The sequence below is a fragment of the Haliotis cracherodii genome, unplaced genomic scaffold (genome assembly GCF_022045235.1).
Source record: "Haliotis cracherodii isolate W230 unplaced genomic scaffold, xgHalCrac1.p SCAF_5, whole genome shotgun sequence".
NCBI lineage: Eukaryota > Metazoa > Mollusca > Gastropoda > Lepetellida > Haliotidae > Haliotis > Haliotis cracherodii.
The window spans coordinates 2,291,776-2,363,864 of NW_027266308.1; the positions used below are offsets into that span (position 1 = coordinate 2,291,776).

At 41.3% G+C, this 72,089-nt stretch overlaps 1 protein-coding gene across 1 annotated transcript; it reads left to right on the forward strand.

The window, feature by feature from the left end:
• Positions 1-20,059: 20,059 nt before the first annotated feature.
• On the forward strand, positions 20,060-47,564 carry LOC139442249 (spermatogenesis-associated protein 31H1-like). The gene is made up of 3 exons (XM_071223037.1): positions 20,060-20,745; positions 35,037-36,038; positions 47,465-47,564. Exons 1-3 carry the CDS (start codon positions 20,060-20,062, stop codon positions 47,562-47,564), a joined length of 1,788 nt encoding a protein of 595 aa, XP_071079138.1.
• The last annotated feature ends 24,525 nt before the right edge of the window (positions 47,565-72,089 follow it).

Here is a 72,089-nt window from a genome sequence, read left to right on the forward strand (position 1 = left end):
ATACAGTAGAGGCCTGTTGGCGGCTCGTACATTAGCTCAGGGGCTGCACGCTGCAAGGATGGACCCAGTGTAATGGACAGCTCTCCGGGATACATGTTTATTTCAAATGGATGTTAATTGCACTGTTTACTACATATGTTATCCACCTTGATAAGGCTGGGCTGTTCATTGTCCACTGTGGTCAGTTGCAGACCTGGCTCTCAGGCTGATGTTGAACATGGTCGAGGGACTGAGGGGGGTTGAGGGTACAAGTGGAATGTAATTTAAAAATTGTTGGTTGCATCATGGACTTGTATATAGGTCCGTGGTTGCACTGACATTCCAACTTTGACTCACTGAGCTGTGGCCACAAGACATCAATTTTTGAAGTAGTATTGTTTTCATATTGTTTTGAAGAAGACTGTGGTTATATTTTTTTTTGCGTGAAATGAATTGTATATAATACTTCATGGGTTTGTCATTGCTTCTTGGGCAGTGGAGTGAGTGAGTGAGTGAGTGGGTGAGTGAGTGAGTGAGTGAGTGAGTGAGTGAGTGAGTGAGTGAGTGAGTGAGTGAGTGAGTGAGTGAGTGAGTGAGTGAGTGAGTGAGTGAGTGAGTGAGTGAGTGAGTGAGTGAGTGAGTGAGTGAGTGAGTGAGTGAGTGAGTGAGTGAGTGAGTGAGTGAGTGAGTGAGTGAGTAATATTCCAGCAATATCATGGCGGGGCACACCAGAAATGGAATTGAATACAGGTGTTCTGCGTGATGAACAAATGCTTTAGCCACTAGGCTACCCCACCACCCCTGAGTGGAGTGGATAGGAGTGGAGTGGAGTGGAGTGGGGCCGGGTGGAGTGGAGTGGAGTGGAGCGGAGTGGAATGGAGTGGAGTGGAGCGGAGTGGAGTGGAGTGGAGCGTGGAGCAGAGTTATTAGGATATGACACTACAATAAACAATGACCCAACAATATCAACATCAAGATTAAACATTAAGCTTCACCATTTTTCTATGCAGGATTCAAACCTGGTCTTTAGCATGGCAAGTGAACACCTTAACCACAAGACCACCCCATCCCCTCACAAAGTACAGCAATCAATATATGTGTGCCTAGAAAATAGGAAACTGAAGAAATTTAAAGAAAAAATAAACATAAAAACTGCCGGTTGCTGCTTTTGCTATTGCAACCCTGCCTGAGGCATATGTGCGACCGCCTCCGTGGTCTAGTGGTAGAGCGTCCGCCCGGAGAGCGGAAGGTCCAGGGTTCAATACCCAGCCACGTCATACCAAAAGACGTTAAAAGATGGTACTTGTTGTTACCCTGTCTGGTGCTTGGCATTAAGGGGCTAAAACAAGGACTGGTCTCTCGGAGTCAGTATACTGTGTCTGAGTGGGGTATTCATGTTAAACTGCGGCATGGTATCTCAGTGGGCTAGCACTATAAATCGGCATCAGTCCGAACTAGTACAAGCAGCCACACACACGTGCATGCATGTCGCTATATAAATGCAATAATCTTGGACGTGACTTTAAACCCCATTTCACCTCACCCACATAAGGCATATGTGCAAACACCAAAAAACAACCTATATAAAACTTTTTTTTATCACCCAATTTATAAAGAATTATTCCATTACACTTGTATCTGATCGAGAACACATAATATTCTCCTCCTCTATCTTACACATCTTTAATATACTTGCCAATACACACTGAAATCCAATTGATAAAGGAGCAGGGTACTTCTACTTTAATTTAAATGTAAGATTAGGTCTTTCACAGGTGAGCACGGGTTCTTAGCCACCTGTTGTCCGTATCACATTTCAATACTGGATAATCTTTTTACTGCACATACAGTCTGAAGCAAAAGTAAGTTACATTTCAACAGCTGACCTTATATACAGCAGAGTAGAACACAGTGCTTGAGTATTGACTGGAGAGGGGTGATTTGGGGCAGATCTCTGTCAAAGGGAGACATAGTGTACCATAGATACAGTACAGGGCAAAATCTGATATCAGTGCACTAGTGAGAGAGCAACAGTACAGGACAGAAGCTAGTTCCACAGCGTGAGAGCTAGTACGGTGCAGGGCTTAGACTGACGCCAGTATCAGTGGTCTACTGAGAGATAGGTACAGTACAGAGCAGAAACTAGTGCCAGTGGTTCATTGAGAGAACTAGAGGAATCCTGTAAGTGAGTGACTGTTGTTTTACACCTCAGTATGCAATGTTACATCACAGGCCTGTAAATATTTAAATCTTGACTAGACAAACCAGTTTCATATTGCACAGGGACACACAATCATCCAGGTCACTGAGCCTCACAAACAGATCCAGTGTAGTACAACCAACACAGGCTACTGGGGACCTACTCTACCCCGGAACTCCCTCCAGTGAGACAGATAGGAAAGCCAAGCTCCAGTAAGACAGACAAGAAAGCAAAGTTCCAGTGAGACAGATAGGAAAGCCAAGCTCCAGTGAGACAGATAGGAAAGCAAAGCTCTAGTGAGACAAACAGGAAAGCAAAGCTCTAGTGAGACAGATAGGAAAGCAAAGCTCTAGTGAGACAGATAGGAAAGCAAAGCTCTAGTGAGACAGATAGGAAAGCAAAGCTCTACTGAGAAGATAGGAAAGCAAAGCTCTACTGAGAAGATAGGAAAGCAAAGCTCTAGAGAGACACATAGGAAAGCAAAGTTCCAGTGAGACAGACAGGAAAGCAAAGCTCTAGTGAGACAAACAGGAAAGCAAAGCTCTAGTGAGACAGATAGGAAAGCAAAGCTCTAGTGAGAAAGATAGGAAAGCAAAGCTCTAGTGAGAAGATAGGAAAGCAAAGCTCTAGTGAGAAGATAGGAAAGCAAAGCTCTAGTGAGACAGATAGGAAAGCAAAGCTCTAGTGAGAAGATAGGAAAGCAAAGCTCTAGAGAGACACATAGGAAAGCAAAGTTCCAGACACAGACAGGAAAACAAAGTTCCAGTGAGACAGACAGGAAAACAAAGCCCCAGTGAGACACATAGGAAAGCAAAGCTCCAGTGAGACAGACAGGAAAGCAAAGCTCCAGTGAGGCAGACAGGAAAACAAAGCCCCAGTGAGACACATAGGAAAGCAAAGCTCCAGTGAGACAGACAGGAAAGCAAAGCTCTAGTGAGACAGACAGGAAAGCAAAGCTCCAGTGAGACAGACAGGAAAACAAAGCCCCAGTGAGACACATAGGAAAGCAAAGCTCCAGTGAGACAGATAGGAAAGCACAGTGAAAAACATAGGAAAGCAAAGCCCCAGTGAGACAGACAGGAAAGCAAAGCCCCAGTGAGACAGACAGAAAAGCAAAGCCCCAGTGAGACACATAGGAAAGCAAAGCTCCAGGTAGACATTCTGTCCCTCAGACCACGGTCAGTGAGAAATAGGTACAGTACGGGGCAGAAACTAATGCCAATGTTCTTGTGAGAATTAGATACAGAGAAAGATAGTGGATGGTAACTGATCTAAACAGGTCCACGACTGGTTTGATGAGACAATCAATGATCATGATCATACAGATAGGAAGGGAAGTAACGGACATCAAAGCAAATTTGCAAATTGGGGATGTTGGAGCTATTTTTATTTTATTCAACTATTTCAAGAGTTGACTGTTAGACATCAATGACATATCCTCTTAAACAGACACTTGTCTTCGATCATGTCGTTACTTCCTACATACATTTCAGTGTTTAGCTGTTCCTGGCTGTAAACACACCTGTTAGCTTTGTCACCCTGATGTAGCTGGGCAGTAATCTGTCCATGGTGACTCACACATCACCTCACTGCCACGAGAATCCCTTTCCACAGGTAGATTGCTACCTTCAACAGTATTAAATCCTCATTAAGCATGATCCATATCACCTTTTATTTTTTTAAATGTTTCTGGGGACACAGGTGGCCCAGTCGTCTAAAGCTCCGCAATTCGCTGTGCAGAGTTGCGTCCCTTGGGCACGCCAGACACCTATGATTGTGGGTTTGAATCCTGGTTTACCCCGATTATGTTTCTAGGTTTGTCAGATCCATACCCATGCTCGTGGGTTTCACCGAAGTGGTAAACATCCGAGACCTGCATCACTTCAGGCTTTTCTCCCACATTAAGCTGACACGATGTGATATAACTGGAATACTGTTCAAAGCGGCTTTAAATCAAACTCACTCACACTCACGTGAAATTTTCTGAAGGGTAAAAATTTGGAAAGACTTGTTATAATATTAACCTTCCTGACTAAATAAGTAAATATACTACTGTATATATAGAGGAGTGAGTGAGTGAGTGAGTATGGTTTTATGCCGCTTTTAGCAATATTCCAGCAATATCACGGTGGGGGACACCAGAAATGGGCTTCACACAATGTACCCAAATATATAGAAGAACAACGGCAGCAACAGCACTACACCTACTGAGATGCTATCCCGACACAAAACTTCAACTGGCAGACACCAACTCCATCACACCTACACTGTGGAGTGTTATCACATGTCTTTTACAAGCTAATTACCATTTGTATGATGTGTCAATAACATGGGTATTCCTGGCCACGATGGGGGTTACAACCGAAGGGGGAGTGTATATGACATGTGTATTTCATTAGTCAATGTCCAGGGCAATCTACCAACACCTCCTCTCACCAGATAACAGTGATAGCCCTGGCACTCACAGCCGTAAACTCAGCCCAGTTCCATCACTCAGACTTGGGGGGGCATGTACTGCAGGCCAGTGCACTTGTTGTACTGCACACATATGCAGATTCTTCAAATCATGCTCTTAGGCTCAAAATATATGCAGAAACTCAAAATCAAGATAAAAATATGCTCTTAGGCTGCAAATATATGCAGAAACTCAAAATCAAGTTCTAAATATGCTCTTATGCTGCAAATATATGCAGAAACTCCAAATCAAGTTCTAAATATGCTCTTATGCTCCAAATATATGCAGAAACTCCAAATCAAGATAAAAATATGCTTTTATGCTCAAAATATATGCAGAAACTCCAAATCAAGATAAAATATGCTCTTAGGCTCCAAATCATGGTCATATGCTCAAAATATGCTCTTGTGCTTTAAGTCAAAATGTCATGCTCCAAATAGTTCTATTGCGCTCAGTGTCATGCTCCTATGCTCAATGTCATGCTCCTATGCTCAATGTCATGCTCCAATGCTCAATGTCATGCTCCAATGCTCAATGTCATGCTCATATGCTCAATGTGATGCTCCTATACTCCAAGTCATGCTCCTAAGCTCAATGTCATGCTCCTATGCTCCAAGTCATGCTCCTATGCTCAATGTCATGCTCATATGCTCAATGTCATGCTCCTATACTCCAAGTCATGCTCCTATGCTCAATGTCATGCTCCTATGCTCCAAGTCATGCTCCTATGCTCAATGTCATGCTCCTATGCTCAATGTCATGCTCCTATGCTCCAAGTCATGCTTCTATGCCGCATATTCTGTCAACATGTCTTTCTAGTCACAAGCAGAAATAGAACACAATGAAATAGAACTGAAGTATGTGGGAAGTCAAACCCAGGCCATCGGTGCACTGAGCAAACACCTAACCACAAGACTGACTACACAGCCTCCTAGGACCTCCAGGGAAAACAACTGACACTTAGAGTTAGACTGACACTTAGTCAATGAAAACATGTCTTTGAAATAATAATAAAAGAAAATCTCCAAAAGAACCCTGTGGAATCAAGCAAACTAGACTTGGTTAGTTTGATCTAGACTTGCCTCGGCTTTTAGCAAAAAAAAATACCTAAAAAATATAAATTCCACAGTCATGGCACAGGACTAAACAGCAGTCTGTAACCAGACAATCCAGTAATTGCATCGAGCTACGCAATTGGGATATGAGGACATGCATCAACCACGTCAGCGGGCCTGACCACCCCATCCCGTAAGTCCTCACACAAGGATGCTGCAAATCTTTTAAAAAAATATTTAAAAAAACAATAACAAATATAACTGCTCTTTAAACCCTCCTAAACCTCTTTAATATCAGCTCCCTTCAAAAGCTGTAACCAAATCACAACAAAAAAAACCAAACTTCTTAACAACTGTTTTTCAAAATCAAGATAGAAAGATACTGATACCATTAAAATCCTATTAACAGTATCAACACAGAAATAAAGGTTTCAATTTCAAATCTTTAATCAATCATGTTTCCACGTCAGTGAACACTGCGCGTCTACATGCATCACAAGGCCCCGTATTTCACTGGAACTTGACACTTGGTGATACAAGACATGTATCAACTGCCTGTAGCACATAGCTGGGGCCAGTAAACAGATAAATGGTGAGATACACAGTGTGAAATTTCAATCCTGTTTCCGGCAATAATCCCGAAATCAGTGGACAATACTGACAGCGAAACAGGTTCTTGATGCTGCACCTGTTTGGTGATTTATACAGTTGCTGTAAAACTGCTTAAAACTGGTGTTGGGAAACAATGGGTTTACAGAGTCTGGGATTGTCTCCCCTCTGTGGGGAGAGGGTAGCTGGTGTCAGGTGTGAACAGCCAGCACTGTCGCCAGTAGGCTAACCCGTGCTTACCTGATGACGGAGGAAGGACATGGTTAATGCCAACATGAAGTCTCTAGTGAGGTCCCCAGTGAGTGAGTGAGTGAGTGAGTGAGTGAGTGAATGAATGTAAGGGTGAGTGAGTGAGTGAATGTAAGGGTGAGTGAATGTAAGGGTGAGTGAGTGAATGTAAGGGTTAGTGAGTGAGTGTATGGGTGAGTGAGTGAGTGAGTGTAAGGGTGAGTGAGTGAGTGAGTGTAAGAGTGAGTGAGTGTAAGGGTGAGTGAGTGAGTGTAAGAGTGAGTGAGTGAGTGAGTGAGTGTAAGGGTGAGTGAGTGAGTGAGTGTAAGAGTGAGTGAGTGTAAGGGTGAGTGAGTGAGTGAGTGTAAGGGTGAGTGAGTGAGTGAGTGTGAGGGTGAGTGAGTGAGTGTAAGGGTGAGTGAGTGAGTGTAAGAGTGAGTGAGTGTAAGGGTGAGTGAGTGAGTGAGTGTAAGGGTGAGTGAGTGAGTGAATGTAAGGGTGAGTGAGTGAATGTAAGGGTGAGTGAGTGAGGGTGAGTTAGTGAGTGTAAAGGTGAGTGAGTGAGTGAATGTAAGGGTGAGTGAGTGAGTGAGTGTAAGGGTGAGTGAGTGAATGTAAGGGTGAGTGAGTGAGTGTGAGGGTGAGTTAGTGAGTGTAAGGGTGAGTGAATGAGTGTAAGGGTGAGTTAGTGAGTGTAAGGGTGAGTTAGTGAATGTAAGGATGAGTGAGTGAATGTAAGGGTGAGTGAGTGAATGTAAGGATGAGTGAGTGAGTGAATGTAAGGGTGAGTGAGTGAGTGAGTGAGTGAGTGAATGTAAGGATGAGTGAGTGAGTTAGTGAATGTAAGGGTCAGTGAGTGAATGTAAGGATGAGTGAGTGAATGTAAGGGTGAGTGAGTGAGTGAGTGAGTGAGTGAATGAGTGAATGTAAGGATGAGTGAGTGAATATAAGGGTGAGTGAGTGAGTGAGTGAGTGAGTGAATGAGTGAATGTAAGGGTCAGTGAGTGAGTGAACAGCCAGCACTGTAGCCAGTAGGCTAACCCGTGCTTACCTGATGACGGAGGAAGGACATGGTTAATGCCAACATGAAGTCTCCAGTGAGGTCCCCAGTGAGTGAGTGAGTGAGTGAGTGTAAGGGTGAGTGAGTGAGTGTAAGGTTAAGTGAGTGAGTGAGTGAATGTAAGGGTGAGTGAGTGAGTGAGTAAGTGAGTGAGATAAAAGTTTGGGCTAAATCCCAGCAAGAATGGAGCTGACTCCTATCTCCAAGTTAGCCAACACATGAAATCTTGTGAAATAAAACAGATTTTCAAACAAAAAGACATTAGTAAATTTGACAATCCTCTTTCTTTGTGAGCTTTTAATTTAAAGTTCAGCCGATCAAGTAACCAAGTTTTTGTTAACTGATATGATCAAAAACATAAAAGGCTTGTTAACATTCTCATAAAAGAAACATCACAAACAACAAATGGATCAAGTACGGTAAAATTTGGTAACAAATCCTCTGACCACCATACACACTCCCATTTAATTACATTTGTAATTTGATTCCGTGTTCCACCTGATGCACATATCCTTCGGTCCTACTTTTAGACCTACCCATCTATCAGTGGAAACGTGATACAGGCATTGTCAAGTTCCTGGAGGGGATGACCACTGTAATAAATGGGTGGCGCCCCCTACCTGTCGGCCTTTGAGTACAGAGATCTGGACTCCGATTATTCTACCGGAAGATTTTTGAACATGATCAGGGCTTGATATTATAGGTCACAGTGACATAGATTTGACGGCGTTAACGTGTGGGTTATTTGACCATAAAAGGGTCAGAGGGCCTGGTCCATGATTGACTTACTGAAATTGAATCTGGCCATCTTAGATTTTATTGATTTACCTTAAGATGAGAGCAATATATATCTGGTTCTGTAGACAAGTTTATCCCCCTAACACTCGGTTTAAACCTGTTTATTTTGGTTACAATTTTTATATAGGACACCAACTTAAGTGTTCTATGACATATGCCAACAACATTTTTAAAAATTCATTTGTTTGCATTCTGTCGCTATGGACAAAATAAATCGGTCACACAAGAAAAAGCAAGATGTTGTCTAAAAATGTACAAATATATACTACTCAAAGGAAGTTAAAGAACACCCAATCCTTTCATATTAGAATTAGGTGGTCTTTAACTTCTTTTGAGTAGTATAGTAGAAACATTTCAAATGTTTACATGAATACATATTTATTAGTGTTCAAGAAGCATGTAAAGCATGTATGATAAACAAACAATCTCAAAACTTGAAAAACTTTGATATTGATTGAAACAAGCAACTACACTTAAATTGAAAAGGATCCCCAGTGAGATGGGAGATCTAGAGCCGAGACCCAGACCTACAAACCTTCTTGAATAGACCCAAACCTTCTGGAATAGACTCAGACCTACAGACAGACCCAGACCTTCTTGAATAGACCCAGACCTACAGACAGACCCAGACCTTCTTGAATAGACCCAGACCTTCTTGAACAGACCCTGACCTACAGACAGACCCAGACCTTCTTGAATAGACCCAGACCTACAGACAGACACAGACCTTCTTAAATAGACCCAGACCTAAAGACAGACCCAGACCTTCTTGAATGGACCCAGACCTACAGAGAGACCCAGACCTTCTTGAATGGACCCAGACCTACAGACAGACCAAGACCTTCTTGAATAGACCCAGAACTACAGACAGACACAGACCTTCTTGAATAGACCCAGACCTACAGAGAGACCCAGACCTTCTTGAATAGACCCAGACCTACAGACAGACCCAGACATTCTTAAATAGACCCAGACCTACAGACAGACCCAGACCTTCTTGAATAGACCCAGACCTACAGACAGACCCAGACCTTCTTGAATAGACCCAGACCTACAGAGAGACCCAGACCTTCTTGAATAGACCCAGACCTAAAGACAGACCCAGACCTTCTTGAATAGACCCAGACCTACAGACAGACCCAGACCTTCTTGATGGAACCCAGACCTACAGACAGACCAAGACCTTCTTGAATAGACCCAGACCTACAGACAGACCCAGACCTTGATAGCTTTACACTTATTCAAAACCATAATGTGTCATAATTACCATCTGGAACAAAGCCAAATGTTCTTGTTCCAGCTGAAACATATATTTGATGAAGCTTGAACATTGTTTACAATGGTTTACAATGTGGATGGCTCGGATATAGAAGATGGAACCAAGCTGTACAGCTTGGTTCCATCTTCTATATCCGAGCCATCCAGATGACTTGTACATACAGTCAGGTAGACTATACTCAGATATTACTGAAACATTCATTCATCTGTGTTGAATTCTGTAAATTTGTCAAACCTTAAAGCTAATAAAGTACAATTATTCAAACACACAATGTTGTTTGTTGTTTAACGCTGCACTCAGCAATATCCAAGCTTTATTATGGCGGTCTGTAAATAATCAAGCCTGGACCAGACAATCCAGTGATTGACATCATGAGCATCGATCCACGCAAATGGGATCGATGACATGCATCAACCAAGTCAGCGAGTCTGACCACCCGTTCCCATTAGTCGCCTCTTACGACAAGCATGGATCGCTGAACCCAGATTTCCACTGGTCACACAATCTATGTATACTGCAGCATACAGATATAGATTATGGAACATTGCCACCACGAGGTAGATTTCAGCCCGTCATAGCTCATGTCTCTTCTGTAGTACCAATTATAGCTAAAATGGATAGAATTATCATTAAACCGACCGCATGTTATCAGAAATGAGCAGGCCACTGTAACTTGATAATGCCCTCATATTACTTGACGACGGGCCATTATCACGCCCGTTGTAGGGTGACGTCATAGGGTAGGGATTGGTGACGTCACGTTCAATAGTGACTGTCATTTGGTTTGTTCTATGACGTTTCCATATTTGTAAAAGGGGGTCAGTGACATTTGTGTTGATTGCAGTAAATGTTTCAAAACAAATATTGTTGTTCTTTTTTATTTGATAACAAATTCCATTCATTTTGGCTATAATAACGGTAACGCTATTTTTCAGGGCATTATCATTTGCAGAAACCCTCGGTCTTTTCAACTTCCCTCCTTCATCAGGCAGTTAATGGAAGACCTCGGGCTTCTGCAAGTGATAATGCCCTGAAAAATAGTGTTACCCTTATAGAAACACCAGTACATAGTATATGAAGAACAGAGACGCATAACACCATGTGTCTACCAAGGAGGAAAGCTGAATACAATGCCTCAAAAGTACTGAAAAACAACTCATATTTGTTATTTTGGCTTCATGACTTCAGAATAGATTAATTTTATTATATAAATCTTGTAAATCCACAAACCCAGATTTATCTCACTCCATCAGGTGAAACTGAAACAGATGGATTGTCAACAAGCTCAAATCAACAAATTAAATCAATATCTTTTCGACTTTCTGTGCACAAAAATAATTTCACTGTTGCAATGAACTTGATCAGACTTATACTAACACCTCTTAAAAAGTTCACCACCTGAAAGATTTAATTCAAAATTTAAATCCCACAACTCTGCTACCAAAATAAACCTCTTGTCTTCACAATCAGCCATGCCATGCATATGGAAAGACGAGCTATTGAACTTTGGTCGTAACAAGACTTCTCCGTATCAGGGTGCAAAAACACACACTCTATCAAATATCGCGGGGGAGATTAGGATTACAAAGATAAGTTCCCCCTCCTCCACTTAAAATAAGGGTATTTGATATCGGGATCTGTGTAGGCCACTACCTACAATGGATTATAAATGTGGAGAACAGGTTTATATCGGCATCGAGTATCCGACTTCCTGCCTGCTAGAGCTGGTAATCAACGACACGATTGACGAACCATGTGTCATGTAAGCTTGTCAATAGCTGTCAAACTGGCACCAGAAGATATAGCCGATTACTTGTTTTTCTGAGACGTTTTAATGATATTATCAGTATCAGTAGTTATATGAATTGACTATTTCTGCAATGAGGAAGGGTTATTTATGGAAGAGTTGACTGATTTTGTGTCAGATTTTTTTCATGAGCTCTGAAATATTTTATCGTGAGTATCTGTCATCGCTGGCCTTGTAAATAATACTCCACATGCAAGTCCTATATATACAAACAGGCATGTCAGGTGGATACAATGACGAGCTCTATCTATACAAGAAAATGACTCATGTTTGGGGTGGGTTGGGGTGTAGGGAGGGGGAGAGGGTGGGGGGAGGGGGTGGGGAACATACATATTTAAAGGGGCATTAAGGATGATGGTTATCCCTCATGTATTCTGTTATCATTATGATTAGATTAGATAAGATAGATTTATTGCAAGAAACATTCCATTTCCACTGGAATAGGGATTTCGGTGAAACTTACTTACTTGATGAAATATATTATTCCATGCAGATTGCATGTAACAGCCTCAATATGTTTATGAAATGTCAGACACACACACACAGATACACATACAGACAGACACAGACAGACACACACACACTAACACTAACACACACACAAACACATACATACAGACACACACAGATACACATACATACAGACAGAGCCACAAACACACACACACACACACACACACACACACACACACACACACACACACACACACACACACACACACACACACAGACAGATACACATACATACAGACAGACAGACACACACACAGATACACATACATACAGACACACACACACCACAGACACTACACAAACAGACACTGATACAGACACATACACACACAGCACATACACACACACATACCACGCACACAGCACACACACATACATCCCACCGAACCACCCCATCCTTCCTCTACAACTCTGCCCCTATCAAATGACATTCCCCACCCCCTCCTCCAACCCCTCCTCACCCCCCATCCCTTTCCGTCCCCGTTATGGCAGATTCTAACATTACATAGTTGAATCAGAATTCACATAAACACCAATTCAATCAATTCCAATTCAGTAAATGTATGTTTAATTACGTTTAAGATGCATTACAAATTTCTAAGCCTTCATGGTCAATGACAATTATGAATAACAGGAAGATATATATTTTCGCATTAAGAAACATTATTCAAACATCTCGGGCAATATATATCTCCTATAACATTTAAAAATGGTACTTATTTCCTTTCGAATGATTACACCATCAACAACCCGAATTATTTTGCAGGTACAATGTTCTTAACTTGTGAACGTTCACAACGCAGCCAAGTGAGATTATGTGAACAATGACTGCATCAGACTGATATCAATAACGTTGGGAGCAGTAAGTCTACATACATTATCATGATAATAGGCGGTTTTCAGTCTGAAGATTGTGGTATGATGTAGCTATTATTGAAAATTTTGTGTTGTAATGAATACTATTGAAACTTGTGTTGGCGGCTATATTATGGTAATATATATACAATCTTATCACAAAAGCATCTAAGCCACTCTGTAAGTATGTATTTTAATTATAGGGTCGGGGTTTCATCTGCGACAACCGCTGCAAGCAGCATCCATGATGTTGTTGTCAGTTTCTAAACAGTTCATGATGCGATAAGTGAGTTAAGGAGTCCTCAATATCATGTCTTTACAAACTTGAAACTACAATCACAACCGCGTCCTGGGAACACCAAGTATCTCTCAATCGCCTCAAGCTAAGAAATGTATCTCATTGACGCAGTTAAAGTGAGTGAGTATAGTTTTACGCCGCTCTAAGCAATATTACAGCGATATCTTAGCGGGGGACACCAGAAAATGGGTTTCACATTTTACCAATGTGGGGAATTGAACCCGGGTCTTTGGCGTGACAAATGGATGCATTAACCGCTAGGCTACCCACCCATCCCTAGCACAGTTAAGGAATGTCAGGATGAAACTGCTACATCGTAACAATAGTTGCTAGGAATGCTTTGTGGTTTATCCAATTAGGTGCTAGTCTGGGAATGATTCTGAAAACGGTTTAGCTACAAATTCATGTGAACAAAATATACACCGACAAACAATATATTGTCTGGATTTGATTCCAAAAATCATCAACAGATCGAGAGGGGGAAATGCAGGTCAGGACCCCCCTTTTGAAAACCAAATGTACCATGTTGTCAGCAGTAAAATTATCTGAGAGAGGATTTTGATATTTTGTACCACTACCTTTGAAAAATGATGGATCCACCCTTGAAAATGGTTCATTAGTTTCCAAGGAATTCGTAGCTATATCAATAATTATTTTTTTAAATTATGACCCATGTATTCTACAAGGCTTTTGTATTCCTTTGCTTTTGTCCTTAGATTTGGAAGATCAGTGTCAACGATCAGCTTTGTGGTGAACACTATTATGTACCCTGTACAAATCTCCCATGTTTCCTGTTGTAAGTCCCTGCTAAATGAGCGAGATACTTTTATGCTGATTTTTAGCATTTATCTTGCAATCTAATAGCCAGAACACACCTCCCTCAAGGCTATATTTCTCTGACTTCAATGAAAGTGAAGACATTATGCTCTCACACCATCTTCCTGGGGCAAGGGACTTAACTGACGATAAAAATCCATTTTCCACTCTTGCCGAACTAGGCTGGAATTTCTGGGCTCGATCATAGTGCCACTAGTGGCTATTATGAGTTATGTCCCTTCTATGTTCCTCCTATGGACCAATCAGATTCCACCCCTCATATCTCTTGCATTTGCTTCAAACAAAATGGCGACGCCCAGTCAAGACAATCTGATTGTTTATCAAGATCTATATTGTAACAAAATGGGTCTAATTGCATCAAATAACATGAGCACCTTGATAAAAAATATGAAAAAAAAAAGGAAAATATCTGTCGACACCCATTTGACGGTACACATACTCTGCATATCCTGCACTTGACCGAAATCTGCACGGCAGTCGCCATGTTGTTTATGAACCAGGTGTTGATTTCGTTTCACGATTTTGATTGGACTATACATAGACTTGTTAGTCCAGCCAAAATATAACTCCATAATTCAGGCCCAGTCCGGCAAGGGAGAAACTGGAATTTTATAGTCAGTTAACTCCCTTGCCTCAGGAAGATGGCACTCACACATGCTTTCAAGACATTTACCCTGTCAGAAATCAACTCTGCATGACAAGTGAACACTCTACCCACTACACTATACCCCTCAGACATTAATCAGTGTGAAAATATATTCCACTCTCATTCTCACCAATTACCTTGTTTGGAATCAACCCTGCAAGACTAGCTAACACTCTACCCTTTAATCTACCCTACTTTCACGTTAATCAATGTAAAAATATTACCCAATCACATTCTCACATATAATCTACAATTTTTAGAATCAACCATGATTCCAGCAAATACCCTACCCTGTGGGCTATTCTAATCAGCCCTTAATATGAATAAAGTTAAAACTATCCTGACTTCGTTCTGTCCTTCAAATATGTCACATAAACAATAATCAGTTATTTACAAATACACTTAAACCTGCCAATCAAGATATGCCCTTTCCTTATATCAAGTACAACGCACACTTCTGACTGAACCGCCATCACGCTCTCTCATCTCATCACAAACAACACACAAACATATTTCAGTTGGATGGTGAATGAGAGATTTATCAATCACAACAGGTTGGTTATCTTGAAGCTCGAACTAATATACCTATCATCCCAGAGATTTGACTTAACAAAGCTGGTTTTAATAACAACAAATAAAAGGTGTCGGGTGGATAGTATTTCATTGTTTTCATTTCTCTGTTATAATCTTGTCAGTTCATTGAATGCTCAGATAGTTGTCCTGTTTAAAATGTCGTATATTTTGACAGAAGAATCACCTCGAAGGCTACATAATAAATGACATGAAATTTGTCGGTCAAATTGATAAATATGGATGAAGCCTATATTTTTATTAAATTGATTAGATCATGATTAATTTCATATATACACTGACAGACAAAGGTTTGGTTTGTCATACATACATGCATAATTTTGCATCAAATTTGAAAATGTCAGCTGATATGTATTCAAGGACACAGGTGACTCTCAGCGAATACATGAATAAGAGAGTGAGTGAATGTTGTTTTAAGTCATAATAGCTAATATCACAAGTTGTGTCAGTCCTAGATGCCAGTGGTTGATAGAAGCTGTATGAGGAGTGAGTGAGTGAGTGAGTGAGTGAGTTGGGTTTAATGCCGCTTCAAACAGTATTTCAGTTATATCACGGCATATCAGCTTAATGTGGGGGGAAAGCCCAAGGTGATGCAGGTCTCAGACGTTTACCACTTCGGTGAAACCTACGAGCATGGGCATGGTGCTGACAAACCTAGCAACATAATCGGGGTGAACCGGGATTCGAACCCACAATCATAGGTTTCTGGCATGCCCAACGGACGCAACTCTGCACAGCGAATCGCGGTGCCTTAGACGACTGGGCCACCCATGCCCCCTTTCAGGAAAAGCATATATCACTGTTATACAGAGACTTTTGGGTTGTAACGATACGCTTGGTCGCAGTACGATACATATCAAGATCATTAACGTCGTGATACAATGCACTGTATGATATATGAAGACTTGATACTAGGCATGTCAGATATTGCTCAGATAAGGAAACACTCCCATCACGAAGGGTGTGAAAAGTAGCCCAATCAAAGGCAGCTGGGGCCTCTTGGTTTTGTCCCATTTTACACCGCACTCAGCAATATTCCAGCTATATGATGGCGGTCTGTAAATAATCGAGTCTGGACCAGACAATGAAGTGACTGATATCACGTCATCAATCCATGCAATTTGGACACGATGACATGCATCAACCAAGTCAGCGAGCCAGACCACCTGATCCTGTTAGTCGCCACCCGATAGTCGCCTTTTACGGCAAGCATTAGTTGCTGAAGACCTATTCTAACCCGGATATTCACGGCTTGCTGGGACCTCTTGTACATTGACGCAGATGCCTGAGAAGATCCGGGGTGGAATAGACAGACCGCCACCATAAAGCTGGAATATTGCAAAGTGAGGCGTTAAACAACAAATAAACAAACAAAAACAAAACATAGATGCAGAAACAGTAACTTTATTGAATTAAATTCATTCAGTTTACCTTTCATCATTTTTTATACTTGTATTGGTTTGTATCAATACAATCAGTCTCTCATCCTAATATATACTTGTATTGGTTTGTATCAACACAATCAGTCTCTCATCCTAATATATACTTTTATTGGTTTGTATCAATACATTCAGTCTCTCATCCTAATATATACTTGTATTGGTTTGTATCAATACATTCAGTCTCTCATCCTAATATATACTTGTATTGGTTTATATCAATACAATCAGTCTCTCGTCCTAATATATACTTGTATTGGTTTGTATCAATACATTCAGTCTCTCATCCTAATATATACTTGTATTGGTTTGTATCAATACATTCTGTCTCTCATCCTAATATATACTTGTATTGGTTTGTATCAATACAATCAGTCTCTCGTCCTAATATATACTTGTATTGGTTTGTATCAATACATTCAGTCTCTCATCCTAATATATACTTGTATTGGTTTGTATCAACACAATCAGTCTCTCATCCTAATATATACTTGTATTGGTTTGTATCAACACAATCAGTCTCTCGTCCTAATATATACTTGTATTGGTTTGTATCAATACATTCAGTCTCTCATCCTAATATATACTTGTATTGGTTTGTATCAATACATTCAGTCTCTCATCCTAATATATACTTGTATTGGTTTGTATCAATACATTCAGTCTCTCATCCTAATATATACTTGTATTGGTTTGTATCAATACATTCAGTCTCTCATCCTAATATATACTTGTATTGGTTTGTATCAATACATTCAGTCTCTCATCCTAATATATACTTGTATTGGTTTGTATCAAAACAATCAGTCTCTCATCCTAATATATACTTGTATTGGTTTGTATCAATACAATCAGTCTCTCGTCCTAATATATACTTGTATTGGTTTGTATCAATACCGGTTGAGGAATCAAACCCAGACCTTTGGTGCAACAACCAAGCACTTTAACCACTAGACTATCCAAGTTACATTGGTAGTTAGTTAATGATTTTAAGGGCAGTATACCATAAAGGATTCTATGTCAGTAAATCACTAAATGTGTTATTTGTATGGTCCACATCAATGTGATGTCCATTGATTTAATCCAACAATACAGCCATGCATTAAACTGAGGCACTCGACACGTCTCCTTTTTAACTGACGTCTAACCTTTACGTACCTGGCCATTGATTGAATGTATTACAGATCATTCTGACACAGGTGGAAAATGTCAGAAATGATCGAGACAAATTGCTGTATTTGATTACAAATGTTAATCTGTTATGCGTCGCCTGTTTTATGGTCACACAGAGTCAAGGCCTTGTGGGTACTAAACACGTTAACAAGCAGGAATTACCTACATTTTTTACCTGCCTCTTGCGTCATGACACGTTGTTGTCTGGAAATCGTCAAATTACACTGAAAACCCCACACAATCAATCTTAGGCAATATACATCATGTCTGTCAGTTGTTCTTATCTAAATCTGTGTTATGCATCTGTTTTCATAAATAACGATGCAAATAAATAATAAGTTTACATTGCCTCCTTAAAGATTATAATCCTAAATCTTGTCGAAGCTGATTAAACAACTTGTTACGAGGGCCATAAACCTGCTATTCCGGTCCCTGGTCAATATTTCACTCCCAGCTAACAACATCACTCATTATCAACATTAAAACGCTCATCACATATACCGTATTCGACGTAATAAGCGCCCCGCTCTAATAAGCGCCCACGGCAATATTTGCTAATATATTGGCTAGTGAATAATCCCAATTAGCACCCTTTGTGTGTTATATGTACCCTTAATTACGGGAAATTAAATTCTGGAAATATATATCTGGCGTGTCTAATACACACAGACTTTTCTTTTGTATCATTTCAGGCTGTCAGCCTAATCCACTAAATTTATGATCTTTCAGATCTTTCACCATTTTCTTTCACCAAAATTATATTCTAATAAGAGACCCCTCTTTCTAATTTTGAGAGTGCCCTAGGCGCTTATTATGTCGAATACGGTATTTAGCAACCTGGGCTGCCATTGATGAGTATAGATCGTGGAGGATCATAAATTTCGTTCTCAGATCAATTTCAAAATGAAACATGGTGCATAAATTTATTGCATGAATAAACATCGGCTAACAGTGACCTTTTAGGTATAAACATTTTTTCATTCTTCTGAAGTTGTTTATTAGAGATTATTTGTGACATTATTCGGTCACAACAAACTGTGATGTGGCTGTTTGAGAGGGAAGTGGGCGTGGGTAGCTCAGTGGGCCAATGTGCTGCACATTCCTTGATCGTGGGTTTGAACCCCGGATCTAGGATTGTGAAACCAGGCCCAAGGTCATAAGTTTCGTGAAGGGCATCACCTTTTTCAGTTGTAATGAGTCAATTCAAACCCTTGCATATAAAACTTCAAATCTCACACAGACTCTGTGAAAGTGCCACTTGTTCTTGCGCAGCCATTATGGTCTCCAACTAGTCCCGTCCCTCAGTATATGGTCTCCGTATCACAGCACACATTATTTCGTGAACATTTGCAGGGTTAGAGGGCACATTTCAAGATTCTTGTAATGGCCGCGCCCACACTGGTGGCAGCGATGTTACCGAGAGTATAAGAAGATGTCACGCGCTGGGAAGGAGCTTGCAAGACAGATATACAAGGGAGACAACTCCCGACATCAAAGCTGAAGAATTGTCGTCATTAAGCATCAATCATACAACTCAATGTAAAATTCTTGACATAAAAAATCAATCCTTTGATATACAAGTTCATATGCTAAAGCTTATTATGTTAAGTTAACATGCTCAAATAGATCTATTACATATATGAAGATTAAATACAAACATGCCGAAAAAATAGATAATTAGAGCGAAGCAACCAGATTGTTGCGGAGATTAGACAAGTCCACGAAGCCTTCTTTCACAGTAAGTGGGATATCTTAACCTGAAAAAAATATTGTTGCAGGTCCTAATCTCACAAGGCAATCTAATATCACTAACCGCAAGCATTGATTAAGTCATAAACCCATGCGGCATGAAATTGACGAGCAATTGACAACATCAATAGCTGTCAATGATGGGTAATTGTTTGTTAAGCCATTAATATCTTCAAATGTAGGTCACAGTGCCAAAACAAACACGACGATACAGTTTGCCCAAGAACTAATCATGGTTTTGATTGAAGCGTCTCAGAGGGGATTATTTATTGACAACTGTTGATAGCATGTATTAATACACATAACTGGCATTGATACCTGCAAAATGCTTGTTTGGTTTAACCTTTGTTGACCATAGAAATTCAAAGGCAAGGAAGTCATGTTTGTAAGCCTGGATAATTACTTCTTGCAATCAGCCTACCATATTTTGTTACGTTCAATAAAGTCAAACAATTTTATTTTTGTACTTAACAAACATCACATAAAAGATGGACCCTGGACATCACCCAACTGGGGTGGACCCCGGACATCACCCATCTGGACCACAAGATGGACCCTGGACATTACCCAACTGGGGTGGACCCTGGACATCACCCAACTGGACCACAAGATGGACCATGGACATCACCCAACTGGGGTGGACCCCGGACATCACCCAACTGGACCACAAGATGGACCATGGACATCACCCAACTGGGGTGGACCCCGGACATCACCCAACTGGACCACAAGATGGACCCCGGACATCACCCAACTGGACCACAAGATGGACCCTGGACATCATCCAACTGGACCACGAGATGGACCCTGGACATCACCCAACTGGACCACAAGGTGGACCCTGGACATCACCCAACTGGACCACAAGGTGGACCCTGGACATCACCCAACTGGACCACAAGGTGGACCCTGGACATCACCCAACTGGACCACAAGGTGGACCCTGGACATCACCCAACTGGACCACAAGGTGGACCCTGGACATCACCCAACTGGACCACAAGATGGACCCTGGACATTACCCAACTGGACCACAAGGTGGACCCTGGACATCACCCAACTGGACCACAAGATGGACCCTGGACATCACCCAACTGGACCACAAGGTGGACCCTGGACATCACCCAACTGGACCACAAGATGGACCATGGACATCACCCAACTGGACCACAAGGTGGACCCCGGACATCACCCAAACAAACAGCCAGAACCAACCATCCACAGCACTTCAAATTTATTTATAAATGACAGATGTATAATTATTATTTTTATAAAAGTTATAAGTGCTTTGTCCACAAAGGAAGGATATTATGACAAAAGATGTAATTATTTGAGTCACCATTTCCTACAAGTTTTCAAACATTGTTATTTCATCCTGCCTCCGTAGCGAGACTGCACAGAGCAGCTGGGCGATGCAGCCACCAAACCATGGGGTCGTGAGCTGAGGGGCACCAGGCTGCTTCACATTGTACACAACAACCCATGCATGCTCACTGGAAACTGAATTGGACAACTGTTGAATGTGACTTTGGTGACGTGACAATGCAAGCAGAATATGTTCGAAGTCAGACGACATTTCCTGTGCTAATTGCTCAACATTATGACGAAGGTGATGCCTCTTAAGTCTCGTTGTTTGTCTAACTTTGATACAAGAAACAGTTTTTTACATTTACGATGGCGTTCGAATTGAGGTGTGGATTTAGAATTTATGATTATAACTAGAGGTAAGGGAGGTAGTATACAGCCTCACTTGGAAACTTGAAGATGAAAGCAAGAAGTGCAACTTGAGATTGAGACTAAACATGAACCTCAAAGTGTACAGGATTGTATGATAATTTTTTTTGAAAAAGTGTAGGTGAAAGAACGTTGTGTGTCCAGTAGTACAAGTTAGGTAAAAGTATGTTGTGTGTCCAGTAGTACCACTTAAGTGAACGTATATTGTGTGTCCAGTAGTACCAGTTAGGTGAAAGTATGTTGTGTGTCCAGTAGTACCAGTTTGGTGAAAGTATGTTGTGTGTCCAGTAGTACATGTTAGGTGAAAGTATGTTGTGTGTCCAGTAGTACACGTTAGGTGAAAGTATGTTGTGTGTCCAGTAGTACACGTTAGGTGAAAGTATGTTGTGTGTCCAGTAGTACACGTTAGGTGAAAGTATGTTGTGTGTCCAGTAGTCCTAGTGAGATGAAAATATGTTGTGTGTCCAGTAGTACACGTTAGGTGAAAGTATGTTGTGTGTCCAGTAGTCCTAGTGAGATGAAAATATGTTGTGTGTCCAGTAGTACACGTTAGGTGAAAATATGTTGTGTCTCCAGTAGTAGCCGAATCAACATCATCACATGATGTACTCAATATTTATCAACTTAAAAAATATCAATTAATATAAATATTTATTTAATATGATAAAATCTGTTGACATCCTAAAATATCTAAAAAACATAAATATTTATTCAATATGATAAAATCTGTTGACAAACATAGTTTTTGATTATGGCGAACCCATAAGGTGATAACATGTTGTGTGTCCAGTAGCATCTGAAAACAAATACATGCCTCCATCTATGAGAATCTCTCCCTTCCCATGTCATTTGATGGCCCCTGAATCCCACTGCTGTTCAGAGGAACTAAATGAAGATTAGTTGGAGGCAATGTCACAAAAAACATTTAACTTACTAGCCACTTATCAACCTCTCCCTCTCTACACTGTCTGTGGTAGGGGTGGTTGGGCATCCAAGTGGTCAAAGCATTCGCTCGTCACACCAAAGACTTGGGTTTGATTCCCCATGTGGGTCCAATGTGTGAAGCCCATTTCTGGTGTCCCCTGTTGGATATTGCTAGAATATTGCTAAAAGCAGCGTAAAACCACATTCACTCATTGTCTGTAGTGATGTAGTGTAGCTAAGATGGCCTCCAGCCAAGTAAAATGAGGATCAGATGGACACAATGACAGGTGAATGTGGCTAGTTACAAGATGGCTGCTGCTCGGAGCAAGCAACTTTCAGCCAGACCTCTCAGGTATGTAGTTCTACTCCATGTGAATGTGGTTTGCTGGCTCCAGACTTGATATCATACCATAAACTGCCATGACATGGATGTTCTATTGAATACTACAACCTAAACACCACCGACTAGATAAAATAATCCAACCCAACCAAGCCTCAGGGAACATCATGTGACTCACTGATCACATTTTCCACATTAGGTAAGATAGATAGCCTTGCGCACCACGTCCTGCCAACAATTAGCTCACCCTAGCGATATTTAGTAATAGATTTGATTACACCACACTACTGACTAAATTTGACACCTGTTGATCAGGTAAGCTAAGCCATGATATCAGTGTTCCAAATTATTTTTAAATTTATTTTACATCACCACCTTTTACAGTTTATCAAAACACATTTTAAAAAACCAACCAACTCTGTCATATTACAACACAGAGTTTACTGTGACAAGATAAGATTGACATATTTACAATTCTACTTGAGTGTTTGTGTAGTATTTATGACAAGTGTACTTTGTAAGTAGTGAGTGGGCCGCAAAGCTTCATAAAAATATGAATCATATGTCTTGATGACGAGTCTTGTCTGACTCACCTGGATTCACACCTGTCCGTCCTAATTAGCTTATTCTCCTCACACTCTCCTGGTACCTCCCTGGTGTTACATACATATTCATCAGCCCTCAAAGCATTATGATAATATAGGGAAATAAATGTGGCAGTGTGTGGTCATTGCATTAAAGTGATTCTGCAAACTGGTGATACATAGGGTATGCCAGGTGCCAGGTGCGGTGTGTGGAGAGGGAAGCTTTAGCTTGATGTGTCACTGATGCAGTCTTTTGTGTTATACTATTGTAATAAGTATATGAAGAGCTAACTAATATTTGGTTTAAATTATATGCGATTATGTGTATTTCTGTGCATATATGTCGAGTACAGTGTGTGATGTGTAGTTTGTGATGTGTAGTGTGTGATGTGTAGTGTGTGATGTGTAGTGTGTGATGTGTAGCGTGTGATGTGTAGCGTGTGATGTGTAGTGTGTGATGTGTAGTGTGTGATGTGTAGCGTGTGATGTGTAGCGTGTGATGTGTAGTGTGTGATGTGTAGTGTGTGATGTGTAGTGTGTAGTGTGTGATGTGTAGTGTGTGATGTGTAGTGTGTGATGTGTAGCGTGTGATGTGTAGCGTGTGATGTGTAGTGTGTGATGTGTAGTGTGTGATGTGTAGTGTGTGATGTGTAGTGTGTAGTGTGTGACGTGTAGTGTGTGATGTGTAGTGTGTGATGTATAGTGTGTGTAGTGTGATGTGTAGTGTGTGATGTGTAGTGTGTGATTTGTGATGTGTGATTTGTGATGTGTAGTGTGATGTGTAGTGTGTGATGTGTAGTGTGTGATTTGTGATGTGTAGCGTGTGATGTGTAGTAAGTGATTTGTGATGTGTAGCGTGTGATGTGTAGTGTGTGATGTGTAGCGTGTGATGTGTAGTGTGTGATGTGTAGCGTGTGATGTGTACCATGTAGTGTGTAGCGTGTAGTGTGTGATGTGTAGAGTGTTGTGTGTCTTGTGTGGTGTAGTGTGCCATGTGTAGTGTGTAGTGTGCCATGTGTAGTGTGTAGTGTGCCATGTGTAGTGTGTAGTGTGCCATGTGTAGTGTGCCATGTGTAGTGTGTAGTGTGCCATGTGTAGTGTGCCATGTGTAGTGTGCCATGTGTAGTGTGTAGTGTGCCATGTGTAGTGTGCCATGTGTAGTGTGTAGTGTGCCATGTGTAGTGTGCCATGTGTAGTGTGTCATGTGTAGTGTGCCATGTATCATGTCATGTGTTGTGTGCCATGTGTAGTGTGCCATGTGTCGTGTGTAGTGTGTCACCTGTAGTGTGTAGTGTGCCATGTGTAGTGTGTCAGGTGTAGTGTGTAGTGTGCCATGTGTAGTGTGCCATGTGTAGTGTGTAGTGTGCCATGTGTAGTGTGCCATGTATAGTGTGCCATGTGTAGTGTGCCATGTGTAGTGTGCCATGTGTAGTGTGCCATGTATAGTGTGCCATGTGTAGTGTGCCATGTGTAGTGTGCCATGTATAGTGTGCCATGTGTAGTGTGCCATGTGTAGTGTGCCATGTGTAGTGTGCCATGTGTAGTGTGTAGTGTGTCATGTGTAGTGTGCCATGTGTAGTGTGTAGTGTGCCATGTGTAGTGTGCCATGTGTAGTGTGTCATGTGTAGTGTGTCATGTGTGGTGTGCCATGTGTAGTGTGTAGTGTGACCTGTGTCATTTGTAGTGTGTCCTCTGTCATGTCATGACATGTATCATGTCATGTGTAGTGTGACATGTATCATGTCATGTGTCATGTGTAGTGTTTACTGTGTCATGTGCAGTATCAGCTCCTACAATGTCTGTCTGTCTGTCTGTCCGAGCCTGTGAAGCACCTGATGTACGGTACAGTCACAGTACTGCGCATTAAGCATATAATTTCATCTCATCCCCAGCGAAACATGATCGCAGGTAAACCCCCATAAACGTCTGTATGACAGTAACTGGAGCCATATCTCACCGATACAATATAACCACGCACAATGACGCTAGTTACCTAAGACAACCTTCACATTACAGATGGGAATCTGTTTAAGGATGGGCGCCTCAGTAAAACATTTCGTATGTGGGTCATTATGAACATTATGCTAGGCCGCAGTCCCTCGCGGAGTCTATTTCCATATCTCCAAACTCCAGTAAGTACCATGACATATCCGTAGTACCGCCATGGGCGACAAATAAAACCAGTGATGCTTAAAAACTAACCCGGAGCCTCTATTTAAACTGACTGTCTTAGCAAAACTGACAACTTACAAACGTAGTACGTTCAGCCTACGCTACAGGATTTTGAAAAATATTGTCAGTACAAATGACAAAATTGCACAACATCACAACATGACAATATTGAGTCATTATATTTTTTAAAAAAGGTATTCAGTGATTCATGAATAAATATAACTGTCACCTGACATAACTGGGTTTGTTATGATGTGTTTCACTCGCAGTAAAAATCTGAAGCCACATAACTATAGATAACGTGATTCATTGCAAGTAATAGTTTAAACTGCTTCAATATGTAATAGTTATGATTCACATTTCTGCACTCAATAAACATAAAAGGTAAATTACAAGGTAGTTCAACAATTGTAAATTAAAGTAATAAGGTACTTATCCCAATTACTGAGATGACACATATAATTCAGCAAAAATAATTATATATAAAGAAACAAAATCGTGGAGAATAATTTTAAAAAAAAGAATAATTTGCAAAAAAATATACAAATGCCAAGTGTTTGTAGAACTAGAATACCTAATAGTTATAGTTATCCAAACAAGCATTTCTGAGGCCTCTATTATGAGGTATTTCTTCCAAACATCCTGTATATTGTAATACAGATAATTAGAACATGATGGTACATAAAAGACCTCTGTCGTGAAAAGCATGTGATTCACGGTTATCTGAGCAAACAGAACATGAACCACAATCTCATCTTTTCATAGGAAGCAGATCCCCTCATAAATGCACTCTTATGAATATTCATAAATAACAACACCAGCTAAAACACTCATAAAAAAAATCATTTGGAAATGAAGAAAAATTGACACGTCATAAACGCCTCTTTTACGACATTTTCCATTTCGACTGAGCTTTTATATGTGTCCAAATCCTTCACAGACTCATTGAGAAATTTCCCTAAAGGAAAACTCGGGGCTCTCAAGGCAGATAAAAGTTTCCCAGAGGCTCTGTGTATGGTATTATGCTAAGAAGACCTACACACTTCACCTCATCAAAATGACCGGAAATGAGCGTGATAAATTTGGACGAACACTGTGCCATGGTAAGCCGAATTTCAATATGGTTATGTTTATCAAGTTTTTCAGCCCCTCGAGACTAAACAGCTCAACATGTGGAAGGGGGCAAGGTGTAGCGTACCTAGTGTCACGGCGGTCCGTCATCCACCCGCCAACTGTTTACCAAGTCATCAGCCAATCAGAAAGCAGTATGCCGCTGATGAATCACCCGTGATCTCGAGGTTAGACACGCTGAGCTATAGAAAGCTGTGTCGGTATCTGAGGTCTTCAGTCGAGGGGGTCGCAGTGGAGGGAAACGTGCAAGATAGTTGTTTGTCAGTATCGTCATGCTGTCTTTCTGAAATAAAACACACAAGATAAGTAGTTTATTCTTTGATCTTGTTAGTAGATATTTCTTAATTACCCAATGTTATTAATGACAAAACCCATTTCACAAAACTTTAATTTTTGTTGGTATATTATTAGTTTAAACTGTTCATACCTTTTCCCACTGAAGGTGTTCAGTGTTATTAATGACAAAACCCATTTCACAAAACTTAAATTTTGTTGGTATATTATTAGTTAAAATTGTTCACACCAAACCCTTTCACAAAACTTAAACATTTATCAAATTCTTGAAAGCTTTTCATTTGAATTTACATTTGGATGATGCTTATATTGTCGATATAAATCTCTCAAGATATTAATACCTCTAAGAGTACAATGTCAGTGTTTATATAATAATCAAGCCCTTTATCGTATCAGAAACAACTTTTGAAGTTAGGTTTACTTTAAACATCATTCAGTCGCTACACTGTCAACAAAAGCATGGTCACGTGACCCTGTCAATGTACATTTCATGAAACGTCAGTTTCACGTTGACTATCTAGCCCAACGTGTTCCTTGCCTCCATTGTCTTCAACTCCACTTGACCAAGTGACCACCACCCCAATATCATATAACCCTTTCTCACACAAATCAGGGCCCATCTATTTTTTCACTTGGACCAGCCATAAATCCCACACATACAGATATAGAAAGTCGGCGTTTCAAAGAAGCATCTCATGTGCTCTCATGCGTGAAAGCTCTCCCTTTAAACATGGAGGGCAAGGAGTGCTAAGTTTAGCCGCAGTGTGACCACAAATTGACATAGACTAATCGTTTTACAATTACCAGTGGAAATAGGTGACATGAAATTGACGCAGGATGTCGATTGCGGTTGGTATTGATGTCATGCTGGTCTGACCGGCTCAGCCCACGAGGTTGCCTGGTCCAGCGGGTAATGAGGTTTATAACTCTTTCAAATGTACAAGGAAATATTAGTATTTTAAATAATGATTAGTCTTTTTAACTTGAATATGAATATGAGACATTAGGTACTATTACCTTGTGTCATCTCTCATTAAACTGGTGAGAGCAATTTCAAGGGTAGTGTTCTGGTGAGGTTGTTTGAAGGGTAGTGTTCTGGTGAGGTTGTTTGAAGGGTAGTGTTCTGGTGTGGTTGTTTGAAGGGTAGTGTTCGGGTGTGGTTGTTTGAAGGGTAGTGTTCTGGTGAGGTTGTTTGAAGGGTAGTGTTCTGGTGAGGTTGTTTGAAGGGTAGTGTTCTGGTGAGGTTGTTTGAAGGGTAGTGTTCTGGTGAGGTTGTTTGAAGGGTAGTGTTCTGGTGAGGTTGTTTGAAGGGTAGTGTTCGGGTGGAGTTGTTTGAAGGGTAGTGTTCTGGTGGAGTTGTTTGAAGGGTAGTGTTCTGGTGAGGTTGTTTGAAGGGTAGTGTTCTGGTGAGGTTGTTTCTAGGGTTGGGTTCTGGTGAGATTGTTTCAAGGTAGGGATGTGGTGAGATTGTTTCAAGGGTAGAGTTGTGGTGAGGTTGTTTGAAGGGTTGGGTTGTGGTGAGATTGTTTCAAGAGTTTCCAATAATCAAGTCCTACTACATGAAAAACCAAGACGTCAATATCTTGTCAATATGTTGTCAACATCTTGTCAGTATGTTGACAATATCTTGTCAGTATCACAGTCCCCCCTCTGACATGGACGTGCAGGTAGTGTCCCACTGTTGTCCTGTGTTGACGGCAGCGCCTACAAACTTGGATAGACACAGTCGGCGCTTATGTGAAGACAAGATAAACACAACAACTGAAGTGGACGCAGGAGAACATGCTTCAGTAAACAGTACATTTCAATTACAAAGGCTATCCATTACTGAAAGCGTCTATTTTTTTCTTGACAGAACAAGTGGTTGTCTGTTTCTTAGCACCTACAGCACAGTGTGGTTGGCGGCAGTTTCATTGTAGTCACTGGGTGCTTCGAACACCGTAAACTCATATTTCTGTTATCTTAAAAAAAATATCCACATACTTGAAATAAAACAGGGATTTTGGATGTGTTCATATGTTTGTATGTCACACGATTCATTTCTGTGTTCCTGACGCCTTTCATTTACTCAAGGCTGGGGCAAGAGGGTGAGGGGTGACTGGGGTAGGTAGTGAGGGGTGAGGGGTGAGGAGGGAGAGGTGAGGGGTGAGGGGTGAGGGGTGAGGAGGGAGGGGTGTGGGGTGATTGAGGGAGGGGTGAGGAGGTTGGGGTGTGGGTGATTGAGGGAGGGGTGAGGGGTGAGAGGTTAGGGGTGGGGAGGGAGGGGTGAAGGGTGATTGAGGGAGGGGTGATTGAGGGGTGGGGTGAGGGGTGTTTGAGATAGGGGTGAGGGGTGATTGAGATGGGGGTGAGGCGTGATTGAGGGAGGGGTGAGGGGTGAAGGGTGATTGAGGGAGGGGTGATTGAGGGGGGTGAGGGGTGATTGAGAAAGGGGTGAGGGGGTAGGGGTGGGGGGTGGGGGGGGGGAGGGGCGAGGAGTGATTGAGGTAGAGGGTAAGGGGTGAATGAGGGAGGGGTGAGCTACAACGACTGTGACCTGATCTTCCCATGTGGTCACCATTCAATGGACTATCCACACATTGTGACCAGCCAATCCCCCTTACGACAAGATCAAGTCAATCAGGACCCTGGACTCCACAGCAGGGACAAGGGGAGGCTACCCACACTAGAATCAGGACCCTTGCAGCCACAGAGCCAAAATGTCAAAATTAGTCACATCACACTCAGCAAGACATCAAGCAGTACAACAGCATACAACTCAGTACAACAGCATACAACTAAGTACAACAGCTTTGTATGTTTCTGATAAGTAAAAGTTGTACTACCTCCATCTTCACTGATCAGTTTGTCAAGAAAAGAATGGCAGCCTCTGTATCATCGTGGTGAAAAGTGTCTGCCTGGAGATCGGAAAGTTGGTGGTTCACTGGCCGATTGAAACATCTAATATGATTGAGGTAATGATAATCATAATTATACATATAATGTCTCAGTTTCACACTTAAAACAATTGTTCCAACGAATAAACCGAAAATGGACAACAGACATAGATCTCAGGGACGTTTTAATATATACATCATTACTAAGGCTGGGAGGGGTAACTCGGGTACCTGGTTCGGGTGGGTCCTAAGTGGGACCCGGATACCCACAGGACTACCCGGACCCGTGGTTAGTCACATGATATATTGTATAATGACAAAAAGTATCTCAAACTCTATGGTTACACTACAAGTCACTAATGTTCCCATTTCTTTCTGACAATGCACCTATTCCTCCTGACTTTTATATGTTTGAATAAAGATAAAACTTCATGCAGTAAACTTCAGTGTATGCATGACCAGATCGTTTTACACTTGTACCTAAATACATTTTGCCAGGGCTAAGGTCAAACTTTTCCAAATCGGACAGTTTGTGCCTATCTCTAAATATCTACAGCGGTTACCCGGGCAGGGTCGGGTAATAGGGTGGTGGGTACCCGGGTAGTAAATTTGGACTCGTCCCAGCCCTAATCATTACAAACAAGATAGTTCAATAGCTGCATTTATTGAAATGAATGCAGGGACGGCACTCATGCCATCACATCATAAACAGACACAATAACATCATGTTGTACTTCACAGATATCAAAGCCCCGGCTGTTTCACATTTCAATTCACATGCTGATTGCTTTTTAAAAAAACTTTAAATGGTTAAAAAATTACTCATAAACTACATCCCTATCTTTCACCAATGGCCCAAACTACAATGAAACAAACCCGTGAATACGTCAAAACAAGACATCAGTGAAATCAGACGTTCTTGTTTTTCTTATTGTCTGAAATAAATCCGAAATACAAATAAAGATTTCAAAGTGCGGCAATGGGAGGGACAAGAGTCTCTCCAATTCAAATAAAAGAATCGGAGAAGCGAAATTAATTCTGAAAAGATTGATAACTGAACGTTTTGGCGGAGGGGTGAATGGAATCACAATGGCCAATGAAATCAAACACAAACGAGAGAAGAAAGAAGAATCGGATGAATGAGAGAAAGAGGGGAGGAAAATGCTGGCGAGCATGTCATTTCAACAATGCCCATTCAACCGGTTGAAAATAAATGGACGGAGATTGAACGCATAAGCATCATCCCACAGGTGTATTACGACCTCTCTCCATGGTAACCGTTAAGATGTGACTGGCAATAAGAACACCATTAAATGTTGGCGACATGAATGGATGAATGATCTATCTTTCGATAAACACTAGGGGGAGCCACTGATGAATAGAAGCTCTCAGCAACAGGTGAATAGCTGAAAGAACTCAACCTGCAGTAACGTGAATACCTATTCACAAGATTTAAACTAATTAGCTGTCGCATCGGAGGAGAGCCCTTTCTTGAAAGAAAAGATCATCATAAGAATTGATGCCATTCAAAACGACAGGTCGGCAGTTTATTTCAAAAATAATTACAGCCCTTGAAAAACAAATTGTAAGGTTCTCTTCGATTAAACTGCGCATCTTTCTTAAGGGACATTGTCAGGCACAATTTACTGGTGTTTTCATGAGGAGTTTTGAATCTTCCTGGTTACTACTCCTGAACATAGCTCCTCTGTGCAACAGAGCTACAGTAGACGCAATTATTGAAGTTAATGTGACCTATTGAGAGGTAAATACTGGTCCCTCAAGACCGAAAATGATGCTAGAGATCTCGTAAATGTTGAAGATGTGTTTTATTACCGTACTTGCACACATAAGTGTCATAAGTTTTAACCTGGCACTTGATGGATGCAGCATTCATTCTGACAAGCTTTGAACAGAGGTTTTATATGACAGAGTGAAGGTCATTTGTGAAGTGATTAATCAAATCTAGCTTCAATGGGGAAACCTGCAGTCTTATTAATTCTTCGACCCTCCAATCAAGTATCGATGTGTTGTGCTTTTGTTGTCATAAATTTGATAAACAGAATAAATTTGGTCTTTATTTACATATATTATTCAAAACAAGTTAAGGAACACATGAGTCCGCCATACTACTATTCAGTAAACTACGGTCCTAACAAACTCAAAGGGACCACTCATTTTAGTTTGTTATAACTGTAGATCGTAATAAGCATATATGTACAGCTTATATACAGCCAATGGCTGGTACAAAAAAACAGTTTGTTATATCAGTTTGTTATAAATGTGTTCATTATAAACAAAGTTTACTATAGTTAATCTGTTGTGCTATGACAGATTAACTATAGTGACATGCTATGGCAGATTAACTATAGTGACATGCATGACAGATTAACTATAGTGACATGTATGACAGATTAACTATAGTGACATGCCATGACAGATTAACTATAGTGACATGCATGACAGATTAACTATAGTGACATGCCATGAAAGATTAACTATAGTGACATGCATGACAGATCAACTATAGTGACATGCCATGACAGATTAACTATAGTGACATGCCATGACAGATTAACTATAATGACATGTATGACATATTAACTATAGTGACATGCCATGACAGATTAACTATAGTGACATGTATGACAGATTAACTACAGTGACATGCCATGGCAGATTAACTATAGTGACATGCCATGACAGATTAACTATAGTGACATGCCATGAAAGATTAACTATAGTGACATGCATGACAGATCAACTATAGTGACATGCCATGACAGATTAACTATAGTGACATGCCATGACAGATTAACTATAATGATGTGTATGACATATTAACTATAGTGACATGCATGACAGATTAACTATAGTGACATGCATGACATATTAACTATAGTGACATGCATGACAGATCAACTATAGCGACATGCATGATATATTAACTATAGTAACATGCCATGACAGATTAACTATAGTGACATGCCATGGCAGATTAACTATAGTGACATGCATGGCAGATTAACTATGGTGAAATGCATGACAGATTAACTATAACAAGCCTTGTCATAAAGTATATAGTATTTTTACAAACCTAAAAACAAAATGAATGCTCTGAAAACATAATATAAATGAAGCTTTTCGACATCAACATTCTCATATGAATAATAAATATGCCTTTATTACAGAAATGTTAAACGGTCACTTAATTTAACAGGAATCTGACCAGCTCTCCAGACAGATACAATTCATGCATATTTAAACTACATCACACAAAGTATGACGTGCAGAAAGTGACGATATACACTAGGGATGGGTATTAAAGGCTTAAAGTGTATCACCATACTTGACTTCATAAACAGCACACAACAAGATGCTGGTGCAACATAATGTTTACTCAGTCAATAAATCTGCACGTATGTCCGTCCCGGATGTACGCTCGGGGTATTTGGCAAGCATATAACATTACTCACGATAAAAATTGCTATTTGAAATCAGTCAATATATTGAGCATAAAAAAATGACATTGTGATATGTATCGTGGAAAGAATGAACCTCAATTCACCGATATATACCAGTAATACCTCACACCCTTAATATACTCTATCTGGACAAATATACTTCATATACCAAATAAGTGTAATAACACCATATGTTGCAACTACGATCAGTCCGCCTCTGTGACACTTAGTTGTCAGAGTACGATCATAGTGAACTCACCAAGAAATATACTACTCAAAACAAGTTAAGGAAGTCTTTGAAAGAAATTTAGAAGTGATACACATGGGGAAGAGAATTTATGGATGTCAACTTCTTTATTATGAGGAACACAACATTTCAGAGTATTTGCTTACTCCTTCATCTGGTGAATGATGACGATTCACCTGATGAGTGAGTGAGTGAGTGAGTGAGGATGGTTTTACGCCGCTTTTAGCAATATTCCAGCAATATCATGGCGGGGGATACCAGAAATGGGCTTCACACATTGTACCCATGTCGGGAATCGAACCCGGGTCTTCGGAGTGACGAGCGAACGCTTTAACCACTAGGCTACCCGACCGCCCTCACCTGATGAAGGAGTAAGCATACACTCTGAAACATTGTTCCTCATACTAAAGAAGTTGACATCCATAAATTCTCTTCCTTAAGTAAAAGAACACCCACTATTTGAAGGTATGTTGTAATAACCAACAGGAATGATATTCACCTTATTCATAGAAAAAAATAGGTTTTTTTATTACCGGTACTTTTGAGGAGTACACAATATAATTCATACTCATGAAAATATCATCACTCGATGAGACATGTTACTAGACAAGGAAATACAAATATCCTCGATATATTACCTTCATTCTTCAACATAACAATGACTGTAACAATCACAGGGGATTAGGACCCAAACAACATATTATGATTTCTTGTACAAAAGTCTACCAATATCCACACAGATCAAGAGATAAACGCAATTTGTTCAAAGTTCACCACTGTCGACTTACGTAACCCACTCGCTAACACTCACTTGACAAGAGTTGCCAAGAGCGTGGCCAGCACCCTTCAATTTCTATACAGATTAACCAAGTCCCACAAATGCTTTAGAAATATACATAGAACACATTGCATAATGCCAGCGGTAATGGCTGGAGATTAAGGTGTTTGGAAAACCATAATCTGTTGAAAATGTAACACTTTGAGAAGAATCGTCCCACAATCAGTCCTAAGTACTGGAAAATTGTCAATTACACTTTGCAATGGTTGTGAGCAGAGCTGACAAAAAAGATTGATAATCGGAATTATCATCGATGGGGAGAAATATTAAGATTATCGATATGAAAATTGTGTCATCGATAATACCTTACATAAACTATTGTGATGAAATAAAGTTTAGATTTACTAAAACAGATTTGTTATTGTCAATAGTGTTAATTGCTGAAGATGGAAAGTTACTGTTTTTGTTATATCTTAAATGTCCACAAAGTAATCCCTGAATAAATATCCACCACTCACCTGGGAGTGAAACATGTTTATTACTTTAGTTTTTTTTTGTATTTGCTCAAAGATATTTCTCCGATATTTATTGATAATTGATCGATATTTAGTTAACGGTTATCAATCTTCTTGATCTGTATCGAGCAGGCCTAGTTGTGTGTGCTTTATAGGTTTTTTGACACAAATGCCACATGTATTTTTTATCACTTTCCAAACAGACACTAAAACACTAGCAGTGTACCTTTTTGCGAGCTATGGCTGGAGGCTGATTTAAGATGGTGTTTTGGGGATACATTTGATGTTTGTTGCTGTCATCACCGAAGGCCAGCATTAAAGTGTCAGGCGGGCTGCAGGACATGTCCATTCTGTGATGAACTGCTGGCGACAGTGCATGTACGTCCTCTTGATGTGTTGGCCCGCACAGAGCCCCCAGAGCCCCCAGGGGCCCCATATCAAGGCCTCACACCGAGGCCCCACATCGAGGCCCCACACCAAGGCCCCACATCGAGGCCCCACACCAAGGCCTCACACCGAGGCCCCACACCAAGGCCTCACACGGAGGCCCCACACCGAGGCCCCACATCGAGGCCCCACACCGAGGCCCCACATCGAGGCCCCACACCAAGGCCTTACACCGAGGCCCCACACCAAGGCCTCACACGGAGGCCCCACACCGAGGCCCCACATCGAGGCCCCACACCAAGGCCTCACACGGAGGCCCCACATCGAGGCCCCACACCGAGGCCCCACATCGAGGCCCCACACCAAGGCCTTACACTGAGGCCCCACACCAAGGCCTCACACGGAGGCCCCACACCGAGGCCCCACATCGAGGCCCCACACCAAGGCCTCACACGGAGGCCCCACATCGAGGCCCCACACCGAGGCCCCACATCGAGGCCCCACACCGAGGCCTCACACCGAGGCCTCACCCCGAGGCCTCACGCCGAGGCCCCACATCGAGGCCCCACATCGAGGCCCCACACCGAGGCCCCACATCGAGGCCCCACATCGAGGCCCCACATCGAGGCCCCACACCGAGGCCCCACACCGAGGCCCCACATCGAGGCCCCACACCGAGGCCCCACACCGAGGCCCCACATCGAGGCCTCACATCGAGGCCTCACATCGAGGCCCCACACCGAGGCCCCACACCAAGGCCCCACACCGAGGCCTCACACCGAGGCCTCACACCGAGGCCCCACACCAAGGCCCCACACCAAGGCCTCACACCAAGGCCTCACACCAAGGCCCCACACCAAGGCCCCACACCAAGGCCTCACACCAAGGCCCCACACCAAGGCCTCACACCAAGGCCCCACACCAAGGCCTCACACCAAGGCCCCACATCAAGGCCTCACACCAAGGCCTCACGCCGAGGCCTCACGCCGAGGCCCCACATCGACAAATCTGGCCTTGTTGTCAGGTGGAAAATTAACTTGTGTATTAAACATGACAGTATGCATGTTGTCAGGTGGAAAATTAACTTGTGTATTAAACATGACAGTATGCATGATGTGTTTGTTTATGCGAGATAATGCAGGGGGTGTCACAAGGGGGGGGGGACGTACAGGCAGTAATGGCCAGAGTAATGGGGAGGTGGGCATATGTGAGGGGGGGGGGGGGGGGGGGGGGGTGGCGGAGTAGGCAGAGGGGAGGGGGACATGTGATGGCAGGGGTGGTTTATGGAGCAATGAGGGATGTGGACGTTAGACAGCGAGGGGGAGACATGTTGAGGGGTGGGTGGGTGTGGGTTGAAGCAATGGGGTGGGGACATATTGAGGGTGGGATGGGTATGGAGCTATGGGGGACATATTAATGGGCTGGTGGGATGGATCAGTAGGGAGGGGTATGTGGAGAGGTGGTGGGAGGGGGTTCGGCGGAATAAGGCAATGAAGAGGGTGGCATGTAAGGGGTGTGGCACTAACTGGGTGGGGTGAAGCAATAGGGAGGGTGGCATGTAAGGGGTGTGGCACTAACTGGGTGGGGTGAAGCAATAGGGACGGTGGCATGTAAAGGGGTGTGGCACTAACTGGGTGGGGTGAAGCAATAGGGACGGTGGCATGTAAAGGGGTGTGGCACTAACTGGGTGGGGTGAAGCAATAGGGACGGTGGCATGTAAAGGGGTGTGGCACTAACTGGGTGGGGTGAAGCAATAGGGACGGTGGCATGTAAAGGGGTGTGGCACTAACTGGGTGGGGTGAAGCAATAGGGACGGTGGCATGTAAAGGGGTGTGGCACTAACTGGGTGGGGTGAAGCAATAGGGACGGTGGCATGTAAAGGGGTGTGGCACTAACTGGGTGGGGTGAAGCAATAGGGAGGGTGGCATGTAAGGGGTGTGGCACTAACTGGGTGGGGTGAAGCAATAGGGACGGTGGCATGTAAAGGGGTGTGGCACTAACTGGGTGGGGTGAAGCAATAGGGAGGGTGGCATGTAAGGGGTGTGGCACTAACTGGGTGGGGTGAAGCAATAGGGACGGTGGCATGTAAAGGGGTGTGGCACTAACTGGGTGGGGTGAAGTAATAGGGAGGGTGGCATGTAAGGGGTGTGGCACTAACTGGGTGGGGTGAAGCAATAGGGAGGGTGGCATGTAAGGGGTGTGGCACTAACTGGGTGGGGTGAAGCAATAGGGAGGGTGGCATGTAAGGGGTGTGGCACTAACTGGGTGGGGTGAAGCAATAGGGAGGGTGGCATGTAAAGGGGTGTGGCACTAACTGGGTGGGGTGAAGCAATAGGGAGGGTGGCATGTAAGGGGTGTGGCACTAACTGGGTGGGGTGAAGCAATAGGGAGGGTGGCATGTAAGGGGTGTGGCACTAACTGGGTGGGGTGAAGCAATAGGGAGGGTGGCATGTAAGGGGTGTGGCACTAACTGGGTGGGGTGAAGCAATAGGGAGGGTGGCATGTAAGGGGTGTGGCATTGACTGGGTGGGGTGAAGCAGAGGGGTGGGTTGCAGATCCAGCATATTCACTGCTCAGTCAACTGATAAATAGAAAGTTAGATTAAAGGTAAAAAAACCACTTTTTTTAATTTACTCAAAATACAATCAATCAAACCTCGGGTCCACCTGAGACAGTATGTGGACACACACAAACAAAATATGACAAAATACTTTTTACATCATGTCGTCAATAGCATGTTAACCCTTTCTAATGAGAAATATGCTCCCTTCTGTAACCTTGTGTTACTGGCCATTGTTGTGGCATTAATATCGCAGGTGTCAAGTTCATGATCTCTGACACTTATTGACATTAAGAGGCAATCCATCAACGAATTACGTCGCTATCAAAATGTTGACATGTCACTACACAAATCCCCTGAAATTGATCAAACGAGTGATTAAACCTCTTAGAGGCTATAGAAAGTGCGAGGTGTTATTTATATTTTGATTAATACTTTAATGGTGTCATTCTTTTCAATCTTTTTCAGGATTCGATTGTAACGTTAAGGTTGTATTGAGAAAATAAACAAATTATTACTGAACATACAATTACTTGTTTGTTCTATAAAATTCAGAGTTCACATTGTTTTTAGTATCCATGTATCGGGTTTAGTTTATGTGTATGTTGCTGATCAATAGTGATTCCTGACCCAGGCCCACTTTCACAAAGCGATCTTAGCGCTAAGACTATTGTAAGCCTATGTTAAAGTATGCGTGTTACTATCATCTTAGCGCTAAGATCGCTTTGTGCAAGAGGACCCTGTTTGTATAGGTCTTTGTACAACCAGGTGCCGTTGTACAAACTGATCTTAGCGCTAAGGTGATCGTAACTCCCAAACGTAACATAGGCTTACGATATTCGTAGCAAAGGCTGTTGTGGCCCTTAACTTTGAGGTTATTTTATATTTGTTTGTTTGTTTGTTGTTTACCGCAACCTTCAGGAATATTCCAGCTTTATGAAGGCGGTCTGTAAATAATCGAGTCTGGATTAATAATGGAGTCGATCCTGTTAGTCGCCTCTTATGACAAGCATAGTCGCCTTTTACAGCAAGCATGGGTTGCTGAAGACCTATTCTATCCTGATAGTCAGGGTTAGGTTATTTTATGACTGACTTGTAAATCAGAGAAGAAATGAGTCTGCAGCTGATTGCTATGACGTATAGACATTCTACAAATGTTACTTCCTTGTCATAAATGCTAATACAATTGATTTTGTGGGCTGAATAAATGATGATTTGTGGTTTGGTGTAAAATTGAAAATATTCGGTTCAAATGGTCGCAGATACCCCAGTAAAATGCTGATCATTTTCAACTTACCAAGTGATTTATAACAGCCCTGGTAATTCTATTGGTATAAAAACACATGGTGGTTGAGTGAGTGAGTGAGTGAGTGAGTGAGTGAGTGAGTGAGTGAGTGAGTGAGTGAGTGAGTGAGTGAGTGAGTGAGTGAGTGAGTGAGTGGGTTGAGTGTGTGGTTGAGTGAGTGGGTTGTGTGTGTGGTTGAGTGAGTGGTTGAGTGAGTGGTTGAGTGAGTGGTTGAGCGGTTGAGTGAGTGAGTGAGTGAGTGAGTGAGTGGGTGGGTGGGTGGGTGGGTGGGTGAGTGAGTGAGTGAGTGAGTGAGTGAGTGAGTGAGTGAGCGGTTGAGTGAGTGAGTGAGTGAGTGAGTGGTGGGTTGAGTGAGTGGTTGAGTGGTTGAGTGAGTGGTTGAGTGGTTGAGTGAGTGGTTGAGTGGTTGAGTGGTTGAGTGAGTGAGTGAGTGAGTGAGCGAGGTGGCGACCAAGTCAGGCTTCACTCTGGACAAGTACAACACAGTTCCCCTGTTTGTTCTACAGTTATATTCAAATACTGCAAAACATCCGGAGTGGCATGACAAGATCGTGTACCTGTATTCATCATATATAACAAGACGTCATTGTTAGTTATCAGCCACCCGGACATTGAATAACGCAACATTTACACAAACACAGGTAGGGTTCTGAAGTAAATTCCACACAAAAAATGTGATTAATCCGGGTCCATAATACCCAAAACACATCAATCATACCAAGTTAACTATTTCGGTCAGCTACAATTTGGTTAAAAATCCTTGACATCCTGTTCACTTAAAGAACAACATGACTACTCAGCATCAAGAGAATTCATCTTTGTTTAAGTAAAATCAGCAGTACAATGTTCAAATTAAAAGCCGTGTACCAACGTCTTCCTAAAGTTGATCAAATTAAGAAGGTTTGGTGAAATTTGCATTGCCCGAGCCATGTTAATTTAACCCCCTGCTTTGCAGGCTTTCATTAAGAGATTGAACAAACTTTCGCATGTACTGAAATGTACATCGCCAATCATCTGCCCAAGGGCGGGGCATCGGGGACCCATTACATGTGAAAGCTGGTTGATGTAATGTTTGCCTGAAGACTAGCTTGGTCAGACACGGAGAATTTCCGATGGGAAGGGATGTTTGCACTGTAAATGCATTTCAATTGTCAAGCAGACAACTTAATCAGCTGTCTAAATTAAACACCTTATGGGGAATCCCAGACACAGATTGTTACCATGAATACACCCATAAGGTAATGAGAACCAAATGGGTATTTGTTGGCCACAATGGCTGCTCAATGTGGACACCCAGGATTATCAAGTGTCTGCCGTGTAGGGGTGTCACGATAAATCGAAATATCGATATATATTGCAATTGGTAGGCACTTAAAGTCAATAAATCGATTGTTAAATCAGTTTCCGATCAATAGTATCGATTTCTTTTAGGAATATCAATAGTTTTGATTGTATTTACCATATCAATAAAATACATGCAATGCTGTTCAAATTTGTTTTTCTTTTGATCATGAGTGGTAGTAATTTACACATGGTAATGTGGGAGTTTCTTTTCCTTAAATTATTAGGGTAAAGAAAAAACAAATCAGTCATATATCAAACTTTACTTTTTATTTGTTGTTATGGTTATCACATTCAAAGGAAACTTCAAATCTCAGTTTAATTCAACTCTAAAATACATCTAAAATGATACACTGCAAACTATCGATATTTATCGCAATAGTTACTTGCAATATCAATAGTTATTGCAACAGTTTCTTTCGATATCAATAGTTATCGCAATAGTGATTTCCAGACCAATAGTCATTGCTATTGTGATCATTGTTGGGGAGAGCCTTGTAATTCCTCACTCACTCACTCACTCACTCACTCACTCATCTCCGCACTGTTGAAACAGAATTGTTATATTTCAAATTCAGGTCCATTCATTCCTTCATTCATCCATCTTCCCTGCACTGTTGAAACACAGACTGTATTTCAAATTCAGGTCAGAAAAGGAGCATGCATGTCAAGAATGAATTTCTGTTCTGTCAATTCCTACATGCCTAAGATACCTACACAGGGCCTACCTCTTCATGACTAAGTCGTATATCTCGTGAATTGTTTTCTAATATTTAAAGTTGATGGCAAGAAAATGAGAGTATGTTTTGCTCTTCCTTAGGGGAAAAAACAGATCACAGCAGAGTGGCAGCTTGCACTTATAGACACCTCATGATAGTGGCCAACTACACTTAACAGACACCTCAGTATTGTGGCCACTTACACTTAATGGACTCCCTTGTATTGTGGCCATCTACACATAACAAACACTTCATTATGGTGGCCAACTGCACTTAACAGACACCTCAGTATTGTGGCAACCTACACTTAACAGACACCTCAGTATTGTGGCCACTTACACTTAATGGACTCCCTTGTATTGTGGCCATCTACACATAACAAACACTTCATTATGGTGGCCAACTGCACTTAACAGACACTTCAGTATTGTGGCAACCTACATTTAACAGACACCTCAGTATTGTGGACATCTACACATAACAGACATCTCAGTATTGGGGCTACCTACATTTAACAGACACCTCAGTATTGTGGACATCTACACATAACATACACCTCACTTTTGTGGACATCTACACATAACAGACACCTCAGTAATGTGGACACCTACACATAACAGACATCTCAGTATAGGGGCTACCTACATTTAACAGACACCTCAGTATTGTGGCTACCTACATTTAACCATCTTCCCGAGGCAAGAGAGTTAACTGACTTTAAAAGTCCAGTTTCCACCCTTGCCGAACTAGGCTGGAATTACTGGGCTCGATCTAACGCCACCAGTGGCTATTACCAGCTATGTCCCTTTTAAGCCTCTCCTATGGACCAATCAGATTCCACCTCTCGTATCACTTGCGTTTGCTTCACACAAAATGGTGGCGCCCGGTCAGGACGATCTGATCAGGTCTCCACACGATTTGAAAAGAAAAGACACTTTTCATTTTCTTATGTTAACACGCAACAGCCTTCCCCATGTACAATATATGCAATGAATGACACATTAAGATCCATGTCACATTTAGTCAGCAGGAATTGATAATCATGAGCTGGCTTACATGTCGTCTTGTGACAGATATTACTTTCAGGTGTATCAGTCATGGGATACCGTAGTTGCCCGCTGACATGATGCTGCATATCTACAGTAGAGACCTACCACAGAAGCTTGATGTCAGTTTCAACCCACAGTGAAACATACGAGATTCAAGTTCACTACCTAATCTGAACACAGCGCACATGATGAGTGAGTGAGTGAGTGAGTGAGTGAGTGAGTGAGTGAGTGAGTGAGTGAGTGAGTGAGTGAGTGAGATGGGTTTAACACCACTTTTAACATTATTTCAGTGCTGCTTAATGTGGGAGGAAAGCCCGAAGTAATGCAGGTCTCAGACATTTACAACATCAGTGAAACCCACAAGCACGGGTATGGTGCTGACAAACCTAGAAACATAATCAGGGTGGACCGGGATTCAAACCCACAAACATAGGTTTCTGGTGTGCCCAAGGGACGCAACTCATCACAGAGAATTGCGGCGCCTTAGATGACTGGGTGACCCATCCCCCCTCATGATAAGTGAACATTTTCCCATTTCACATATAAACATATTTCATGATCACTAACTTTTCGTGTTCAGTATATGTGTAATAAATGTTATATTTGGTATAACACTTTCTTAGTAAAGTACAGATTCTCATACTTTTTTTGGGGGGTTGGGGTTGAGTCCCATCCCATTACTAGAATCTGTACTTTACGAAGAAAGTGTTATACCAAATATAACATTTGTTACATCTGACCACTTTCTAAATGACATTGTGTATTCATTCACTATATGTTCCTGACAATGAATATTTTGCTTTGACGTGTGTCCCAAACAATAAATGATCTTTAAATTAGGTGTAAACCTCTTCATTGCTAGATTTGTGTAAAGATTGAGACCTCAGGCTATATCTGTCATAATGAACGACGACCATTACCTCATCATTCACTCAACTTCTGTTTACATTACATGTACCTCTCTATCTGCTCTCTTCAAACCATTAAATGCAAAAACAATATTTCTCTATCACAAAATTTGAACTGAAAATCTATTTTTAAGTATTAACCAAATATTGAATTTTCTAAGCAAGGAGTACACCAGGGTTGACTGCTCAGGGCTATCAGTTTGACAACAATTAATGAAATATTCCGTTATTTCCATATTGTCAGTTAACAATATGCTACATTCCAGAGAAACGTCTCTTTCAGGGTCAATATTGGCAGATGCCATGAATCCAGGATCCGTCATGGTACCTACAGAACATATACATCATACAATAGCAGTATTCACATGCTCTCCCGGTTTCCCATACACATAATCAGACGCATATTTCTATAGTGTCAATCAGAGCATTTAATCATCTGTTGTGTCCATTTTGTGTGTCTTATCAATTGATCATTGAAATGTGTGTTTTTCTGTGTTTGGCATGTAGGGGCATGGGGTGTGCTGGGGATCTCTATTGAGCCCTTTCTTGTTCATGTCTTGTGACAATGTTTTACAACTTGCCTCCTGAATTCTGAACAAAGCAGGAAGACTTCACGTGAAGATGTTCAGCAGTTGAATTCAGATACATATGTACATATACTCTCATAATGTTTTGCCCTTTTTGGACACCATATACTTTGAAAGAGTATCCATGGGATATGCTCTCAGCAAAAACCACAGACATGGTTAAATAAATATTTTTATTTTTTAGTATTTGAGCTGCAATTGTTTGTTACAAAATAAGCTTGGTTAGGTGGACCATTTGTAATGTATTGTGCATCTGAATATATTTTCTTTTTTTTACATAACATAGTGTGGGATGGAACACTGCCAATTTCAGTTGGTGTGTTTATTAACATTTGCATAGTTAACATAAATAAGACAATAAGGCTAACTTTACGCTGATCAATAGATGTGTGAATGTTTTCCTTGTGCTGTCAACTGTATATATAGGCCAAGGCTGATCAATGACATAGACTGTTAAATCAGGGCACTTTGAAACTATGAAGACCTGGTTCATTCCCTTGATTGAATACAGCTCAACTTCGATAGGGATATAACTACTAGTCTATGATACAACAAGTTGATTACTTATGATTAGGATGGGCGAGGGGTAGCTAAGTGGTTTGAGTGTTCATTGATCACTCAGAAGGACTGGGTTTGATTCTCCACTAGAGCACAATGCATGAAGCCTGCCTTTCCGATGTCTGCTGCCTTGATTATGCTGGAATATTGCATTCCCTCACTCACTCAACACATTTACACACCCTGTTAATCTGGACCCTGCTTGTCTGGACACAGCTAGTCTGGACCCTGTTGATCTGGACCCTGCTTGTCTGGACCTTACTAATCTGGACCCTGCTTATCTGGACACAGCTAGTCTGGACCCTGTTAATCTGGACCCTGCTTGTCTGTACCCTGTTTGTCTAGATAATCTAAATGATTAGGCTAGACACAAATAACACGAGGAAAATTGCTCTGTATAGCAATATACTATATAGCAATGTATATATATATATATATATATATATAATAAAATAATAAAGTCCACGTTAGTCCATCATCTTCTTTATATCAGTTTCATACATAGTACTTTTGCTGTCTCATGACAGCTCTTCAGTGTAACTGACATTGACATATAATGACGCCATACTTATGATTACGTCATAAATTACAACTGTGACGTCATAATGTATTTACACACTCCAGCGACGACACCAAGTAATAATACAGTTGTAATTTATGACGTAATCATAAGTATGGCGTCATTATATGTCAATGTCAGTTACACTGAAGAGCTGTCATGAGACAGCGAAAGTACTATGTATGAAACTGATATAAAGAAGATGATGGACTAACGTGGACTTTATTATTTTATTATATATTACATGTACACCGAGTGAACATTTACCTCATTTTTGTATATATATATATATATATATATATATATATATTCATCCTTTGTAAACAGCATCTGATGAGTACCCAAAAGAGCCCAAATAATCCCAAATGTTTAAAATAGATGTACGTCAACAGCAAAATACCCAAAGACACATCAGTCTCCCTTTTTCACATATCTACATTTGAGAATATACTTATGTCAATAATCAAAATAGACAAGGACATATCAACAGTCATCTATTTCTGCCGCTGGCTGCGAGCAGAGTCCTTCAGATAGTGACCCAACTGAGCACACACTCACAGCAGCGCACCAGCTAGGCATGGGATTTGCATTTCTCGAGAGGACAATTAGCCGGTGCTTTTATCATTTTAGATGACCGTTAGGCAGGTCTGTGTTTGAGCAATGACAACTTTTGTTTAGTCTGGCAAGGTGAGCTGGGGGCCAGTGGAATGCAATTGTACCACCTGTTAAGGAACTGACAGATTACACGCTCAATGATATTCCAGACAAGAATATTGAAATCAGAGAGGCTGAATATTTCCCATGTTTACTTGGCTGGAGTGGTCATTGTATAAAATAACTGTATTGTCCTCAACCTTTTTTCACACGACAAATCCATCATGGCTGAAGTTGCTTGATGACCAGGGGTCATTTTGTCGAATAGTGTTGTCTTCACAAGCATATCAATATTTCATGGACAGGCTCCAGTTCTGATTTTTGTGTTTTGGTGCTAGATTTTGTAGGTTTATATTTCACATGCCACCCACGTATCAGAGACACATAATACGCAGGAAAAGTCGGACTCTAATTGGATTGGATATTGACACGGATATTGAGTGATTAGACCAAATTAAAACGAGGGGAAATTATTATGTGTGAAGCTTTACAGTAGTAACCTAATAACTTATTTAATATTGATCTCGTTTTAAGGAAAATGAAAACATTTTCCTGTTTTGATTGTCATTAGTCATACATTTAATGAACGCGTAACAGAAAGCATCAATGTGCATTTATCAACAGACATCAATACACATAAAACAGACAGCGTATTAAGAAGGAAACAAAAAAGTTTACTAACCATAGGAATAGAAATACCTGGGTTCTAAAAATAAAATGAGCATTAGGGCAAACATCGCTTCAAATCAGTGTATTTTTTACGTCATCCGGAAGGCATTGTCGACATAATTCGATTCTTATTGTGACTAAGGTTGGAATGATGTCACACTAGAAATGATGTCACAAATGTGGTTTTCTAAGACAGTGGTCATGATCAGTGCCTTTTTCTAAAGAGGAGCTCAAAGGATTAAGAAATAATCGGTAAATATTACATCTTTTGTATAATTGATGGTAAAGAAGTTGCATACATGGTCATTGATGTTAATTACTGCAAAACAAATTCTGTATTTATATAGCTTTCGTTTCAAATAAAAAATGTAAACTTTTTAACATCTTTGCAAAATTGTTGTAAAAAAGGTCTAATGCTACATTCCTGTTAAAACATATTCAATATCAGTGGAAAAAAGGGTAATCTTTTGGTCTTTCACTGAAAACACAAAATTATGATTCAAGTGCTAAAAAATCTCATTGCTATCAGCAACACCTACAAATTCCTGTACATGGGATTGTCTTTGACATCAACAGGTACGTCAATAACACCTCCCCAGCATCATCAACAATGCCTCGGCAGGGATCGGGATCGCAGATTGATTAGTGAAGTGAAAATCACTGATCCGAAAGGCTAGCCCGAGGCCCTGTCAGACCCCAGTACAGGGCCAGCCTTTAACCCTGTAATGACCTGATGATAATGTGTAGGTAACAGCCATCATATTCAGGGAGATGCAATTGATAACACCCAGGATAAAATTGAAGATAATTGACCTAAAATTGAATAGACATCAATAATAACTTATGTGATATGAAAGAAATTGGTAATAATTGAAAAACATTTATGATAGCTGACAGAAATTGATCAGATCATTTAGAATAAAACCATTTGATAAAATATCAACTGAATTTTTATACAATATTAATAACAGAACAAATTACAGATTTTCAAGGAAAACAAAAAAGAAATTAATTAAAGGCTGCATTATTGAAAATATCAGCTGTTTTCACCAGTATCACATTTTCTTTCACACGAAGACTTTGTTTGAATGTGATCATATATGTCAGTTTTAAAGATACAGAATAAATGTCAAAACTAAACACAGAATGGAAATTTCATAATATTTAACAATTGTCTTAATTAGTTCATGAACTGCTGAATTTAAGATATAGAAACATAAATAATATTTCTAAATAATATTTCTAAACATAAAAAATTCTAAAAAAATGTTAACTTGAGGCTACATGTATATCATGGCTATTTATCTTCAAAAATAAATAAATAAGGAAGATAGATAGAAAGATAGAAAGATAGATAGATAGATAGATAGATAAAAAAAACAAAAAACTTTTTTTTTTAAATGTTAGCTTAAAGCTGTACATAATTCTGACATTCTAAATAAATGTCAACAGTCATCAGTCAATAGTGACATGACAATATCCCGCAACCATCCCCAAAGGGGTAACATAACCCTTGATTGTTTCAAAAGCATGTGTCCAGTTACTATCTCAACATGACATGCAAACACTTAATCCGCAAGTCGGAGAGAAGGAAGCGACATTCCGGCGTCTCCATCAGCCCAATCATGTCGGAGACCTAGCACTGCAGCATGAAGACGCAAGACATCATGTCCGTGTGTCTACAACTACCTGAGCACGTTACGGTCGTGCAACATTGGCTCTATTTCAGGAAGCAGTTTATCAGCCAAGTTGATTCAAGTGTTCAACTTTGCAAAGCTTGACTTTTGGATGAAACATCTTGACACAGTAATTTATGTTAAAGAGATTAAACCTTTCAGAGAAAACAAATGAAATGACTTGGACCATCGAGAAGACAAGTATGCTTGTCAATTAGTTGTTTACTTGTACTGCCATGGATATTTACTTATCTTATTTTTATATTATTTTAGATAGAAATGTCATGTTTTCTTCCCCGAAGCTGTCAACTACTTTCAGTCAGCAAGTTCATCAATATAGGAAGGGAGGCAACTCAGAGACTTTCCATATGAAATAACTGCTGTAGATTGTTTTTATTTCATCTAGCCCACAATTTAAAATTTTTTAAAAAAGGTTTTAGATTTCAACACCAAACCTGCTGTTTGGGAGAAACAAGTGATCAAAAACAAGTGATCAAAAACAAATGATCAAATAAAGTGATCAAAAACAAGTGTTCAAAAACAAGTGATCAAAAACAAGTGATCAAATACAAGTGTCAAAAGAAGTGTTCAAAAACAAGTGATCCAAATCAAATGATCAAAAACAAGTGATCCAAATCAAATGATCAAAAACAAGTGTTCAAAAACATGTGATCAAATCAAGTGATCAAAACAAGTGTTCAAAAACAACTGATCCAAATCAAATGATCCAAATAAGTGATTTAAACAAGAGATAAAAAGAGGCTTTACTTTTACAACAAACACTTTATTGGTATTTTGTGTGTCAAACTCAGAAGCAAAAAACACACAAAACTTTGGTTTGGTTAGGTAAGTAAAAATTAGACAGGTTTACTATCTGTGTGTAGTGTACATTTGCCATCTCTGGGCTCCCCAAACAAGTTGTCAAACAGAAAACAGGGTACAACATAAAACATGAGATACTCCAACTTCAAAAGCACAGTTGACAAAAACCTTCTCAAGTGAATATTAAATCATAAAAAATAACCAAGCTTGTATATTGATCATATTCAAACATATTGGATCGGCATAATGAAACATGTTCTTACGCAACATGCAGTTTCTAACACTGTGACACGCAATTTCCAACACTCAACACATAATTTCCAAATTCTTTTTGTTATTGTGTCGGGCTCATGGAATGAATCTGTTATCCTGTAATGAAAGAGAAAATATTTTCTTGCAAAAACCTGTTGAACAACATTCTATGGAGTTTGTTCAAGGAAGTTAGCACGCTGGCGGTACTCAATGCTCTGTCAGATAATTGAAAATATCTTCTCTCTGCATAAAAGGAAAAGGTAATTTATGTCGTTTTAAGTATATATTGCACAAATATAAAAACATAATTTTTCAAGTGGCTGCATATTTCAACATCACAACAAAAAATCAGAAAAAGATTTTCATTTAGCCGAATTTGAACTTTGACATCAAAATAGATATCTGTATAAAATCTGCATTGAAGACTGAGGATCATTTATTCATTGACAGAGTCAATACCTGCGTGAAATATCAAACAGGTAAGGCATGACCTTAGCGGAAGTGAGGTCATTCTGCCCCTTACCTCACTATTTAAACATGTGCCCCTTATAACATTTCCAAGATAAACTGCACAGTCCGTAAACTATCTGATATTTGTTTATGTCAACACTTCAGTCAAGATTTATTGTCCAGAATTTAGGCTTTCATTTAGCTGTTTCCAAGCAGCCGTGATTGCATGCATTCATTACCATATTGGATATTAAACGTGAATGATATCACCAAGCAAATACATTTCTCAAACTAAATGGCTTATATTGAATCCCATTAACTATACTTTACATGAACAATATTTGTTTTACAGAGATCTATGAATAAAGATCCATGAGCTATATTTGCTTGTGCTATGGAGATCCATGAACTATATTTGTAACAAGAGATCCATGAACTATATTTGTGCTACAGAGATCCATGAGCTATATTGTACTGCAGAGATCCATCAGCTATATTTTTACAGAGATCCATGAACTATATTTGTAGTACAGAGATCTATGAACAAAGATCCATGAGCTATATTTGTAGTACAGAGATCCGAGAGCTATATCTGCCATATTTCCCTCCTCAATGGGGATTGCTGTCACAAGAAACTAAGACTGCCTGCAATGATGGGGCAGGTAAAACTTTCTCATCAAGTCAAGTTGATGGACACTTTACACTTTGCAGAATTTCTACATGGTGATGGTATTTTGTATTCAGTTGCTAGAAATGGTTAACAGTAACCATGGCAACATTCCTGTAGTATTCTGCTTGTCCTGTAGTATTCTGCTTGTCCTGTAGTGTTCTGCTTGCCCTGTAGTATTCTGCTTGTCCTGTAGTGTTCTGCTTGTCCTGTAGTATTCTGCTTGTCCTGTAGTATTCTGCTTGTCCTGTAGTGTTCTGCTTGTCCTGTAGTGTTCTGCTTGTCCTGTAGTGTTCTGCTTGTCCTGTAGTGTTCTGCTTGTCCTGTAGTATTCTGCTTGCCCTGTAGTATTCTGCTTGTCCTGTAGTGTTCTGCTTGTCCTGTAGTGTTCTGCTTGTCCTGTAGTATTCTGCTTGCCCTGTAGTATTCTGCTTGTCCTGTAGTGTTCTGCTTGTCCTGTAGTATTCTGCTTGTCCTGTAGTGTTCTGCTTGTCCTGTAGTGTTCTGCTTGTCCTGTAGTGTCCTGCTTGTCCTGTAGTGTTCTGCTTGTTCTGCTTGTCCTGTAGTGTTCTGCTTGTCCTGTAGTACCCATGTTGATCTCTACCTTCAGTTACAATAGACATGCTGTAGCAGGTGCTTGTTCTGACACTAGTGTAGAGGCCATAACACTTCCAAGTCCCATGATGGGTCTAGAACCACAGACTTTCTGATAAGAGGTTGGACGCCTTGTCCACATGACCAAAGAGGTTTACTCCGTCAGCATGCTGACAAGGGAAGGATGTCATCTGTGGGATGACCCCATGCCCTGCTACAGTAGCAACACTGATGTGGATGTAGGAATGGAGACTATTCTGTGCTGTACTATGACTTATGTATGGAATCAAATAAAACACTCAACATCATCAACTTTTCTGTCATACTTTAGTTCATGCTACACTTAAAAGAATGATTAAAAAATAACAGCAAAAGTTGAATTTTTTAAGGTTTACAGCACTGGACTATTTCTTTCAGACTGTTATTGAGTGTGTGTCACTTTCCAATGACCTGTAATTTCCTCTTCATTGTAAAATCACAGCCCCAACACTTTATTAGGGTACCGGAAACTGATACCAGAAGGTGAATAATCTAAATGAATCAGCATATGCATGTAGTCGGCTGGGGTCAAGGCCGTGAAAGTCGGAGCACACATGGCATGGAAGGTCAAGGGCATAATATCACGAGCACACAGAGCATTGAGACGTACTGAGGTACAGAAAGGGGTAAATTCGTTACTATCATATCCAGGTATCTGGTGAGGTGAAATTGGGTTTAACATTCCGCTCAAGATTATTGCATGTATATAGTGATGTACATGTGTGTGTGAGTTTACGCTGGTTCTATAGTGCTAGCCCACTAAAATACTATGCCGCAGTTTGACATGGATACCACACTCAGGCACAGTATATCGACTCTAAGCCGACCAGTCCTTGTTTTAGCCCCTTTATGTCGAGCGCCAGACAGGGTAGCAAGTGTCCAGGCATTGGTGTGAAGGAGTTTGAGGACAAATTGTCATATTAAAACTTCTGTAAAGGGTGGATACACTCACAGGGTGCTCTTGTAAAGGGTGGATACACTCACAGGGTGCTCTTGTAAAGGGTGGATACACTCACAGGGTGCTCTTGTAAAGGGTGGATTCACTCACAGGGTCCTCTTGTAAAGGGTGGATACACTCACAGGGTCCTCTTGTAAAGGGTGGATTCACTTACAGGGTCCTCTTGTAAAGGGTGGATACACTCACAGGGTGCTCTTGTAAAGGGTGGATTCCTTTACAGGGTGCTCTTGTAAAGGGTGGATTCACCCACAGGGTCCTCTTGTAAAGGGTGGATTCAGTCACAGGGTGCTCTTGTAAAGGGTGGATTCACTCACAGGGTGCTCTTGTAAAGGGTGGATTCACTCACAGGGTGCTCTTGTAAAGGGTGGATTCCTTTACAGGGTGCTCTTGTAAAGGGTGGATTCAGTCACAGGGTGCTCTTGTAAAGGGTGGATTCACTCACAGGGTGCTCTTGTAAACGGTGGATTCACTCACAGCGTGCTCTTGTAAAGGGTGGATTCAGTCACAGGGTGCTCTTGTAAAGGGTGGATTCACTCACAGGGTGCTCTTGTAAAGGGTGGATTCAGTCACAGTGTGCTCTTGTAAAGGGTGGATTCACTCACAGGGTGCTCTTGTTAAGGGTGGATTCACTCACAGGGTGCTCTTGTAAAGGGTGGATTCACTCACAGGGTGCTCTTGTAAAGGGTGGATTCACTCACAGGGTGCTCTTGTAAAGGGTGGATTCACTCACAGGGTGCTCTTGTAAAGGGTGGATTCCTTTACAGGGTGCTCTTGTAAAGGGTGGATTCAGTCACAGGGTGCTCTTGTAAAGGGTGGATTCACTCACAGGGTGCTCTTGTAAACGGTGGATTCACTCACAGCGTGCTCTTGTAAAGGGTGGATTCAGTCACAGGGTGCTCTTGTAAAGGGTGGATTCACTCACAGGGTCCTTTTGTAAAGGGTGCATACACTCACAGGGTGCTCTTGTAAAGGGTGGATACACTCACAGGGTGCTCTTGTAAAGGGTGGATTCACTCACAGGGTGTTCTTGTAAAGGGTTGATTCACTCACAGGGTGCTCTTGTAAAGGGTGGATTCACTCACAGGGTGCTCTTGTAAAGGGTGGATACAGTGGACCATGAAGAGGAATTGTTCAAATGATGATATGAGCATGAAACTTTACATTGCTATTTCTCAAGTAGTGTATATTGATCATAAAATGTTAGCCACTCACAAAATTCAAGATAGCTGCCAAATTTCAAGATGGCCACCATTTGTCCGTAAACCAACCAACAACAAAAAAAATCAGCTTACTAGTCACTGTGATACCATCAACCCAGGCCAATACCTGGCACCCACTAACAACACACAGCATGACGCCATCAACCCAGGCCAATACCTGGCAACCCACTGACAACCTAAAGCATGACGCCGGATGACCAGCAAGTCTGGTCAGGGATACCCCGTTAGTCCAGTATGAGTCTGGTCTGGTCAGGGATACCCCGTCAGTCCAGTATGAGCCTGGTCTGGTCAGGGATACCCCGTTAGTCCAGTATGAGTCTGGTCTGGTCAGGGATACCCCGTTAGTCCAGTATGAGCCTTGTCTGGTCAGGGATACCCCGTTAGTCCAGTATGAGTCTGGTCTGGTCAGGGATACCCCGTCAGTCCAGTATGAGATTGGTCTGGTCAGGGATACCCCATTAGTCCAGTATGAGCCTGGTCTGGTCAGGGATACGCCGTTAGTCCAGTATGAGTCTGGTCTGGTCAGGTCCAGTATGAGCCTGGTCTGGTCAGGGATACGCCGTTAGTCCAGTATGAGTCTGGTCTGGTCAGGGATACCCCGTTAGTCCAGTATGAGCCTGGTCTGGTCAGGGATACGCCGTTAGTCCAGTATGAGTCTGGTCTGGTCAGGGATACCCCGTTAGTCCAGTATGAGCCTGGTCTGGTCAGGGATACCCTGTTAGTCCAGTATGAGTCTGGTCTGGTCAGGGATACCCCGTTAGTCCAGTACGAGCCTGGTCTGGTCAGGGATACCCCGTCAGTCCAGTATGAGCCTGGTCTGGTCAGGGATACCCCGTTAGTCCAGTATGAGTCTGGTCTGGTCAGGGATACCCCGTTAGTCCAGTATGAGTCTGGTCTGGTCAGGGATACCCTGTTAGTCCAGTATGAGTCTGGTCTGGTCAGGGATACCCCGTCAGTCCAGTATGAGCCTGGTCTGGTAAGGGATACCCTGTTAGTCCAGTATGAGCCTGGTCTGGTCAGGGATACCCCGTTAGTCCAGTATGAGTCTGGTCTGGTCAGGGATACCCTGTTAGTCCAGTATGAGTCTGGTCTGGTCAGGTCCAGTATGAGCCTGGTCTGGTCAGGGATACCCTGTTAGTCCAGTATGAGTCTGGTCTGGTCAGGTCCAGTATGAGCCTGGTCTGGTAAGGGATACCCTGTTAGTCCAGTATGTGCCTGGTCTGGTCAGGGATACCCCGTTAGTCCAGTATGAGCCTGGTCTGGTCAGGTCCAGTATGAGCCTGGTCTGGTCAGGGATACCCCGTTAGTCCAATATGAGTTTCCTGGCTTCTATTTCCCAGTCCAATCGTTCATGGGCCGAGTGAAGACGCACAGCGACAGAAGGAAAAGACACCACAATAGCCGGACATTCAACCGCATGGGAAATGTACCATGCTCAGTATCACTAAAGACTTCACAAAAGATTCTGATCGGCCATCTAAAAAATGCCCTTTCGCTATTGACGAAATCACACCTGGGAAACGGAGACGACTGGACACGGCTTATATGAGTCAGTGGTGGTATTGTGGTTCCGCTTGACCACCACCAACTCTGATACTGTTTTGTCCAGGTTGACTGTCCATTGTAAAAACGCATGTCTGTTGGTGTCGATCGCTTGCTCATGTCATCATATCACTTGAGGGATCTAGTGTCTTCATCCATCATTGCCTGGCATTGGGAGAAGACAAGGAATGACATGCCGACGCCTCATCAGAACAATGCATCACATTCCATGCTTTTTGGGGCAATACCGTACTGGACTGTTCATAAGAGGTTTCAATAGGAAGGGGCTTATCAACAATATATTTCACTGAGCAGATAAATATTGTGTTTTCAGATCTTAGGGTGTTAATGAGTTTTTGATGCATGGATATTTATTTCATTCAGAATTTCAAATGTTAAGCTTTCTGCAAATGAAATACTTGGTAATACCTTGGAATCTGAAACCACATGCTGACCGGTATTGTAGAATACGAAGGTCTTCAGTGATTCCATAGCATGTGATGTCATGATACAAATTGTATAATTGTATAACATTGCATAATGGATGAAGTCACATGGCAACAATTAATGATGAATATAGATGCCACGCGTCAGCCTGACTACATAGTTGAGGTGAGTCGTAAAATGGGGTCTAATGTAGACTTGCAAAAGTCTCTAAGGCAGTAATTATTAGTTGAATGGTAGTACTTGCTTCCTTGCTTCCATCCCCTTAATGTTTTGTTTGCTTGTTTGTTTGTTGTTTAACGCCGCACTCAGCAATATTCCAGATATATGACGGCGGTCTGTAAATAATCAAGTCTGGAACAGACAATCCAGTGATTGACAACATGAGCATCGATCCATGCAATTGGGATTGATGACATGCATCAACCAAGTGAGCAAACATGACCACCCGATCCTGTTAGTCGCCTCTTACGTCAAGCATAGTCGCCTCTTACGACAAGCATAGTCGCCTTTTACGGCAAGCATGGGTTGCTGAAGACCTATTCTACCCCGCATCTTCACGGGCCCATCCTTAATACCTAGTGCCGGGAAGGGTGACAAACTAAAACCCCGGACATTCTGCTCTCTTGGCAGACACTCTATCCACTACACCACAGAGGTGGTCCTCTCTAGTTAGTGAAGTTATTTCATTGCTTAGAAAAAGAAAATGTATAAACAACATATCAATCACTTTGATAAAATATAACTGCCCATATAAAAGTTCTTAAAAAAACACCATCCCATTTTTTTGGTTGAAGACACAAACCATTAATCACAGAAAATATATGCCTGACAACAATGTTTGTGAACAGCCTTGGGAGACACAAGGTCACGTATTGTTCTGATGACAGGAAGCTGTCCATAAACCAAACCCAGACGTAATTTCAAAGAGAATTATTCAGATACTACGAGAAAGTACTGTACTTGTATTCAAGACAAAAACACAAATTGTTCACAAAGTATACATGAGTAGGTGAAGGAAAACAGTTTCAACTGTGATACAATGAATGAGTTTAATTATTCATGAACTTAATTTTGATATGTTATTCTAGTGTCCTGTGAGTAGTTTCAGCAGTGTTGAGCAACAGTCTCCAACTGTTGATTCATGAGTCACATCACGCTGGGGTGTGTTCTGATAACGGTCATAAGTCACTACCAGTGCAGCTGCACCCAAACTTGGCCTTGGGTAGCTGAGTAGGCCAGCAGTCAGGCTTGTCTTGCGCTTAAGACTCAGGTTTAAATCTCTAAATGGGTAACATATGTAGAGCAACTTTTTGAACCTGTATAAATGGTCGCATATTGTTTGAATTTGTGTTGAACCTCACTCATTTATTCATAAACATTGTCTCATTACCCACCAAGACATTGTCTCATTACCTCTCAAAACCAATCACACTCACTCACTCACTCACTCATCCCCATTGCCCCACCTCACACCAACCCACCAGCCAACACAGTCACTCACTCACCTTCCATTCTTTGCCAGGGGGGTGTAGACTTGCACAAGTCACTAAGACATTATTTTTTATAGTTTATAGTTATAGTTATAATTTCTAGATTATGTAAATAAGAGACTGGAGTCCTTACATATCTAGACTTCCGTATTGGGAGGATAGAATTACTTCACATGCATGGACGTTTCAGTACAGCCTTGGAGCAAGGCTAGTGTGGTGGGGTAGTGGTTAAACCATTCACTTATCATGATGAAGACCTGGGTTCGATTCCTACAAGGGTACAATGTGTGAAGCCCACTTCTGGTGTCCTAGCCAGGATATTGCTAGAATATTGCCCAGGCATTGTAAAACCATCCTCACTCACTCCACTCTTTGCCAGTGTGGAATCAGCCAACCCATGATTAACAGATAATGGTAGCAAGTATATTTTGTGCCTTTACCGACAACAGCCAACACATACATCCTCTACTATATGAGCACCATGTTGATTGTCCAGGAACATCAAAGAAGTGTCTCGGGTCATCAGTGGTCCAAATTACTGTGTCCTCCTCCTCCTTCCCTCCTCCCTAGTTTACTCAACAGGTAAGGGAGACACCGATAACACTGATCAACCTGGATAGAGACAAAAGCAGGCAGAAAACAAGCGTGAGCATTCAAACCAAGACGAGGAAAAACAGCAACTTCAAAGTGATGAGGACAATGATGACCATGTAATGACTTCTCCATCGGAACCTGTTATGAAACCAACGGGTAAAAACAGTCATCTAAAATGCATTTGGAACAAAGGTCATTCCCAACGTTTCTTGGTAAAAGAGGTTGTCCAAGATTGCAGCCCTGGCGAACCCCCCTCTGCACCTGTACGCTATCATGACAGGGGAACTGTCCGAAAGTGGACGCTCATTAAGTGACCAGTGGTCAGGCATTGTGGCTGTCTAGTGTCATTCAGACATTAAGCCTGAAGGGTTATGGGTATTGTCCGTTGTCGGAGGTGGGTGAGAGTTTCAAGTTTGTCGTGTCACGCTTCTCCAGCCATTTTAATGGGTATTTTCTGCCTCTCTGGCTTCATTGTCTCCCGAGGTGAAAGAACACTAACTTGTAGATAGCGAGATTGCGATGGTGGTTCTATAGTGCAAGGGACAATACCCTGATGGACAATGGTGTCTCCAGTGACGGGTCCTTATTTATTCTGTGGCAAGATTACTCCGATTTGAAACCTGTAAGAATAACAATACAGCTCGGGGATGGGGCTGGCAATTGTTACCCTCATACAGGAACCTGGTGGCTCAACAAGGACAATATGCCCCCAGGGGGCCAGAGCCTCAGTACTCTGGGGTCCTTTTGAAGAAAAGTTTATCATATAAACACAGGAACACTGTTGCATGTTGACATAGCCTATCAAAGACTACATCAAGTCCTGATTATATTGAAAATTTGACTGCTGTGAAAAATAGAAAATAGGATGTTCCAAATACAGGTTACATGCTCATCTTTAGCTGTGGGAAGATTGTGTTTGTTTATTGGGACCCTGAACTCCTCAGAAATATGTGTCTATGGCGACTGTAATGGTGGATCTGTGTGCACTTGGGAACAATTCCTTCCATGTTAATATATGATAGAAAAAGGTAGAGTAAAAAAACACTTACATAAGCATGACATTATACTTTAGCATGATATTTTTTGCTGGAATGAATGATAAAAATATGAGCTACATGTATTGCCCAGGTGATCCATATGGACGATGCGAGTTAAAATATATTTATGGACCAGGTGAGCCGAACTACATGTATGAACCAGGTGAGCTATATAGACTAAGCGAGTTAAAATATATGTAATGACAAGGTGAGCTAAACTACATGTCTGTACCAGATGAGCTAAACTATATGTGGGGACCAGGTGAGCTAAACTATAAGTATGGACCAGGTGAGCTCCATGTATAGACCAGGTGAGCTACGTGTATGGACCAGATGACGGTTGTTGTTGGTTTGTTGTTTTACGTCGCACACAGCAATATTCCAGTTATATGACGGCAGTTAAATAATTGAGTCTGGACCAGACCAATTGTAAATAATTGAGTCTGGACCAGACAATCCAGTGATTAATATCATGAGCATCGATACATGCAACTGGGATCGATGACATGCATCAACCAAGTGAGCGAGCCTGACCACCTGATCCCATTAGTAGCCACTTACGACAAGCAAAGTCGCCTTTTAAGGCAAGCATGGGTTGCTGAAGACCTATTCTACCCCGGAATCTTCACGGGTCTGGACCAGATGAAATAAGCTGTACATATGGACCAGCTGAGCTCCATGTATGGACCTGGTGAGCTACATGTATGGACCAGGTGAGCAACGTGTATGGACCAGGTGAGATGCATGTATGGACCAGGTGAGCTGCATGTATGGACCAGGTGAGCTACATGTATGGACCAGATGAGCTACATGTATGGACCAGGTGAGCTACATGTATGGACCAGGTGAGCAACGTGTATGGACCAGGTGAGTTGCATGTATGGACCAGGTGAGCTGCATGTATGGACCAGGTGAGCTACATGTATGGACCAGGTGAGCTACATGTAAGGACCAGGTGAGCTAAACTGTATGTGTGGACCAGGTGAGCTAATTACAGATAATTATGACAGTTATTTTGATCAGTTTGATACTCAGTCACTTGTTTGTACAAACGTCTGAACTTATGATATTTCAATTTTTCCCTCCCAGTGATATATATTTGAGTGCAATAAAAACATCAGTGTGAAGTGTCATGAATTGAACTTGGGGTGTAATTATGAAATTATTTACAGCACGACAATGCTTATAATGTTTATCACCTGTTTCAACATTTCACATTTCTCCCACTTTATCACATGTGCTGACGTCATGCAAATACCAGTGGCCCAGTTGTCTAACATGCAGCAATTTGCAGTGAGAGTTACACCCCTTAGTGTGCCAGGACCCTGTGAGCATGAGTTCCAATCCCAGATTACTCCTGATCATGTTTCTAGTTTTGTCAGCACCATACCCGTGCTTGCAGAAGTCACCAAAGTGGTATATGTGCAAGTCGGGCATCACTTCAGGCTTTCTTCCCACATTAAGCTGTCACGCCATGTAACTGGAATACTGTTCAAAGTATTATTTATCCAAACTCACTCCCATTTTATATACAACTCAACTTTTGACAAGAATATTGTGACAAGAAGAATATGTGTATGAAATATCTATTCCTTTCAAACAGTGAGTAGTATATATATAGATACTTTCATGCTGTATATCCTGCAAATGTCACATGCTGAGGAACACTAGATATCACTGAATGTCCGCTTGACATTATTATAAAGATAAACATTTAATGTTCCAGAAGATAAATAGAGGTTATCACACGAGTGTGAGTGGGGATGGTAAATATCCTGTATTAGGAACAAACATTGTATTTAGCAAGCCTTGGCAGGATATTTACCATCTCCAAACACACAAGCGTGATAACCTCTTTATCATATAATGTAATTCTTTAATTCTGTGCTTTCCATCTCACACAAACATTACCAAAACAATGCAAGTTTTCCTGGAACGTGTGCATTAATATATATTACTTCACAGGGTAAGTGATGTGTCAATCGGACAGTGACAGTAGCCAATATAGTTCCTACTGAAATCTGTTTCTTATACAGTTGCAAAACAACATATACGCAAAACAACAACTGCCTACAAAACCTGTTTTACTTGCCTTTCGTGGCAATCCATTGGTCTGTCCGCTAGAGTAACTGCCCTTTGTCAAAGGGAAGCTACTCTAACCCTAGATTGTACGATGTCAGGGCACAGTCAGACATTGTTGACAGTTGGCCTGTCCTGTCATAACGTTAAGAAGTGCAGTCATATGTACACACATCGACAAAACAAAATAGGTAACAATTTGAACATATTCCAACTATTTTTATTTGTGGAAAAGGTTCTGAGCCGCAGTGGTCTAATAGCACAGATATGGCTACTGATCCCGCTTGTCACAGTTAGACACTGATTTTCAGTATAGTAGACTATTCTTTTGAAAATATCGTTTTTATCCGTTGGCTTTATCCTTCCAAGAAACCTACCCTTTATATGATAAGTATGCAATATCTGTTTGCAAGCAATAAAGAAATTATTTATTATATGTTGAATATTTATTTTCAAAATGTTTTAAATATTCACATTTCATTGATATCTTAATCATATTTAGTCAATACAAGGGCTCTAGTGGCCCAGTGGTCAAAGGCAGTACAATTCCTTATGCAGATAGCATCCTTCAGTCACACCTGGGTCTACTGACTCTGGGTTTGAAGCTCTTTTTTCCTTTTATTATTCTTGGTTTGTCAGCACCAAACGCATCTTCATAGGTTTCACAAAAGTCCTCTCGCATCAAGCCGACATACAGGGATATATTGACATACTGGTGAAAGTGACGTTGAACCCAACAAACTCACTCTATGCGGTGATATCCACTCATTGATCTTAATGTTTAAATTCCCTTACATACAACAGAAGTCCCATGAAGATCCGGGGTAGAATAGGTCTTCAGCAACCCATACTTGCCGTAAAAGGCGACAATGCTTGTCGTAAGAGGCGACTAACGGGATCGGGTGGTCAGGCTTGCTGTCTTAGTTGATGCATGTCATCATATCCCAGTTGCGTGGATCGATGCTCATGATGTCAATCCCTGGATTGTCTGGTCAAGACTTGATTATTTACAGACCGCCATCATATAGCTGGAATATTGCTGAGTATGGCGTTAAACAAACAAACAAACAAGCAAACAAACAACAGAGGATTCCCAACAGAAATCAACACAAATCTGTAACTATCACAGCAGAGTAGATCAAAGTCTCACATGTATATAAAATACATACATTTACCGTTGAGTAAACACAAGCATGACAAAAATGGACAGCTAGTCATACATACATAGCAACACGTTGACACCCATGACAACGTGACAAGGAAGAAATTATTCCGCACAATATTATCAAATTCTATGGCATTATTGTCATGTTTATTTTTCAGTTCCAAGCCCTGTACATATATATGGAGGAAACAGAAACACACGTCGATACATCACATCCCGCTGGATGCTTGTGAAAGTACATGATGAGAATGCCGGATGCATCCCCACACGATCTTCAGACTTTAGTCAAAATACAGAACCTTCAAGCACAATGAACAAATACGTGACACAGAGTAACGGCACTTCCCGTATTTAAGCCCTGGGCCTAATTACATATAATAGCTCTTTCTCATTTAAAATATTCTATTTTATTCAAACTTAAGCCAAGGGCTCAATTCCAGGAGCTTACACTTTCTTACCTAAATAAGGGCCATCCTTTGCCGAAAAAATCAGAAACTGTTAAGTTTTTATAACTGAGAAAATATAAATATTTCATGGTTTATGCTGACAGCCTGAAGTGTTTTTGTACGACAGATATATTTTTTCAGAATTTAACTGCCCATAATTAAGGGTACATATAACACATGAGTGCGTATTATACGCGAATAAATAAGTCTTGTGTACATTGATTAATCGGAAGGGGTGCTAATTGGGATTGTTCACTAGTCAATATATTAGCAAATATCGCCGTGGGCGCTTATTAGAGCGGGGCGCTTATTAAGTCGAATGCGGTACATGAATTTTACATTTAAACAGGAAATAACTTCACAGAATGCAAAAATTGAACTTGCGTTTACCGTTGAATGGACATTAAGATTTTAACATGTGTAATGGATCACGATGTATTAAATTAGGAAGTGAATAAGGTGCTAAGTTAAGGAAGATCACTCAAAATAAAAGTAAAGCCCTTGGGCCGAAATACGGATCCGTTTTTAGGCCCATGACTGTAGTTCCGCGTGGGCCTAAACACGAGAAATCACGATACATGTATGTTGTTTATGTTCGAAAGACATACCTGTATTAATACTCATCTTAATGACGGAGTGAATTCAATGCTGTTTAAACAGTAATTTAGTTACATTACAGAATATCGGCTTTATGTGGGAAGAAAGCCCAAAGTTCATATATGTTTCATCTTTGGTGAAATTCACGAGTATGGTGCTGACAAACCAAGAATTATAATAAGGTCTTTGATAGGCTTTTAGAAGTTGGAATAACACGAAGATATTAAACTTCATGGATAACAACTTCTTTATTGTTGGTGACGACGTTTCAGGGCCACTTCTTGTCCTCCACCAGGGAATAGTGAGCAAGTGTATTGAGAATGACAGAACATTGAATTCTAACAGTGGTGGATCTGGGATTTAAACCCAGGAACAGTCTCTCTTGGTATAGCTAAGGGAGACAACTGTACTGTCTCCGTGTTGGTTGGTCAGTTGAGATAACTGAAGATAAACTTGTGATGAACGCATGTTATAACATTTTACATTTCATCTCCAAATCAAAGAAATTGATGGTAGCGAAGTCATTCTGTCTTCCTGGGAACCCCATTGGAATTTTGGGTTAGAATTGGTCCCCAGCAAGCTATGCTGATCATATCCATGGGAATTTTGGGTTTAGAAATGATCCCTGCAAGATATGCTGATCATATCCATGGGGATTCTGGGTAGAATTGGTCCCCAGCAAGCTATGCTGATCATATCCATGGGGATTCTGGGTAGAATTGGTTCCAGCAACTATGCTGGTTGTAAGAGGCGACCAAATGGATTGGGTGTACAGGCAGACTGACCTGGTTGATCATGTGTCATCATACTGGATTGTCAAGTACCAGAATCGATTACTCACAGACCAGTGTTACATAGCTGGAATAATGCCGAGTGTGGCATTAAAAAAACATACAAACCAGAAATTAACATCCCATTCTCCCAGATCCAGCTATCCTAAATCCATACTTATTCCAATATGACAATATACACAGTAATATGAATAATAAGTATAAAATCATTTCACAAACAATATTCTTCCATATACAGTAAACTACGGTTATAACAAACTCAAGGGGACTACTAATTTTAGTTTGTTATAACCATAGTTCATTATAAGCATATATACAACATAACTACAGCAAAAAGTAAGGTTGTTATATCCGTCAGTTCGTTATAAGCGTGTTCATTATAACCGTAGTTTACAGATATAAAGCAAATGGCCGGGACTAAAAAAACAGTTTGTTATATCCATCTGTTCATTATAAGCGTGTTTGTTATAAACAAAGTTTACTGTTTCCTATATGAACAAGTGACGAGTCTGCCATTGTTTAATGTCCTGCTCTCTGCCAATCTGACTGTCGACACTCGTCGTGACTCTCGGCCCCAGTCAGCGACTATCAGACCCTATAACTCCACACCTACCTATGAAGGCTGCTATCAAGACCTTTGATATGCGAAGTTTAATAGAGTTTCCTCCTTCACCAAACCCTTTGTTTGGCTGGATTAAAGCCAAACGATTAACACCTGTTGATGGAATATGTCAAACTTGATGAGAACTGTTAAGATTGCCACTTGGCATTTAATTACAATTTATACCTCAAAACGGCAGAAAGGATATGTTTCTGATAACGGAATACAGGATTAAATTCTACATTTACACGAGATCCGGGTTCGATGACATTTACCGTTTCGAATTGATTTTACCATAATGCAATCGCAAAAAGAACAAACTGTTGCTTGAAACCGACGTGTCTCAATGACAGATATTTGATTCTTTCATTGTTTACCAGCTCTCAAAAAATGGAGATCAATTATTTTATTTTTGCGTTGTGAAAATAATGCATGCAACAAAAATTAAATACATTCTTTCAGGATAAAAATTAAATCATAGCTTTTCTTCTTGTGACAAAGCTACAAATATTAAAGACCTATAATTTTCCAATACAATTATGAAAACAAATACATTAAACTACGGTTATAATGAACACAAAAGAACCCCTTATTTTAGTTTGTTATAATCGATGTTCGTTATAAGCATATTACAGGGACTAAAGTTCATTTTATTGGTGAGTTCGTAATAAGCGTGTTCATTATAAACGTAAGTTACTGTACCTGTTTAATAAAATTTAAAAATGATTACAAATACTGAAAGGCATCTAGAGAAAATGGCACAGTGTATGAAGACAAAGTTATTCTATGGCTTGTTTGAAGTAGCATAGGCCATTTATAATTACACATAATCTGCCCAACTTGTAACTGCTGACCTATAAATCTCTGAAATGAGGAAAACAGATGGTCAGTATGTGTGTCCATCTGGCCACTGGTCACTCAGTGCTCCGACCATATGGGAAGACCATTGCCCTCTCGCTCACTGTATACGTACTCTCAGACTCAAACAAGTGCCCACTCTGTCAGCAAAATACATTGCCTCTGTCGTGAAAAGAGCTTCCACCTCAGAAAGATTCCCATTGTAGAAATTAATGTATTGTCATCTACCTAGTGGGACAAGTTGATGGAAAGTTAATCTTTGAGAGACTGGACAGTTATGTCAGTCCAGTTAAATTCTCCATGTTAAATCAAAAGATATCCTACATTGTGTTAAACTATGCCAGTAAATATTAGGACTGTATCGAATACACAAAGCGGCCAATGTGATTTGCATCATGAATATGACCATGAATAATTATTCATGAATACCATACATTCTTGCATATAATTTAAAGAAGGGTGTGCATTATACACTTAGACAATAAACTGTGCTGTTTTTCCCAAAGCTGATAAAATACTGCAAGCACAAAGAACCGAAAACTTCCTGATAACAAATCCGTACCGATGTCTACAAATTAATCCTGTTATTACTCTTTCTGATTATAAAAAGTGTTCATTGTACATCTGGCTTTATATTTTTAATCTAGTTTATTAATTTTATCCAAAATTTTATTCAATATTCTTTACATAATATGGTGACTGATGTGTAAACTCATCGGCAGATCGACCAACTCACCGTTATTACAGCAACCATTGAGAGTTTACTGCTATTGAAGATTCGAAACAAACCATGGTTGTCGGTGATTGGGTACATATATCATAAATGCCATACTTTGGCTTGTGAAAAGTCATTGTTGTTGTTAGTGGACTTTTGTATGTCAGTAGGTTGTTTTCGCAATCACAACAGAAAAAACGCGGGACTCCTTCATGTCGTGATCGCTGACAGATTGATCTCAAACGTTGACTCATCAAATGTAAAAAATATCACCGATATCAAAGAGCTACACCTATGATTTTTTGTCACCTAATATACGTTGTAAAAGCAGCTACTAAAATAACAAGAAAATAACACCTGGTACAATAAATAGTTTGAGATATAATTTCTTCGGATGAATGTATGAAAATTCTTTTGAGCTATTATACTGGATATTTTATAACTGATGAGTAGAAGTGAAATGAGTGTACAGCTGATTGCTATGAGATATGGACATTGTACAAACGTTACTTCCTTGTCATAGACGCTAATACAACTGAGTTTGTGGGCTTTTAATCAACAATTGAATGATGTTTTGAGTTTTGAAAATATTTGGTTAAAATGGTTGCAAATACCTGACACAGGTCAAACACTGATCATTTTCAACTAACCAAGTGATTTATAACAGCCCTGGTAATTCTATTGGTATAAAAACACAAGGTGAGTGAGTGAGTGCATGGGTGAGTGAGTGAGTGAGTGAGTGAGTGAATGAGTGGATGAGTGAGTGAGTGAGTGAGTGAGTGGATGGGTGAGTGAGTGAGAGAGTGAGTGAGTGAGTGAGTGAACGAGTGAGTGAACGAGTGAGTGGACGAGTGGACGAGTGAGTGAGTGAACGAGTGAGTGAGTGAGTGAAGGATGGGTGAGTGAGTGAGTGAGTGAGTGAGTGAACAAGTGAGTGAGTGAGTGAAGGATGGGTGAGTGAGTGAGTGAGTGAGTGAACGAGTGAGTGAGTGAGTGAGTGAACGAGTGAGTGAGTGAGTGAAGGATGGGTGAGTGCGTGAGTGAGTGAGTGAGACAGCATGCAATACATGTTGAAGATGAACTGAAACAAAAATTAATGTCTACAACAGTTTATGTTAAAAGCCAAACTTAAATGATCCATTACTTAAACTTAAATCTCCTCATTACATACAATCACATACCAATGTAGATCAGATCAATACCCATGACAGAATACAAAACATGTACAAAACAAATCAATTTCTTTAACTAGAGCAGATCTGCAGATCAATATCACTCAATTCAAAAAAGATCGATCATTAAGACCAAACTTTTCATCAAAGATACTATAATTCTTTTCAATCCTTTGACTTTACCAAAACACCATCAATCTTCATATTGCTCAACACATGCACAAACATACGGTTCCAAGAAAGATAACCCTTTGTTTGTCAAAATACCATTTCATCTTTTTTTTCGATACATGTCAATCGAAACAACCCCTTAATTCTATGGAGTGAGTTTGATTTCCCTCAAGTGGGTTTAAAGGAATAAAATGACCCATGATCGCAGTATCATTGTTTCACAAACCCCTGAAAACAGATTAGGACCAATTCAACAAAGCGTTCTATCTTGCCGGTACCTCTTCAGAGCGATAACACGGCCAGCAGGACTTTAGGTCACACCTCTGAGACCTATCTATATCAAACGCATATCCTACTTGTGGAGTGTAGCCTTGCAGAGTTTCCCCGGCAACGCTATGTAACTGTTACAGTTAACCTGACAAACTTTGACAAATGTTTGAGAAGATTTCAGAATTAAACACTGACAAAGATAAGTTAAACCCTGGGGTATTTTACATCAAATTAACGCCAATTACATCCCTCTGTCCTAACTGTGTGAAAGTCCATTTTAGCAGTCAGTACTTGTGAAAAAAGCCAATCGGCACATCGCGGTAGCCATGGCGTGTTGGCGTGTTTGCACAGGTGATGGACAATGCTCTAAGAACACAGAAAAATATTTAGATAGTAGCATAACAAGGCACTCTATGGTCAATATTTATTTGCTTCCTTGAAAAATGCAAATATTCATCTTTGTGCTCATCTTGCCGCCAGCCACTGGAGCAGTCAGTGATTATTTCACAGTTTTGTCAATATGTCAACATTGGAATGGAAGTTGACAGGAACAATATGATATATTCCTGAGAACTTATTAATACAATTTAAAATTTCATTTTTCAATGTTTCTGATAAACATTGAAGTAGAGAAGCTACTCCCCTACTGCTACTACTTCAATTTCTTGGGCCCTGAGTGATTTCCTGAAAGTATTTAACATTCAATAGCTTTACCTGTGCCGCAGATTGACAGTGCCAAAATATTGTGTTGTGTTTATGTTCAACTGTGCATGTAAGGGCGGTCGGGTAGCCTAGTGGTTAAAGCGTTCGCTCGTCACGCCGAAGACCCGGGTTCGATTCCCGACATGGGTACAATGTGTTAAGCCCATTTCTGGTGTCCCCCGCCATGATATTGCTGGAATATTGCTCAAAGTGACGTAAAACCATACTCACTCACTCTAACACTCACTCAACTGTGCATGTGATGATCGGACAAACATTGTAGCCATACAATCCCCATCTCACAGTATACATAGCACCATTGTAGCCATACAATCCCCTTCTCACAGTATACATAGCACCATTGTAGCCATACAATCCCCTTCTCGCAGTATACGTAGCACCATTGTAGCCATACAATCTCCATCTCACTGTATACATAGCACCATTGTAGCCAAACAATCCCCATCTCACAGTATACATAGCACCATTGTAGCCATACAATCCCCATCTCACAGTATACATAGCACCATTGTAGCCATACAATCCCCATCTCACAGTATACATAGCACCATTGTAGCCATACAATCCCCATCTCCACTCACTGTATACATAGCACCATTGTAGCCATACAATCCCCATCTCACAGTATACATAGCACCATTGTAGCCATACCATCCCCCTCTCTACTCACAGTATACATAGCACCATTGTAGCCATACAATCCCCATCTCCACTCACATTATACATAGCACCATTGTAGCCATACAATCCCCTTCTCGCAGTATACATAGCACCATTGTAGCCATACAATCTCCATCTCACAGTATACATAGCACCACTGTAGCCATACAATCCCCATCTCACAGTATACATAGCACCATTGTAGCCATACAATCCCCTTCTCACAGTATACATAGCACCATTGTAGCCATACAATCCCCTTCTCGCAGTATACGTAGCACCATTGTAGCCATACAATCTCCATCTCACTGTATACATAGCACCATTGTAGCCAAACAATCCCCATCTCACAGTATACATAGCACCATTGTAGCCATACAATCCCCATCTCACAGTATACATAGCACCATTGTAGCCATACAATACCCATCTCACAGTATACATAGCACCATTGTAGCCATACAATCCCCATCTCCACTCACTGTATACATAGCACCACTGTAACCATACAATCCCCATATCACAATATACATAGCACCATTGTAGCCATACAATCCCCATCTCACAGTATACATAGCACCATTGTAGCCATACAATCCCCATCTCAAAGTATACACAGCACCATTGTAGCCATACAATCCCCATCTCACAGTATACATAGCACCACTGTAGCCATACAATCCCCATCTCCACTCACTGTATACATAGCACCACTGTAACCATACAATCCCCATATCCACTCACTGTATACATACCACCATTGTAGCCATACAATCCCTATCTCCACTCGCAGTATACATAGCACCACTGTAACCATACAATCCCCATATCACAATATACATAGCACCATTGTAGCCATACAATCCCCATCTCACAGTATACATAGCACCATTGTAGCCATACAATCCCCATCTCAAAGTATACACAGCACCATTGTAGCCATACAATCCCCATCTCACAGTATACATAGCACCACTGTAGCCATACAATCCCCATCTCACAGTATACATAGCACCACTGTAGCCATACAATCCCCATCTCACAGTATACATACCACCACTGTAGCCATACAATCACCATCTCAAAAGTATACATAGCACCATTGTAGCCATACAATCCCCATCTCACAGTATACATAGCACCATTGTAGCCATACAATCCCCATCTCACAGTATACATAGCACCACTGTAGCCATACAATCACCATCTCACAGTATACATAGCACCATTGTAGCCATACAATCCCCATCTCACAGTATACATAGCACCATTGTAGCCATACAATCCCCATCTCACAGTATACATAGCACCATTGTAGCCATACAATCCCCTTCTCACAGTATACATAGCACCATTGTAGCCATACAATCCCCATCTCCACTCACAGTATACATAGCACCACTGTAGCCATACAATCCCCATATCACAATATACATAGCACCACTGTAGCCATACAATCCCCATCTCACAGTATACATAGCACCATTGTAGCCATACAATCCCCTTCTCGCAGTATACATAGCACCATTGTAGCCATACAATCCCCATCTCACAGTATACATACCACCACTGTAGCCATACAATCCCCACATCCACTCACTGTATACATACCACCATTGTAGCCATACAATCCCCATATCCACTCACTGTATACATACCACCATTGTAGCCATACAATCCCTATCTCCACTCGCAGTATACATAGCACCATTGTAGCCATACAATCCCCATCTCCAATCACAGTATACATAGCACCGTTGTAGCCATACAATCCCCATATCCACTCACTGTATACATACCACCATTGTAGCCATACAATCCCTATCTCCACTCGCAGTATACATAGCACCATTGTAGCCATACAATCCCCATCTCCAATCACAGTATACATAGCACCATTGTAGCCATACAATCCCCATATCCACTCACTGTGTACATACCACCATTGTAGCCATACAATCTCCATCTCACAGTATACATAGCACCATTGTAGCCATACAATCCCCATATCCACTCACTGTATACATAGCACCATTGTAGCCATACAATCCCCATCTCCAATCACAGTATACATAGCACCATTGTAGCCATACAATCCCCATATCCACTCACTGTATACATACCACCATTGTAGCCATACAATCCCCATATCCACTCACTGTATACATAGCACCATTGTAGCCATACAATCCCCATCTCCAATCACAGTATACATAGCACCATTGTAGCCATACAATCCCCATATCACAATATACATAGCACCACTGTAGCCATACAATCCCCATCTCACAGTATACATAGCACCACTGTAGCCATACAATCCCCATCTCACAATATACATAGCACCACTGTAGCCATACAATCCCCATCTCCAATCACAGTATACATAGCACCATTGTAGCCATACAATCCCCATCTCCAATCACAGTATACATAGCACCATTGTAGCCATACAATCCCCATATCCACTCACTGTATACATACCACCATTGTAGCCATACAATCCCTATCTCCACTCGCAGTATACATAGCACCATTGTAGCCATACAATCCCCATCTCACAGTATACATAGCACCATTGTAGCCATACAATCCCCATCTCCAATCACAGTATACATAGCACCACTGTAGCCATACAATCCCCATCTCTAATCACAGTATAAATAGCACCATTGTAGCCAAACAATCCCCATTTCTTATCACAGTATAAATAGCACCATTGTAGCCAAACAATCCCCATCTCCACTCGCAGTATACATAGCACCATTGTAGCCATACAATGAGAGGACATCAGTGTGGAGGTGGGTAGTGAGAGGACATCAGGGTGGAGGTGGGTAGTGAGAGGAGATCAGGGTGGAGGTGGGGTGGTGAGAAGACATCAGGGTGGAGGTGGCGTAGTAAGAGGACATCAGGGTGGAGGTGGGGTAGTGAGAGGAGATCAGGGTGGAGGTGGGTAGTGAGAGGACATCAGGGTGGAGGTGGGTAGTGAGAGGACATCAGGGTGGAGGTGGGTAGTGAGAGGACATCAGGGTGGAGGTGGGTAGTGAGAGGACATCAGGGTGGAGGTGGGTAGTGAATTGACATCAGGGTGGAGGTGGGTAGTGAGAGGACATCAGGGTGGAGGTGGGTAGTGAGAGGACATCAGGGTGGAGGTGGCGTAGTAAGAGGACATCAGGGTGGAGGTGGGGTAGTGAGAGGAGATCAGGGTGGAGGTGGGTAGTGAGAGGACATCAGGGTGGAGGTGGGTAGTGAGAGGACATCAGGGTGGAGGTGGGTAGTGAGTTGACATCAGGGTGGAGGTGGGTAGTGAGAGGACATCAGGGTGGAGGTGGGTAGTGAGAGGACATCAGGGTGGAGGTGGCATAGTAAGAGGACATCAGGGTGGAGGTGGGGTAGTGAGAGGACATCAGGGTGGAGGTGGGTAGTGAGAGGAGATCAGGGTGGAGGTGGGGTAGTGAGAGGACATCAGGGTGGAGGTGGGTAGTGAGTTGACATCAGGGTGGAGGTGGGTAGTGAGAGGACATCAGGGTGGAGGTGGGTAGTGAGAGGACATCAGGGTGGAGGTGGGTAGTGAGTTGACATCAGGGTGGAGGTGGGTAGTGAGAGGACATCAGGGTGGAGGTGGGTAGTGAGAGGACATCAGGGTGGAGGTGGCGTAGTAAGAGGACATCAGGGTGGAGGTGGGGTAGTGAGAGGACATCAGGGTGGAGGTGGGTAGTGAGAGGAGATCAGGGTGGAGGTGGGTAGTGAGAGGACATCAGGGTGGAGGTGGGTAGTGAGAGGAGATCAGGGTGGAGGTGGGGTAGTGAGAGGACATCAGTGTGGAGGTGGGTAGTGAGAGGACATCAGGGTGGAGGTGGGTAGTGAGAGGAGATCAGGGTGGAGGTGGGGTAGTGAGAGGAGATCAGGGTGGAGGTGGGTAGTGAGAGGACATCAGGGTGGAGGTGGGGTGGTGAGAGGACATCAGGGTGGAGGTGGGTAGTGAGAGGACATCAGGGTGGAGGTGGGGTAGTGAGAGGACATCAGGGTGGAGGGGGGTAGTGAGAGGACATCAGGGTGGAGGTGGGGTAGTGAGAGGACATCAGGGTGGAGGAGGGGTGGTAAGAGCCGCAGATCAGAACCAAACCGA

Excerpts from the sequence above, each read along its gene's own strand:
- LOC139442249 (XM_071223037.1), top strand. The coding sequence starts at position 20,060 with ATGGACCCTGGACATCACCCAACTGGGGTGGACCCCGGACATCACCCA. Across the intron at positions 20,746-35,036 it reads TCACCCAACTGGACCACAAG|AGCCCCCAGAGCCCCCAGGG; the intron begins GTGGACCCCGGA and ends TGGCCCGCACAG. Across the intron at positions 36,039-47,464 it reads AAATCTGGCCTTGTTGTCAG|TTACTATCTCAACATGACAT; the intron begins GTGGAAAATTAA and ends GCATGTGTCCAG.